General features: G+C 45.8%; 5 protein-coding genes across 7 annotated transcripts in view; 2 read left to right on the top strand and 3 right to left on the bottom strand.

Moving 5' to 3' along the window:
• The first annotated feature begins 505 nt into the window (after positions 1-505).
• NPPA (natriuretic peptide A) lies at positions 506-10,392 on the top strand. The gene is made up of 2 exons (XM_033079526.2): positions 506-2,920; positions 4,277-10,392. The coding sequence occupies exons 1-2, from the start codon at positions 2,801-2,803 to the stop codon at positions 4,643-4,645; spliced, it is 489 nt and encodes a 162-aa protein (XP_032935417.1). The 5' UTR covers positions 506-2,800; the 3' UTR covers positions 4,646-10,392.
• CLCN6 (chloride voltage-gated channel 6) lies at positions 9,721-26,555 on the bottom strand. The gene is made up of 23 exons (XM_033079520.2): positions 26,463-26,555; positions 25,716-25,775; positions 24,660-24,725; positions 24,078-24,143; positions 23,401-23,467; positions 22,903-23,009; positions 22,556-22,682; positions 21,913-21,980; positions 21,758-21,816; positions 20,993-21,125; positions 20,509-20,622; positions 20,137-20,303; positions 19,169-19,295; positions 18,702-18,828; positions 18,226-18,379; positions 17,972-18,131; positions 17,720-17,826; positions 16,943-17,129; positions 16,361-16,518; positions 15,454-15,610; positions 14,641-14,748; positions 14,096-14,221; positions 9,721-12,773 (listed from the first exon to the last, which is right to left on the bottom strand). Exons 1-23 carry the CDS (start codon positions 26,538-26,540, stop codon positions 12,693-12,695), a joined length of 2,604 nt encoding a protein of 867 aa, XP_032935411.1. The 5' UTR covers positions 26,541-26,555; the 3' UTR covers positions 9,721-12,692.
• Positions 26,556-26,806: 251 nt separating this feature from the next.
• On the top strand, positions 26,807-37,535 carry MTHFR (methylenetetrahydrofolate reductase). Of its 3 annotated transcripts, none has more exons than XM_033079522.1 (12): positions 26,807-26,902; positions 29,330-29,581; positions 30,598-30,836; positions 31,127-31,237; positions 31,410-31,603; positions 32,068-32,318; positions 33,034-33,168; positions 33,429-33,609; positions 33,997-34,179; positions 35,501-35,602; positions 35,825-35,944; positions 36,437-37,535. In XM_033079522.1, exons 2-12 carry the CDS (start codon positions 29,340-29,342, stop codon positions 36,632-36,634), a joined length of 1,956 nt encoding a protein of 651 aa, XP_032935413.1. In that variant the 5' UTR covers positions 26,807-26,902; positions 29,330-29,339; the 3' UTR covers positions 36,635-37,535. The 3 variants fall into 3 exon arrangements, with proteins under 3 accessions (XP_032935413.1, XP_032935414.1, XP_032935415.1); XM_033079524.1 differs by lacking the exon at positions 26,807-26,902 and adding an exon at positions 29,674-29,760 and having other exon boundaries at positions 29,490-29,581; XM_033079523.2 differs by lacking the exon at positions 26,807-26,902 and having other exon boundaries at positions 27,709-29,581.
• Positions 37,536-37,633: 98 nt separating this feature from the next.
• On the bottom strand, positions 37,634-51,354 carry C24H1orf167 (chromosome 24 C1orf167 homolog). Its single transcript, XM_033079519.2, has 19 exons — positions 50,786-51,354; positions 50,020-50,236; positions 49,672-49,844; positions 49,040-49,137; positions 48,495-48,681; positions 47,895-48,076; positions 47,419-47,605; positions 47,022-47,244; positions 46,274-46,443; positions 46,028-46,124; positions 45,494-45,636; positions 44,750-44,958; positions 43,900-44,044; positions 41,426-41,693; positions 40,772-40,880; positions 40,327-40,525; positions 40,098-40,233; positions 39,287-39,397; positions 37,634-38,636 (listed from the first exon to the last, which is right to left on the bottom strand). Exons 1-19 carry the CDS (start codon positions 50,911-50,913, stop codon positions 38,577-38,579), a joined length of 3,042 nt encoding a protein of 1,013 aa, XP_032935410.1. The 5' UTR covers positions 50,914-51,354; the 3' UTR covers positions 37,634-38,576.
• A 6,131-nt stretch (positions 51,355-57,485) lies between these two features.
• LOC117006843 (angiotensin II receptor associated protein) overlaps positions 57,486-60,948 on the bottom strand; it is a 9,189-nt gene continuing 5,726 nt past the window's right edge. Inside the window, exons 4-5 of the mRNA XM_033079525.2 lie at positions 60,282-60,480; positions 57,486-58,275 (exon numbers count right to left, since the gene is read on the bottom strand). Of these exons, the coding sequence (XP_032935416.1) occupies positions 58,169-58,275; positions 60,282-60,480 (306 nt within the window). The 3' untranslated portion in view covers positions 57,486-58,168. The remainder of the gene's footprint in view (positions 58,276-60,281; positions 60,481-60,948) is intronic.

Genomic DNA, 60,948 nt, shown 5'->3' with positions numbered 1-60,948 from the left:
GGTGCTCTCCCTCTCTGACTGAGCAACCAGAGCTGCTCTAAAGGAGCCTCCTGTCACCACACCTCCCATCCCACACCCTGGTACAGGGGAAATGTGCCACATTCCCAACCCTCAAAGCAGTCACAGGAAGCTTTTTAGCTGCCCTGCTAAGGCAGACGTTTTATAGGGAAATGCCCAGCTGAGCATGGGAAATACTTCGATCTTGACTCTCCACTGCTGAGCTATAAAGCCTAAAGTTCATGTATTAATTTACCAGGGTGATAACACTGAGATAAACAAGTGACTTTTACAGCTGTAACAAGGATGAGTTCTGATGTGTCATACTCCATGTGCTTCAGCAGAACTGTGAGATGGATAACTGAGGGCAGAATCTGGCTGTGAAAATACAACTACTACTGTGACAGGCACTCATTTTACCACACCTCTACACTTCACTGCATTGTACATAGAATAGAGCACAAAAGCTTCCTGTCTTAGGAAAGTATTGTCGAGGCTGAAGTCATGCTGCTGCATCTTATTTATCTGCCATGGAACACAGAAGATGAAAAGGAATGAACCAGTAAAGCAAGGACTATCTTGGGGTCTGACTTAATGACTAAAATCCTGGAAAATTAGATTGTTTCACAGTTACAGGTCACTCAAAGCAAAATATTTCACATCTGAGATTAATATTGTGTCCTTCAATTTCTTGCTGCTGGGTTTGTGCCCCAGGGGCTGCTGTACAAAAAATAAAATAAATAAAAACAGACACAAAGGAAAACTCAGAGCAAGCTACAAAATGTTTTTGTACAGAGAGAGCACTAAGAATACTTAGTGGTGTGTGGGAGGGTGTGAAAGGAAAGAAACAAGAAATACAACAATTACAGAGTCTAATTATCTTAAATTAGACACTCAAAATCAATGAATAATTCTGGTTTGTCTTCTCCCACTTTTGCAGTTTACAAAACAAAGTAACACCTTGGCACAAACATACACACACCAAGAGCAGCAGGAAGAGAGTACTTTGAACTAATTAATAAATTATACAGACACTGCAGTACAGAGAGTTAATTTAAAAAAGAAGTTATTAGACTCTTAGTTCTTTTTTAAAAGCACAAAATAAGAAAGTGTTGGAGCACACAATAATACAGAAAATTAGTATTGCCTACATGTTCTGAAAAAATAAAACATTGAGGAAAAATAGAGAGAGCTCTTATAGTAAAGGGCTTTGTCAGAACATAGACAGAGTTGGGCTGACTTTGAGCTACATTAGGAAAAAGCAGAATTTGAGCAGGACTTCACAACCTTGAGAATGTCCTTCCTAGTATAATTTTGGTAGCTGATCATGTGAACAGTATGTGGACATGTTTGTACATAAACACCATGTTAAGATATTTCAGACGTGGGAAAAACTTTATCATTCTATTATTATAATTATTATTATTTTGAAAATGTAGTCAGGAGTTTCTTTCAAGATCTATGTTCATATGAAGAGTCAACAAATTATTACTAGACTGATATTCAACTTATACATTTGTTGTTTCAATTTAAAGTAACAAGAAAATGCAAAAAAAAGCCATTGCTTCATGAGTTAGAACTCTCTTGTATTTCTGTAAAAAGATTAATTTTTAGTTATATTATATGCACAAAGACACCAGTGGAAATTTGAAGCATTTCTGTACTTTTGAAATCGGTCATTTAAGAATAGGCAGTTTCTAGCTAATTTTAAGACATTCGGCACTTAAAGAAACAAATAAATACTTCTTATTTTTAATATACTAAATTAAATATTTTGTTTTAACTCCTCACAAAACACACATATACACAAATCCATCCATTCTTTCTTTGGGACAGATTCTGATACCTTTCTGAATCACACCTATTTAAGTTCTCATCGAACAAATTTCTTTCTTGTACGACGGTAAAAGAAGATTATTGCTGAATCTGGCTGCCTGTTCTTTAAATTTTATTGATGCAGGGTCAAGCCTTACCATCAATGCTTAAGGAAATTCCATTATTTAAACATTTGGCTGTCAATAAACATGAGTTTTCAGTGGTGCTGGTGCCGGTTGTCGCGGAGGGCTGGCGGCACTCGCTCTCCCAGTCAGCCTGCACTGAGGTGCAGATCGAGGTGCTGCTCTTGTTGGTAACACACAAACACAAAGTCTCAGTGGTGATATCACCTCAGCAGCAACAGGAAAAGAGAAGTGGCCCAAATCTGGGATTTTCAGCGCGCTCTGTGGTATGTGGTGGCCGCACATATTCCATATATAGAAGGAAAGCGTGCACAATGCTTGTCCTGAAAGTCCATTTAGCTTCATTCTTGACTCTTCACCAAAAACTCATCTCAAAACCTGTCGTTTCCCCAGTAAAAGGCAATTTCCTTACAGAAATCTTCTAACTGAGCAAAGTTTAGAGCAGTTTTGGGATTGTTTCCCATCTCTGTAAATCTGACCATAGGGGTCTCTTGAAAGAGAATTGCTAAGAATTTCCAACTGGACTATGTAATCACAGCGCCTGGTATCAAGAGGAGGGGGAGTGACATGAAATCACTGACTTGTGACATACATTCCTCAGCACCAGCAGCTGCTGCCTAATGACAGCTAATAAAGGGAATCTTCCCTTGACAGAGCTGCATGCCTACAGTGGGACTGGAATGTGCCCAAGATAAACCCACTGATAACCTAGGAAGTAGGGATCACCCAAAGAGTATAAAAGACAAGCTTCAGCTGAGAGACAACAGGACAAGGAACAGAGAGACCTGAAGGGACATCTCAGAAGAAACAGCTTGAACTTCCCTACTCCCAACGAAGTCAGCGCCATGGACACTAAAGGCTCATTTTTCTATGGCTTCCTCTTGCTGCTGCTCATCCAGCTCCAGCCCAGCAGAGCCAACCCAATCTACAGCCTCAGCCCTGCCAAAGAACTGGCCAGCATGGAGGTGAGGACTCTCATTTTGCAAGGTTAAACTTTTGGGGTGCTTAGCAGAGTGTGATGTGATGCTTTGCCTTCCTTTTGCATGACTGGACTGTGATAACCACATCAGCCAGCACATGCTGGGGGACAAAGCCTCACTCCCCAAAGGGGTTCAGAGAAGCTTTGTAGGGCAATATCCTCACCTGAGCTCCTGGGCAGTGGCGGGAACCAAAATTGTCACATTGTAGGATGTCTGCTTTGGCGTTTCTGTTCTTTTAAAGATACATCCTCCTGGGAACAAAGTTCCAGGGAAGGAAAAAATCATCAGAGTAGCTCTGTAAGAGCAAATAGAAAACTTTGAGGGGGGGTCCTGTCTATCCTGCTGTCTGTATGTCTGTCCCTGCTCCGTAGGGCAGCCATATGGCTCTAGCTTTGTGAATTTGAGATGGGAGTATGGATGAGAGATGAGGAGGTGGAGTGGAGCACCCAAAGACAAACTTTCTGAAATATTACGAGGGGAATAACATAATCATTTAGTGTGGCTCATCCAGAAAAGCTTCCAAAAAGCTGTAAGATTACCAGCCAAGAAGTTTAATAATAGAGAAAATCCATTGTTACAGCACAGTACAAGCTTGAGACTGATGGGATCTGAAAGCTCAAGCCTTTCCTTGGGCTGGTACCAGTGACCAGCTTCTCAAAGCTCTTCTCAGGCCCTAAGAACAAACTCCCTGAGCTGATAAGGACAATTGAAGCTAAAGTTGCCTCTAGGCTGTTTCCAGCAGCCAGGAAGAGTGGCTTCCAAATGCACTCACTGTCAGGCAAGCCATAAGGCTCATTCCCCTCTATTCATATTCTAGAGATGGGCAATTAGATTCCTCTAATCGGTTCAGCTGCCCCTGAGGGGGTTATCTGACTCCAGTTATATAAAATTTTACAAATTACAAAGAATGGTACCCAGGAAGCAAGCACACAGCAGGCATGAATTTACCATACAGGTATTTTCAGTTACTTTAAGGGCAGAGATTAGTGAAAACACCAAGAGCTTCTCCGAGTGAGGTCCAAGGAAATAACCAGGGGTGACAAAGCAGCAGCTTCTGAGAATGTGGGATGGGCTGTATGGCTAGAAGTTCTCCCAGACTGTGTACCAGGGGTGGGCTGAGTGCTACCTCCCTGTGCAACCCACATCTTGCATTGTCTTCTCTGCCAAGACATCTTCTAACCTGGCCAGTTACCAGTGACCACCAGTAAAGCTGGGATCCACCCTGTCAGTCTCCCTAGGGAGGGCTATGGGACCGTTGATAAATGCTGAACAGAATGACTGGAAGACTTAGCAAACAACCACAAAACAATGAGTTTAATGACTTGAATCCTTCCCTTACAGGCTCTGCTGGAGAGGCTGGAGGATAAGTTTGCAATGATTGAAGCCCTGGAGTCCAATCCTGACCTGCAACAACCCAAAATCCAGGAGGAGATCCCGTCAGAACTCGCTGATGACAGTGACAACCAGAAGGCTGAAGCCAGGCTTGCCCCCAACACCCCTCTGTCCTACAGGGACCCCTTCCTCAAGAGACTGAGGGGGCTGCAAATGCCCAGGATGATGAGAGATTCTGGCTGTTTTGGGAGGAGGATTGATCGGATCGGCTCCCTGAGCGGGATGGGGTGCAATGGTGAGTCCTGGTTAAAGCATTTCCCAGATTCTGTCTGTGCCCTGGCACAGGGACACAGCAGCTTCTCAATTAAGTATTTTTAAAGACACAGCTTAAGAATGGAATTAATTTGAGCCTAGTATTTAAGTTACTAATGGTTTTCCAAAAGCACTGCTAACAATGGTGACATGTACCAAGACAAAACCAGGTTTTAGTGACATTTATTTCATGTTTGGTTTGCAGGTTCCCGGAGAAATTAGGATCAACCTCCCTATTCCCTGCTCTGAAGAATGCTTTACAGAACCCCTTCCTCCCAAGATGAAAGACAGATGCTTTCTAAGCTTCTCAACAGAAAGTTATTCCTATTTTTATTTATTTATTTATTTATTTATTTGATGTTTTTTTAAAGAACATTTCTTATGCTAGCACTGACAGACCATCTTTAAATAAAACTAACACATTAGACATCCGTGCTGGACCTCTCTCCTGTCTGTTGCATTAAATTTTCTTATATTTGCCTAAAGTCAAAATCTTAAGTTTTATTGACATTCTGGTACCCACAAGCCTGCATCTTATTTACATGAGACAGAGAAAGCATGAACTTGGTAAAAATGAAAATGAGTTTTTGACTAGAGGCTTTTCCTCTGCAGTAACAGGCTAGCAGGGAAAAAAAATACTTGTGTAACATCGAAAGACCATCATGAATTCTCCTATAGACAGGGTTTCAGTAGTAAGAGAGTCCTTTTGCTGGTTTAGATTATTCACTCATGGGAACTGCCACAAATGCCTCATGTAAGCAAAAGTCACATGAAAAGAAATAAATAAAATAACACTCCACAAGTTTCAAGATAACCAGAGGGAGGAAAGGGAATTCATTGTATATGTTTTCTCACAGTGACCAAATAAAGGTTACGAGCATCAACACAAAGATACATCATGAGCTGTGTCTTGTCTCACTGTGCACGGGGCTGACATGCTGACTCCCACAATTTCTTAAAGGATCCTCAAAGGGTTTGAATATTATCATGATATTCCTCATGAGAGGGTAGGTGGGATCACTCACCTGCACAGCAGCTTGTATGGAACATTTTTCACTTTGTGGGAATGGCCCCTCCTGAAGCTGTTCTAACATGGCTAATGGGAACACTGGAAGTCTGATTAAGATTTAGTCAACCTTCATTGCTAAATTTCACACCTAGGAGCTGAATGACATATTCTAGCACCCCACCAAAGAAGGCAATATTGCCAAAATCACATTCAGTCAGCATCCCAAGAGACAAAGAGCTTGGATTCTCATGTGAGCCCCAGCAATGGCACCAAGCCCAGCTCAACACAACTGTCCTGTGACTGACTGCACGTACTGCTAGCAACTGTGTTATTTTGAGCACCTCATGAGTCTCATTCCCAGAATCTCAGTGCATTCCCAGTCTCATTCCCATGCACCTGAGTACCCTGAGGAGTTTTTTGAGGGTTTGACAAGGCAGCACCAGGACAGACTCAGGTGGAACAGTCCAATTCTGATTTTGCTTATGCAAATGCACAATGGGACAGAAATGCTACCTGGTGAGGATCAGGTACTGGAAGGCAGGTGTTCCAGAGCTGCTGACAGCACCTCTCAGGGACCACAGCTCCAGGGAAAGGGTAAATTCAAGTGCACACTCCTCCTGTACAGGGCCAGTCACAGCTAAGGCTGCTGCAACACTTTAATAGGGCTCATGTCACATATCACATCTCTGACAAGTCACTCCCTGCACTGCTGACACGGCCTCCAAGAGGGATCTGTGTGCTCCTCTCCACACAGGGCCTTGTGATTCTTTCCCAGGGAAGAATGGCAGAAGTCCTATCTGAGGGAATAATTTCATTACAATCCAACAGAAAACCACAGACAGTGTGATACAAATCCTCTCCTTCCAGCATCAGCTACAGATAAAATACTTTGTGGAATAGTGTCCACACGGGTTTCTCTGACAGAAGAATAAATTCCCAGGTTAAGACTCCTAGAAGCATCCATGGGACATCCCTGCAGTGAAAGTTACAGTGACTTTGCATTTACTCAATTTCACAGATCAGGGGGGTGTGAAGTCACCCTTTGGGGAGCCCTTGTGGGGACAATGGGGCTTTATCTTCTAAAAAGGCTTCCCAAAGACACTGCAGCACGATGGGAACATGCTGGATGCCTCCACACCAGCAACAGGCAACAGCCTGACTTCCTCTGTGCTACTGAAAGTAAAAACAATTCATGTACTCTAACAATAGCTTTTGCTGGAGCTGAATTTTACCCAGTCAAGCACAACTTGCACAGACACTGTAAATTGTCCCTCCCTGTCAGCCCCTCAAGGCACAAAACACTGATTAGTTCAGTGGAATGTGCTAAATATGGCAAGAAGAGGCAATGCTGCCTGACCTAAAGTCAGGTGGGTCCAGTATTAGCAGCAAGCCAGTTCCTGGTGGAACAAGTCTGTATTGGCTTGCAGACAGTATGTTAATAGACCCTTCAGTCTGGGAGAACCTAATTGAGGGGGAGCAATCGAGGAAAAAAGCATCTCTGACTGGATTTTTACTGCTACTCCCATACACACACAGAGCTGTAAAGCACCTTCAGGGAAATCTCACAGTCAGGTCAGGAGTAAGCACTGGGAAAAGCTGAATGGGAGAAACTCGACACTGATCAGCTCTACAGGCAAAGAACATCACCCACAAGGATGAAAAAAGGCTACCACTGTTGTTGTGAGAGCTGGATCAGAGAGAGCACTCTTGGGAACAGCCATCACGTAAATGAAAAAATATCCCAGTGGGACCAGAGAAGGACCAGGCTAAACCCCCCCCCCCCCCACAGCCATAAGGACATTTGCCACCTCCTGCCCTGCCAGACTTCATTCCAACTTCCTAACAGCATTTGGCAGTACCCATGACTGGCTGTGCTTAATTCAGCAGTTTGCTTTCCTTTGGACACACAGTAATTCCATTAGTGTGCTCCATGCACTCTGCAAGGCATGAGCCTGGTTTGGAATAGGGGGATGCTTGCAATGGGGTATATTTACAAATTACATTTGATGGTTTCTTTGCCAGACACTGCACTATTCCTATCCAGCTTCCCACTAAATGAAATCCAAGTTGGCAGGCAAGAATGCCAAGAGGAGCTGTCAGCACTGCTTGGTTTCTCTAGGAAATTGTATGTGAAGTACAGGGCACACACCCTCCCTGCTGCAGGCAGATGTGGAGCTGTGCCAGCACACATCCCAGTCTGGCTGCAGCCAGCTTGCTTGATTTACTTCCCCTGAATCTCAGCCCCCAAAGGCCTTTGCTGATTGACATCTGCTTGCTAAGTGTGTCCCACACTTTTATGTGGGAAGGAAGAAAGGAAGATTTGTAAGACTTTCACCCTTTATTACCATCTCCTGACTGCTCTCTTGGAAAACCAGCACAGTCCTGTACATTAGAAGCAGAGTGGGGAGGAGGTGAAGTTCATGAAAACAGGAGGTGGTGGGAAGGCAGCTAGAGTCAAGCCTGCTTTGCTGGGAATTGGGAGGACAGAAAAGAAAGATAAAACTGGTGTGTTAATTCAGCCATCCCAGAGAGATATTCTCTAGTACAGGCATCAAAGAGCTGCTGGGGGAGTCAATAAAGATCTCAAGGTTCTCATGTCTTATCTGTTAGTCATCAGTTTTCTGTATCAGTATTGTTTTCTATTTAAACTGGTAAATATGGGTTGCAGTCTCTGCTCCAAAACGCTTGAAGGATCAGTAAGATGTGTTTTAAACGGTTTAACACACATCTTACTGATCCTTGAAGCATACAAACCCATACTGCAATTGAAAAAGCCTGGAGAAAGGGACATCCTACCCACTTTTAAACTATGATCTCAAAGTCCAAACCTCATCTGACTCCCCTCTCTTCCCAGAGAGCAGTGGAGCTCACTTACATCTCATCTCAGCTCCCAATGAGCCTTTGCAGACACTGCAATTCAACAGTGGGTGCAGAGGAGACTGAATGTATCCCACTGCCACTGAAAAGCCCTTCAGCACCCTGGACAAGAAGAGCAGCTTCACTCTCTCCTTACACCCCTTCAAAGCTCTGGGCAGTCATCCTCTGTTCCTTCCAGTGCATGCTGCATGATCCACAACTGGGAATGCACACACACTGAAGAAGCAGCCTGTATCCTGCTAGCAAAACAAAAATAAAAATAATAATAATCTCACTGAACACCACTAATTTTTTTCTGCTGGAGCCCCAGTGTGTCGTTACAGGGACAATGACACATGGTTGGATTCAACAAGTCTATAAACCAAAGAGTTTATAGGATTCTAAGAGCCTACAAACCTCTCCTATTCCCTCCTAAATTCCTGCATTTAGAACCAAAGGCAGCACAGAGCTGAAGCAGAGCTCCCCCAGTCCTTTCCCCTGATAACTCCTTCCTATTCCTTGCTAAGTTAGGACCTCTGTGGCCCTTCTTTAGCTCCTCAATCACTTTAGTTCCTCAATCCTCAACCTCCCAAGAGATGTTTTTACCTATCTCAGGCTTTCCCTGGCATCACACACCCAACAAGGGAGAGCCAGAGGGAAGGAGCCAGACTGGCTAACTCTGTGTTAGAGTGCCTCAGAGAGCTGCTATGTGCATCCTGTACTACACAACCCCCTGATGCATACAAACATGGAAGGACAGTGAGCTTTTTGGGTCAGATATTTCTACAGTGCTCAAAGACTCTACTTATATTTTTGGCCTGTAAAGCATGTGATAAAAGCTCAAAAATTGTCACAAATTCTTTTCTGTAAGGCAGACAGCATGACAAAGTAGAAAAGATAGCCACAAATTAAATAAACTTTAAAGATGAAATTAAGATCTTTCACACCCTGGAGAAGCCAACTATAAAACAAGAGGTGCCACACTGTAGTCTAAACCCCTTTCATTAACTTACTGGGAGGAAGGTGAGCTCTCAGGTAAGAAAAGTAGCACTGTGCACAATTTAGCTCCTTATTAAACATGGCAATTCCCTCCTTTGAACCAGCCATTGTGACAATGTGGAACTACAGTGGTCACAGCCTAATGGAGCAGTCATTCCTTCTGCCTAGCCTAAGAGCATATTCTGCATAAACTGTTAGATCCACACATAAATAACATAATAAACAGTTCCAGCTCATAAATAGCAACTGCTCAACTCCCTCAAATCATGCTCTTGGATGTTGCTATGTTCTACTAGTTTTATTATCATAAAAGGCAAAAATAAAACAATACTAGAAACATCAAAAGACCTTGAAAGTGCTGCAGGAGACACACAAACATTTTACTCTCAGACATGTTACAGCTACATGAATACTTCCCAAGTGCCATAGTTCAAATAAAAATATATTCATACAAATTTAAAAAAAAAAATACAATTTATATACACACACACCATGGAATTAGCTTACATCATTTCATAACAAAAAACAGTGCAAAGAAAAAAACAAATGGAAAGGTAAGTTGCTACCACTGGAATTGTTCACAGTACATAATTAAGAATTGAAAACTGCATAATTAACACTGCACAGGAAACCACAGGGCAAGGGAGAAGGCCCCAGACTAACCCCCAACCTTGCCACCAGAACTAACCCAGTTCTGGGTTATTTTTCCTTTAGTGTTGCTCTGTTAAAATATTACAGGCACCTGTGTTAGAGTAAGTTTCTTGGTAAATCACCTAGCAACCAGAGCCAGGGGAAAAGCAGAGTGTTGGAAGAAAGGAATTAAGTAACCAAAGTGTGAGAACAAGAGTGATTCACCACAAACCCCTTGGCATCAGTCCTCACCAGAAGGGAAATGCTGCATCTCCAAATGTCAGCTGAACCTGTAATTCCTTTAATGCAGGCTACAGAACAGTAACTGCATGCTGAGATTTCCCTTTAAAGCAGCTGACAGGGTCCCCCACCATCCTCACTGAAAAGTTCTCTACTGAAAGAATGAAAGGGTGTGTTTTCCAGCTGAAACATTTGAATAAGATGCCCAGGCAGAGCACACAGTGCTGCCAACAGGTTGAAGGCAAAGTGCTTCTCATAGGGAAGCATCTGGTGCCCAGAAAAACCTTGACAAGATTCTCCTGACTAGTCTGGATTGCCCAGCAGCAATGACAAAGACATCCTGCAGCAAAACACCCTGCTGTTTGTGTACAGAAATAAATCAGGATCAGCTCAAGGCAAACAACCTAAGGAGCCTTATTCATGTGCAGGAGGAGAAACCTTCCCTTCCAGACACTCATTCAACATGAGCAAGAGGAAAATCATTTGTCATGGGGAGACACAGGACATACTTGACAGGGGCTCTAACAGTACAGGACTGCCAATTCCATTGAGTGATCTGAAATACCACAAAAACTTGATTCCTGTGATTTGTAACTACCCAGGAGCACAGATCCTTTGAATGAAAGGCAGCCTAACAAAAGCACAATTCAATCCTACAGTCCAGCTTCAGGGAGGGCAAATGGGCACTGGAAGTTTCCTGGGATAGCTCAGTGGAAGAGCAGAGCTCAGGGAACACAGGCATTTCAGACAACACCTGCAGAGACTATCCAGACAGAACAAACATCCTTACTCTACTTACAGGGAAAGAACTCTCAAATCACGAGCAGTAGCTGATGCCAGCTTCTATGCACTAAGGAAATACAGAAAATCAACAGTCTGCCTTTTTTCTGTCCCAATTCCCACCTAGCCAGCTCCTTATGGCAGACAACAGGTTAACTGGAGGGCTCAGAGGCTGTGGAGCTTTTCTGGAACACATTCCCTATGTAACTTGTCCCAGTATCTTGGCTAAGAGAATGCTCTGTGCTTTATCAAGCCAATCAGCTCTGCAGTCCCTGAGGCACAGCACTGGCTTCCCACTGAGGGTTATCTGCACAGAGAGCTCAGGAGGGCAGGTGCCTGCAGGAACAATACAGGTGCTGGCCAGGATGGTACCTGCTAAAGCACTGAACTGGCTGCAACTGGCTCCTAAGTGCTCATTTTACCCTTACAGATTGTTGCAGTTGCAAATATTATCCCAAGCATTTTTAGAGCACAGACAGCCTCACATACCACCTGCAGGAGATCCTGCCTTAGTCACCAGCACCAAGAATCCCTCCTTATGGCAGCCTGAAACTACAGCAGCTCCTCTCATGACACAGAGATAATCCAACCAAGCCCAGAGACCATCAGTTCTATTTGCAAAACTTCTCCATGCTCTGAGGATGTGGAGTTCCCTGGTCTCTGACTCCAGCTGGAAAGGTGCCCCAGGCTCTCATTGTTTGAGCAGTGCAAGGACAAAGTGCCTACAATTGCAAAGAAATGCAGGAATGTCAAAGTGGAGTGCCACCAAGCATCTTAGAAGAGTCTCTTACAGGGAGATAAATAGCAACAGCTAACAGGAAAGGTATCTCCCTTCTCTGAGATGCTGTGCAAATGTATTATATATTTATAAACCCTAACAGTATCTGAAATGTAACCATTTAACTCCAAATCTGCTGAGCTGCTCTCAAAAGTCACCTGCTGTGAAAAAATAATCACAGCAGAAACATTTCCCCATGAAAAAAGGAGAGAAATTAAGAATAAATGAAGCTGGAGGGAAAAAATATGGCCAAAGGGGAGCACTTGCAAAGACAGATATATTTCCAAAATGCTGGATTTCTTAATACTGGTTTTGCAAGAAACCATCCTCCAGAGCAGCTATTTGATATCTGCAAACTTCAGTATCTCCTCTCAGCAACTCCCTTCTCACACAAATAAGGCAACAGTTGCAGGAACAAGGGAGGAAGAAGAAAAGGGAGTCATACAGGAGGAAGAGGAAGATGCCCAGGACACAGTGGAGAGAAATGGTTCTTTTTTCCAATTCTTTGGAAAACCCCAAAACAAAATGGCAGAACACAGTGTCAGGACAACATCTGATGGAAGGAGATAACTGGGGGACAGGGGAAGAAAACACCTGGATCAAGAGTTGTCAAACCAAGTGCCTGAGGCTAATCAACAGCTCTGGGCTCAGGCAGCTCCTCTAATTCTCTGGCTAACAAGATGTTTTCCAGTTCCCCAGGCCTGATATGCATGTGAGAAGCCAAAGGGCAGGACCTGGGCCTGGTGTGGCCCAAGCAGAACGCGAGCATGTGTGCAGGCTTGGAGGAGGGAGGAAGCCACAGTGACAGAGGGGCAGGGCCATCAAATGGTCTGATAGTGCTGCCTCAGTCTTGCCTGCAGGAATTCATGGGTCAGGTTGTGCCGAGTGATTATCCCAACAACCTTAAAGAGGAAGAAAAGAGAAAGAAAAGACACAAGTCATTATCAGAGGTGTGACACTATGAGACATCCAGAATAAAGTGGCCATTCTTTTTAACACCCCAGAAAGAAGCAACCTGAAAGCAGCTCTTGATCAATGCTGAGAGAGAGTGGATTCAAGTAGAAATTCACAGAAACAATCTCCCTCTGCAACCCTTACTCTCCAGGCAAGAATGCTGATTTAACACCCAAAGAAACAGCTTTAACTATTGCTGTGGTGTCTGGCACCAGCAGGACCCCCTGCCTAGGAAGGGAAATCCTTTCCACCTCAGATGGCATAAGGATGTAAAATCCTATGGGAAATAAAAACTTCAATTGGAAATAACAAAGCTGTCTTTCAGGGCTTCATTCAAGACATTTCTGATATTCCACATGGCATGACTTCAGATAGCTCCTATCAGATACATTCAAGGAAGCTCTAAAGACCAAAACAGAGAAATGGTCAGGACTAGCCAAGAGTTACTGCACACTGGCAGGTGACAAAAGGGACCTTCTCCCAGCCTGTTGTGGATGCAGTCAAACCACACCTTTCAGCTGGTGAAACATCTCACTGGTTTTACACAAGGAAAGAGTTTAGAACTAGGCTGCTCTCTAGTACTCCAAGAGCATCTTGTACTAAAATGGAACAAGCCAACATCTCTTGTTTGCAACTCACAGGCCCTGCAGAGTCTATGGGGAACCCTGAGGCAGCAAAAGCAGTGGTGCCTCACACAGACCAGGTCAGGTTTAAGGGAAACAGTTTCTCATTGTGGTTATAGGAGGTTGCTGACATCTACTGACTGCTCCTAAGCATTGTAGACAGCAAAAAGATAAGGACATTGAGTCAAGCACAGACCATTTAAACACTGCTTTGCTGCTCCTGTGAGTAGGAACTGAATACAACTCCCTTCCTACAGAAAAACATCTTGCCCCAACATATAGGAAATTTTGCTCTTGGCCTTGAATAAAGCTGTGAAAGGAAAGGCCAATTAGTGGCCTCTGGTGAGCTCAAGGCCCCTCAACAGATACAAAAATGAAGAGCTTCTACAGGCTGCACACCTGAGACAGAGAGATGCACGTCCTGCTCTTTGCAGGTAAAGGGGAAGCAGGCTAGGACACAAAAGATGGCAACCAAGTCATGGTAATTAAGCCTTCAGGACCCTAAAAAACCAAAAATCACATTCTGATCTCTTTAAAGCATTTCTGTTTGATGTTAAAAGAGATCTTAATTGTCCCAAAGATGGAAAATGTTGCACAAACACTGTGGCTTCTTTGCTCAGCTAAGACAAGACAAGACAAGGACTCACCTCTCCAACTGCATTCACAACAGGTAAATGCCTGAGTCCCATTGTCCTGAACAGGTTGAAGACTTGTGACACATGAGTATTTGGAGAGACAGTAAAGGGTGATGGGTTCATGTATGGGGTGACATCCTAAGAAAGAAAAACAATCATGTTATTCACAGGAGTCATTTTCACTGTCTCTGGGAATCACTAACAAGCAATTCCTACAAGTCCTCCATTCCACTAATGCCCAGGCAGAGGATTTGACTATGGTCATCTCCTATTTCTGTGCAAACATGACATTAGTATGGTTTGGTTTGTTGAGAAGTTAAAGTGGGCAGGCAGCACCTTATTCTACAAGTAAAGGACCAATGGACACTTATCTCATAGCAGGGGATTTCCACATGCAGAGAAGGCTGAGTGCTTGAGCAGCACAGGATGTTGGTCACTGCACCAAAGAATGTATCAAACATGCTCTCATTTTTAAAGGCTTTTAAAGGTTTTTAAAGGCTTTGGACATCTGTAAATACTTATCAGGACACACTGCCACACTGCAATGCTTCTCTTACCACTATCATACGAGGGTTCAGCAATGTGAGGTCCAGATCATGGATGTCTGGGTAGCGGGGATAATCCTCTGACATCTCTGCGTGGGACAGGCGGGGCTGACTTGCACTCTGCAAGTAAAAGAAATCCCACTGAACCCATGTGTCACCATTGCAGAGAACACAGGGGCTGCAAGCAGCACAACAAACCATGCCCCTTAACTGCCCCTCCCCAGATCTCCTCCCATATCCACACATCCACCTTCTGCAGAGGTGCTGTTACCCAAACCTATGCAGGCCTTAAGCTGACAGAGAATGCACCTGCTCCCCAACCTCACACAAATCTACATTTGACACTGGAGGGCAGCAGGAAACCAGCCCTGTGGGAGCTGGGCCTCAGATACTCTCACTGATCTCAGTGACACAGCTGAGATTGTTCTGCTAAGACCTCAGCACACAGCAGTAAAACACACAGCAGATACTGCTGGGTGCTCTATCTGCATTCAATATCTGCCCTCTGTTCTCCAGTTCTGTGTATCTTTATGTCATATATTCTCCTTATCTTTATGCCACAAACTCATCTGTTGGATTACTTTTTTAACAGCAGCTGTCCTTTTCCTGGGGATATTTTCAATTTCCTTTACTCTAAGAGCTGCAAGAGAGAATTCGTATTACCTGTCTGCAACTTTTAAAACACACTTGCATCCCTTCAAGTGTAAAAATAGATATATTTTTTTTTGGCAGCCCATGAATATTGTTCCCAAGCTCCTCAGCTGAGAACCCTCAGCTGAGAAGGCAGGGATGTCTTTGCTGCAGCTCCTGAGAAGCAGGACTCACCAACTGGCTCTCGGAGTAACAAACCCCCCGGTCAAGAAGGGTGACCAGCTGTGAGCGCAGGATCAAGCCATGGAAGGTCAGGGGTCTGAAGCGCTCCTCCATGGTCCACTCCTCACTGGGAGACTGGTCAGGGTACAGGTTGGGGTAAGGAGTGTATCTGTAATGGATTTAACACCATGTGTTACAAGCTTCACATACCCCAGCACCCAAAAGAGCAGCTACTTCAGCTCTTTGCAACCTCCTCCTCAACATTTTGGGGACTCTTGCTAGGGACAACCAACTCTTCACTCCACAAAAAAAAAAAAAAAAAAAATATAGAGGCATTATGTGGTCAGAGCAGCAGAAGGGACAGTCTCCTAAATCAAGTTCAAATCACTTGCTATTAAAGCAATTTTCAGTGCCAAATTACTAAGATTCTAATAAAAGCTGAAGCATCTGGAAAAACGTCACGGTAGGATGTCATGCATGAAAAGTCATCATCACTGACTTAGAAAATTATTCACTAGACTGGGCTTCTGCTTGGAAGTAAGAGCAATATAACCCTGGTGACTCAGAGCAGTTACCAGAAAGGTGGTATCAGTATCACAGCAACAGGAAAACTGAGCTTTCCAGAGCTCTCACATTTTTGCAGACAAGAGGACATTGATTTCTACAGAGATCTTCCTAGGTACCCCATCCTTTCCAGGAAATATGTCTGCATAGGTGTTTGAAGGAAATGTAAGAAGTTGGACATTATCAACTCACTTGTCTGGAACTTTGTGAGCCACAGCACTGGCTCCTCAGACCTGACAAACCACTTCTAAAACATGGATACCAGCACTGCTTCTGCTGACATATGCAATGACAGAGACATCTCAACATATGGAAAAACCCTGTTTCCATACATTTGTGCCTACCAGGAGCTCACCTTCTCTCCAGCATCTGCTGCAGCAGATCCTCCTTTTCGGGAGGCTCCTCTGTTGCTATGTGCTCGTCACACATGTTGCGCAGCTCACTCGAGGGGTAGGATTTCATGGACTGGCTACGCTTGCGCTGCTCTCCAGCTCGTGTGAGAATGCTGGATTTCTGGATGCAACAAACCATGTTCAGATACTCACTAAGCAAGTCAACAGTTATCCAAGAGTGACTGTGAACTGCTACATCATAGCTTTGTGCTACCATCTAACATGTTCATTAGCCACTGCTGCTTCAGGACTTGCGAGAATAGCCAATAGGACTGTGCAATTCAGCAACAGATCCAAACGTTTTCATGTCTATGCTAAACAGATTACTCTGTCCTCTTAACTTTTGCCTCTAGGAATGCAAGCCACTCTTTTGTCTCTACCACTACCCAGAGAATGGAATGGGAGTTCTTAAAAATTCTGTATTGCAGCAGGTGCTTATCTCTGACCTGAATTCTGCCCAAAAGCGTAAATAACTAAAGCAAGATCACTCTGTATGCAAAACAAAGCTCTCTACTCTTCAACCTATCAAACAAGCAATTGTTTACCTTGAATTTGATGTTGTTACTTATCAGCTGGTTTCCCTTCATGAACTCCCTCTCATTGCCCCGGTTCTCTGTCACCACAGGGAAGGCATGATGGACAGTGGTGCGCAGGATGCTGACAAGGGACTGGATCCGGGTGTGTGGGTACACGTACGTCAAGTTGGGTTCCATGATGTCACTGGCTCGTAGCCTGAAGAAACAGAAATCCAACATTGCTGCATGCATCACATCAGTGACAGAAGGCTGGTGATGAACAAACATGGAAACAAACCAGCCTCTAAAATATCTGCTGCAGTTAAGTTCTGCTAGCTCCTTTTGCTGTGTGCTCACCCTCACTGTGGCACCAGCAGCGATGGCATGCCTGATTTTTCAATTTTTTTTATAACAAAACATTGTATCAATGATGCACTAGAGGAAAGGTAGAATGTTCTAACTTGTAATAAAGTTTCTAAACACTACTGGGAAGAGACAACAGGTGGGAAGAAGATGACATTCCACAAGAAGCAAAGTCCAATGGAATGTTTTCACAAAGTTCTTGCTGAACCTCCCAAATCCACCCTGCAGATTCCCATCCATCCAGTCCCTCAGAAAGGGCTTCAGGATCTCTGTCGTGTTGCAGGCCTGGTGCACAACACCTTTAACAGCAGCCCTCACAGTTGCTCCTCAGAGCAACTAGGTTTTTTGGAGATGAAGCACCATCCCCCCGCATTAAAGCATTTCTGAGCAAGAATCCCCACCACAAACTCTAACCCACAGCCTGGCCAAGAGGAGCAGCCTTACTTATCCATTTCCACCCCAGTTTCCCACTCCAGAAGAGGCACTCCTCGCAAGTTCACGTGGATGTCATAGATGCCTTTGTTGAAAAAGTCTCCTGTCCACTTGGCTACCTGCATAGCAAACACAAGGTCTATTGAGTAGTTGTTCCAAGTACAAAACTCCTTGGCTTATGAAAGCCCTGAAAGTAACAAAGATTCAGGGGCAGCACATGCTCAAGCAGCCTGCAGAAAGCCAGAGCTAAGGCCCTGGACTCACCATGAGGGTGATCATTATGGGCAGCCCATAGGTGATCTCGTTGGTGGACTCGATGAGGATGACGGTCAGGCTGATGGTCATGCGCACCACTCCTCCCAGGAACGCGGCTGCCCCGATCAGTGCAAAGGTTCCTGAGTAGATGTGATCGAGGCCGATGTAGCTAGAGCAAAGCACAGAGCCCTCAGGTTAGAAAAGCCTGCCTGAGAGCTGCTGGTGCACCTGCAGCACTTCCCTCACACACACAGTTGATGCACCTTTTGAGGAGGTTGGCGACCAGGCGTCCGAAGGCAGCCCCACAAAGCAGTGATGGTACAAACAGACCACTGGGCACAGAGATCCCATATGTCCAGCAGGAGAGTAAGAAATAGAGAAGGAAGAACAGGGATAGGGTGACTGGGCTGAAAGTACCTGCAACACAAGAAGAATCATGACTAAAGAGACACAGGTCTGTCCAAGATAGAGTTTTGCACCATCCACCCCTCAGCTCACAGCAGGCTCATCTCACAACAGCTACTGAGTCTCCCAGTCCAAACACACATGCAGACAATGAGTAAGTGAAAAGAGAGGAAAAGCAGGCCTTTCTTCCCATCAAGGAGACCTTCACCAGTTGTACTAGCAGTCCTCCAGAGCCATAAAGGCCTGAAGATGCTCCTAGCCTTGTGGTGCTGTTCCAGGTAAGAAGAGGCTCTGAAGATTAAGTGTGGGATGAGGCAGTCTCCTAACTACTCACCATCCTGGTGGAAGAGCTGCAGGATAGCTGACTCCTGAGGGTTGAAGAAAAGTGTGGCCATGTCATTGTACGTTTCATTTGGGCAAAAAAAAGTTTTGATGCTTGAATTTACATCCTCTGATATATCCTAATGCAGGACACAAAAGACACAAAGGGTTAAAATTCACTGTCTCCTACATTAGCCTTTGGATAGAACAGGAATAACACTTCTGTTACTGTCAGCCATGCTTTGGGAAGTTCAGACCAAATATCAATAGTAGAGATGGGGCCTACATATCAATGGGCTCCTTGATTCAGAGCCTGAATTGTTTTGTACAAAAGCACAGGGTAGCTTTTATTATTACCCTAAGCTCCTGCAACCCTCCATGGGCTCTCACTGCAGTTGTCAGTAAAAAAGCTCATTGCATGCCTATGCTGCCCTGCAGGGTGAACAATATGACAGGGAATATGATCACAGAATCCCTCACCTGCAGGCTCAGGGTGCCATTGCCACTGTGGCTGCTGGGAGACAGCTGCCGGCATTCCCCCAGAACCATGGAGGCTACGAAGACCACGACGGTGGTGGTCAATGACACAAGCAAGCTCTCCAAGACTCTGAAAGACACAACAGAAACCATACACTGAAACCACATTCAGCACTGTAACCTAGTCCCAGCTCTGCAAATAAGGCTGCAAAAAGCAGCACTCACCACAGCTTAGCATCAGAACAAAGGACACTGCAAATCAAGTTGAATTATGACTTGGTTCCCAGGGATTGCCTTAGCTCCCCTTTTTAACTGCTTGCCCCAAAAAAAGGCTATTTCTGCCCAGAGAACACACAGCAGTCACACATGAAAAGCCCCAGGGTTCAGTAATGAGGCTGTTCACCTGGAAACAATGTTCTGTACATCCTTACAGGGTAAAAGGATAGCTATGACTGGGCAGGGTGATGCACAGTCTCTCAATCTCTTTTCTAACTGCTGAAATACACTTCTTTTTAAACCTGGGCTTTGTGTTTAGGAGCTGTCTAGAGTAAACAAAGTTACTTTCACAAGTTCCCTCACTAAATAACACAGATACTGTAATTTAATTAAGCAACATTATTTTAAAAAGTGAGATCAGCTATTCCTTCCACATCAGTTTGGATAAGGACACAAAGAAGTCCTGCATGGAGACAAAGCTCTGGTTTGTTCAGCCTTTATGATAAAGAGCTCTATCCACTGCCCTTATAAGAGGGATTGCAATTCTCTCTGTACCATCAAAGTTATCAAAAAATTATAGGAACTGTAACATTTGGTTTATGGTGCTCACTTTTAAGTTCTGTACAGGTTTCATTTTGTGGTTTTTAAAATAACCAGTCTAGGACTTCCCCCAATCCTACTCACAGGGTCTTCTAGACTGATGCTTTTGATTTGGGAGCAGAGATCCCTGCACAAACTCAAGAGAGCAGACATACCTGACCAGCTTTGGCTTGGGATGCACATTGCGCATGCGGTACTTGGCAAGTCTCTTGTTCAGGCAGTTAAAGGTGGCTCCAAGAAGGCCTCCTACAATCCCCATCAGAATGAAGAAGCCCAAGTCCACAGCTGTCCAGAGGTGGCATTTCTTATCAGACTCAGAGCACTGTGCAAAAAAGTGTAAAAAAAAAAAAAAAAAGCATTACAGTAGTTGCTGCAATTTCCTACAACACTTCTATCTCCACAGCTAGAGATTTTGAGTAGCTAAGATCTGAAATACAAGCATGTGTCAAAAGAAACCTCCAAACTAACAGACAGAAGTCCAGGACTAACAAGAGACTGGAGAGGGGGCAAATAACAATAAATCTTACCTTAAACTCCCCAAAGTTCAGCAGCCCAGGGAGCTGGAAAGACCCCCAGCTTCCAAACTGAATCCCAGAGCGGAAAAAATTCAGGGTGAAGGTGGCAGCCATGGAACAGAAAAGCTGTGGAGGTAGGAAAAAAAAAAAGGGGGGAAGCAAAGGTTCCCAAAATTAAGACTGGCATAGTCAGTTCTTCCTTGAGACTTGTGCTTGGGGAAAGGAACTGGAAGGGATCAAACTGCAGAGAGCCCAGGCACAAAAGCCCTCTCTCCCAGGTACACTGAATCTGCTGCCTAGAGCTGTTCCACATAATACCAGGCTCATATCTGCCCTTGACCTGTAGTAGCTCTGGAACACTGATAGAGCAGGCAACCTCCCTCCTGTCAGGAGAGCTCAGGAAGAGACAGGATCATCTGAGTGCCCTCATGGACAGGCCCTATCAAGGGGAGACCACTTCTCAAGGAACAGACACAGAGTCAGAACCATCACTCACCACTTTCCATGTAAGTCCCTGGTTCCAGAAGGAGGAACCCTCTTCCAAACTAAAAAGAGTGCCTCCAATTGGGGCTCCAAAGGCAGCTGCAACCCCTGCAGCTGCTCCAGCAGATACAAAATCTCTTTTATCCCTGAAATGAAGAGAAAAACAACCTCAGTTTAGCAAATTAGAGCTCTGGAGATCTTAGGTTTTGCAAAATAAGAGATCATCCCTATTTATGGATATATCCCAGGGATTCAGGAATGAGAGTTGGGAGTAAAGCTGGCTATGGCAGACACTGCCATTTGTTCATTAAGCTGCAACATTGTGCTCTTTCTGTAGAGCACAAACACAGAGAAGAATTCTGGTACTACACAACTGCCCAGTGTGTGAGGAACCACCCCAAACCATGGACTCCAGCATCACTTGAAAGACTTACAGAGGTGAAAGGGCAAGAATTTGATGACATTCAGGAGACCTAGCCTTCTCTTAAGTATATCCTAATCATAAGGGGTGAGCAACTGAGCTTTCAACCATCCACATTAAAGGTTTGAAATGAGTAAAGATCTGCTGAGCAGCACAAGAGAGCATCTGTGAACATGAAGACCAGAGCAGCTCGGAAGAGTGACATCCTGGTGTTGTCTTGCTGCAGAATGGAACTGCAGGACACTAGTAAGAAACTGATAAACCAACTGACTGGTTCACCCCAGCCCTCCACCCTCTTCCCAAGAAAGTCTGCTCACTCATCCTCCTCTCCCCTCCTCCACATCCTGGGTACAGTACCTGTCACTGCGGAAATAGGGAAAGTTAAACTGGATCTTCCTCAAAGAGATGCTCTGGAACTACAAACAAAGTAAAGATTTAGAAACACAGGAGATGGAAACTTAGTCTTACAAAACAGTGGCTTCACCAGGACAGTGACCCTGGCCAGCACTAACCTGTGGCAAGCCAGCACCCACGACAGCACCACTGTGAATCATTGGACCCTCCTTCCCGACAAAAAGACCTGGAAAAGCAGGGCTCATGAGGGAACACTTTACCCACCATTACCCTCCCTTGCTGACAAAGCAAGATGAGATCACTCCCATGCCATGGCACAGCTCTCTGTGCTGAGCCTGCAGGTCCTCACTGGGAGGTGCTCACCTCCTACTCCCTCAACCATCCCAAATGTTTGTGAAGACTTGCACAGATTCCACAGATTCTGCACTCCAAGTGGGTGAAATCATTGAATAACAACTGTTACAAGGACTCTGAACTCTCTGGGTTATTCTGCCCTGCTGCATTCAGGCTGCTCCTGACAATGTGTCCTGGAACATTCTCAGGTCTCTCTTGGATTCTGCCACAAAGAGTCACATCTGACTAACTCACTCAGAAAATCACCCATTTCCCTGATAGCCCTGATCCTTCTGTTTATTCTCTACTCTATAAATGCACTCAGGGCTCATGACTCTGCTTCAAATCACCAGAATTATTTTATTGGAAAGGCAGGGCCTTCTGTGCCCTTTGTAATCAGAGAAAGCATTTTTTGCCCTTCACTGACTCCTTCCCCCAACAAGATGAACACACCAGGGCCCTCCTTACCTCCTGCCACACTGAAGAGCACTCCTGCAGCTTTGCACACCACTGTCCGCAGACGCACAACCCCTGGAACCTTCACTCCATTGAGGTAGCACTTAATTTCAGGAATTCCTGAGCCAGCTGCTACAGGCTGTGGGAAAGAAACACTGATGCTATGGTACACTGATTTCATACCAGACCAAGAGAGAGCAAGGGACCAAGAGACCCTGCTTAGCTAAATCAAATAGCACTCTGAAGCTAGTTTGATGTTTTGGGGCACAAAGTGTTTCTACCAAGGGTATTTCATATCAAGGACCTGTGTGAGAGAAAAGGAAGGTTGCATAAGGGTCAGCAATGGATTGAAGCCTTACTTGGATTAGGACCAGAAGACTGGCAAGAAAAACAAAGGTCAGGTTGAACCCCAGCAGCTCCAACAAGGACAGTGCAAGGCAGCCTTTCTCAGTGCATTCTTCCACAGCTGCAGGGATGGTCAAGGAAAACAGCATTCCCCATACCAACACACAGTCACTTGGTAATATCTGGGCCTCCCACTGGCATCAAGAGCCAAGCCTGTGCTTCCTAATCCAGCCAGAGCAGCGAACACAACCAGTCAGAAAGTCAGGCTTCCTTTTCAAAGCTCAACACTGAGTTAGGAGGAAAGGAAACCACTCATTCTTTCTGCTTATGTACCTGATACTGGAAACATTTCTTGGTTTCAAGGGCTGAATTACATAAGCAAGCCGAAAACTTGCTTAATCATGAACAACATGCCCAGTGGCAGAATTGTGAGAGTCAGCTGTTCTGAGCAAAACATGGGAACAGAAACAAAAAGGTCACTTGAGTCTAGCAAGGCCCAAGATAAAAGATACAGCTTTGTACCACCTGAAACTTGAGCTGGGTAAAGAGCCGCACAAAGAAATCCACAAAGAGGCCCACCTGGAAAAAGGAGACAGAATAGCCATCAGGAATTTCTACATATAAATAATGAAGACCACCCTCTAGTTAATCCTACCAGAAATATGAGCACAGGGGAGAACAGAAGATGAAGAAGACAAAAGAAGCATAATTCAGAGTAAAGCAGCTTTAGAAACTCAGATTTTTTTCCCCTTTCTCTCACTGGGACAGATCTATCCTAGATTTATTCCTGAAGAGATGCATTTTAGCACCCATTAAAGTACTAATCTGGCAGTATTTTTAACACCCTCAACATACTAAAGGGTACAGAAGAAAGCTGGTATTTATTGGAGGCATACAGCTCATTTTCACAGTTCAGCCATAAACTGCCATCCTTTTTTATTAAGCTGCTTGCTTTGGACAAGTTTTCCTGTATGTCAAATTAATTCAGACTACTTTACAATAAAAATCCAGAAAGTTCTGAAAGAAAAAAGGTTTCTTGAAAAATATTCTATAACAACATGCTATAATTCCCAAAAGACAACTCCACCTAAGCTCTCACCACCATGAAAGAGAATTTCTTTATTCTTTAGCCATTATCTCTGCTTAGTCTCCTGAATTTTCCTAATTTCCCAAACACCATGATCCTTACCAGTCCTGTACAGACTCCAATAGCAAAAACCAGCACCCACTTCACTGCTTCATATCTCTGAGCTTTCTGTTCAGAAAGAGGATTGAAAAGAAATTTTAAAATTAAAAAAAAAAAAAGTGAAATAAAAGCAATACAAAACCAGGGATTTTCTGGAAGGTGGGTTTAGGCTTCACAGCTCAACAGCCAGAGGGATAAATCTACAGAAGATTGTGACAACAGCAAACTGAAAACTGGGAACTGAAAGACTCAACGTCTTGCTCACTTTAAACTTAGTATCACAAGAGATGCTGGGAGCTTTTTTTTTTTTGTTACAGAGAAACTGGGAGAACACATAGAATTTCTGTCATAAAGAAGGAAAAAACCATAAAACTTCCTGCAGTGGAGCATATTTAGAATCACAGAATGATCTGGGTTAGAAGAGACCTTAAAGCTCATCTCATTCCACACCCCCTGCCACAGACAGGAACACCTTCTCCTTCCAGGCTGGTCAAAGCCACATCCAAAAAGGCTTTGAACACTTCTAATCCACAGTCTCTCTGGATGATGGCCACAATTTTAGCTTATGAAAGAACAAGGTCCTACCTTGTTGTCCATGCTCTCCAAAATTTCCAAGTAGGGGTCATTGATACAGCGATCATAATCCAAGCTCTGAAATGCCAAAAGGTCAATTTAGGAGAATCAGCTGCAACAGGTTGTGAAAAAAAATATGTCTAGAAGACCTTGTTAAAGACTACAGAAATCACTTCTACCCCCAGAGTAGATTCTGCAAACAACAGTATTTTTCAGAGAAAATACTCCTGGAAACAACTTAAGTTAAATATTTGGATCAGCCAGACCCTGAGAATCACAAAGTGAAAGAACAGAAGAATTTCACTGCTCAAGCTGAGAGAGACAGTGAAATAAACAGAAACACAACTGATTTATAGATCTGTATGTTACACAAGTCACATTGCACAGTTTTAGACTCTTTTCACTGTCTCCATTTCGACAGTGCAGGAGATAACACTGGACCTTTATATTAAGAACAGCATCAATTCTTCAGTTTATCACAGCAGGGAGTTAACAGCAATAGTTTCCTAGTCACAAAACTCCACTAGTTCTCTCCACATCTTCACCTTTTCAAACCAAGCAGTAACTGGGCTGGTGACACCCATACTGACAGCAACTGCTCTAAATACTTCAGGGCCACCATACAGTGATGCAAAAAGCAAACACCTCCTGTAAGCAGCAGAATGTGATATATGGGAAAATCTGCTGTGAGCCAGCACGACAACACAGACAGCAGAAAGGCAACTGTGACCAAGTACTACAGATGCTTTCTACAGACATCAGAAAGCAAGGCCTCTAGAGCCTGCAAATCTCAAATTGAGTAAGTGGGAAAATGCACCAGACTCTGAAAACTAATTTTCTCAACAGGAGTCTGACTTGAAACTGGACATTCAACCTACTTAGAGGGCTTTATCCCAGAACCATACAAAGATGAGGAACAGTTCCAAGCAAGCAAAGCAACTCTCGGTATTTCTGCTAATGCCAATGCAACCTAATGATCCATACTGAGTATCTGCCCTGTTACAAACTCTAACCTGTCTGCAAGTCTTATCACATTAATATCAGAAGTTGTATTATTTATTTCCTCACCTCGTAGTCTTTGCGTGGAAGGATCTCATCTTCCTCTTCATGAGTTTCTCCTAGGATCGTCTGCAAAACAAATGCAGGAAAGGAAAATCATGACAGGAATGAATGCATCTATAGCTGTCCACGAACACAGCCAAAATTACAGAAATCCTATACCACTGTTGCTTATAAATTGAGTGTGTGGATTACTAGATCACCACTCACTTTGCAGTAATGCCAAACGGTCTTACCTTAGAGCCAGAACACACATCACTTCTACACAGGAGATCCCGACAGAAAGCCCTAACCCACATCCCATTTCCTTCACAGCAACAGGTTACAGGGGAGCATAGGACAACAATTTTGAAGAGAGCACTCTGCAGTGCTAGAATCAGAGAGAGCCCCAGCCAGCATCACTCCCCGTTACAGCTGCGAGGGGCAGCGGCTCCATGGGCTGGAATACGAGGCCCAGACAAAGAATGCGGGCCAGGAGAGGGACAGCACTGGCGGTGAAGCACCAGGCCCAGCAGCAAAACGGGCGGGAACGGGCATCGGATGAGAGACTGGGCCAGGAGCTGCACCCTGAGGTGCCGACACCGCGCCCTGAGGCGCTGGGCCCAACACCACAGCACCGCTCCCCGCCCTCAGGCGCGCCCCAGAGCCGAGCGGGGCCGGGCCGAGACCCGGGGTGAGGGGGCTCCTCCAGCACACGCGAGTCCGGAGGGAGGGGGGATCAGGAGCAGCCGGGAGAGCGCGGGGCGATGGCCGTACCAGCTCCTCGGGGGTGCGGCTCTCCCGCTCGCCGCAGCAGCAGCAGCACAGCCTGGCCCCGCACCCGCACCGCGCCATCTTCCGCCGCCGGCCCCGCCCCGCCCCGCCCCGCCCCGCAGCGCGTCACCCCGCGCGCCGCCCCGCCTGCCCGCCCACAGCCCCGCAGCCCCGGTTAGCCCGGCCCGCACATGGCCGCGCTCCCGTGACGGGCCCGACCGCCCCGTCCCGTCCCGCCTGGCCGCGGTCCCGGCCTTGCCGGCAGCGCTCCCGCAGCCCGCGCGCTCTGGCCGCACCCCCGAGGCCTCGCCCGGCCGCAGCCCCGCCTCGCGCCGCCATGTCCACTGAGGGCAGCTGCAGGGCCCCACATGCCCCGCCCGGCCGCGGCCGGCCTTAAAGTGCGGCGGGCGAGCGGTCCGGGCAGCGCCCGGCAGCAGCCGCAGGTGAGCGGGGCCCGGGAATGGGGGTGCTGTCGCTGCCCCAGCGCTGGGCATTCCCCGCGGCGGGTCTGGCTGCTGGTGGCTCCGGGTCGGGCCGTGCTCCCGTGGGGTCAGCTGAGGTGAAGGGGCGATCGAGCTGCAGTGACCTGCCTGGCCCCGACCCTCCCTCGGCACCAGGGACCACAGGTGCTGCTGTTCCCCTTCTCTCCCTCCGTCCCTTCTCCCTCGGCTGTCCCGTGGCCGAGCCGCTGCCCTATCAGCCGGTCCGGCGGTGGCCGCAGCCGCGGGTCCCTGATAACGTGGCCCTGGAGCAGGCCCGTGCCGCCTGTGCACGCTGTGGGAAGCGTGCATCTGCTGCAGTCCGGTTTAGTCTTGAGGGTAAAGCTGAGCTTAGGGGGATGCAGACTGCACGCTCTGTGTGTTGGTGTCAGCTCAGGGCTGGAAGGAGTTTAAATACCCCCAGCATGATAAAAACACAGCAGGCATATCCTGCTGATGCTGAGCATCAGCAATGTGGTGAGCAACAGATCTTTGAGCTCTGCAATGTGACAAAGACAGAAGCAGGAGTGTTGCCAGGTATTAAAAATTGTCTTTGCTGCTGTTCTTGTTGTAGAGGCTTATCTTTTTCCTCTTTGCAATAGCTAGAAGTATCTGACAGCAAATCTGTGATGCATGTCAAGGTAAGGAAATTGTTCCAAATGCTGCCTGCAGACAAAAATCTGAGTGAGCCTTTCTCATGTCTTTCATTATTTGATATTGCTAGTATGATAAGGACCTTTCCTCAACAGTAAGTCTCATAGAAACGTAGAGACATAAACCCTTTTTCCATGTGATGGGTGTTAAATCTCAAATCAGAAAACAAAGCTCCTTTAATTTGCCTATGGTGCTGTGCCACATTTGCTAGGATTCAGATATTGGGAGTTCACAGCACGTGATTGTGAACCGCTAGCTTGATCACCAATGCATGCTTGGGGATAATACTCTTAGTGCATATGGTTGTCAAGCAAAGTCCTCTGAGCTTGGTCAAGGCTGTGACCGTGCACCTAGTTGGGTTTGCTTCACTTTGTCAGTAGGTCTGTGCTGCTAATTTTTACAACAGCTGCTGTGTTGGTACACAAGAGATCTAAGGCTCCTGATTCCTCTTGGATCAGAATGCCGGCACTTCTTTCTCACATCTCCTGCCAGCTGGAGAGGTTCCTCAGGTGGTAAAAGTAGACTTTCTCCCAAAGGGTTTTGTTTGATTGGCAACTCAAGTGTAAACAGTAGATGAGTTCAAAGTCTTCTTGGCTGAACTAAACCCACAGAGTTTATGATAAGGACTGAGAGTGTGCTGGCTCGTGCAACTGCTTCCTCCAAAACAGGCTCCAAAGTTATGTAATGCTTGGACAACATGCTGCTTCCCAGTGACAATTTTAAATTTTGGCAGGTACTAAAGGAAATAACACAGATCCAAATTTTGTGGTAGCTCTTCCTTAACTGTCTGTAATCCCTACCTCATTTTAAAGGCACAGGATGGGGCATTTTGCAGAGCTAAGTGGAGTTGGGTATCCTAAACCTGCTTGTACCACTGACTTGCAGTGCTGTTTTGCTTTCTGTAAGCCAAGCAAACACAGCTGATCTTGTTGCAAGGCAGTGAGATGAGGATGGTCCCTGCTGGCCTTGTTTCCAAGCAGCCACAATTGTTGACAAAGGGAGCAGTGTATCTGGCAGAGTTGAGTGTTTGCAGTGGGACTGGCACAGGGGACAGTTGTCTCTGGAGATGGTGTGTCTTGTGGAGAAAGCTAATGGTTGGAAATGCAGGTGTGATGCCAGCAAAGAAAACAAAGGACAGTTTGTGGGGATGGCCTGGTCAGAGCGGATTCTGTGCTTGGTTTCTGATGTAGCAATAGTTTGTGCATTCTTGAGTACCTGCCTCATTAGCACTAACTTTCCTACCTACACTGTAAAGCAGTGCTGCCTTTTGGGAGCAAACAGGATGGAAACTCTGAAGATGGATACAGTCAAAGATGCAGCTAGAGTAGACAAAAAAAATGTCTGCTGGCATGCCCAGCCCAAGGCCACAGGATGACAGAGGCCATCACCTAATTCACATGGGCATCTTGGCTTGCTGAGCTGTAGTCAGGACAAAAGCGATGTGGACCTGACTCTTCTGAGAGCCAAATTTGATTCAGCAGGCACAGAAGAGCTGCATCAAAGTGGCCTGAAGCCAAGTGCTGTGTTATTTCTCTCAGCACTATCTACATATGCTTTTATTGTGTTTTCACCAGATCCTCCACTACACCTTACAGTGAAAGCTGGCAGAAGGGACTCCTTGATGGTGATGTGTGCTGGGTCTTAGCACAGGCTTTAATCCTCTGCTGCCCACCCCAGCAGTACCTGCTCTGTGCAGAGCCCATGTACTGACCATACTCCTTCTGCTTCCCTCTCTAGAGCTCTCACCATGGTCAATGAGACCCAGCAAACCTGCAGTGCCAGCTCCAGCTCCAGGTCCGATGGGGGCAGCAGCAGTGGCAGCGAGAGCTCCAAGGACAACTCGCGCTGCTCTACCCCCGTCCTGGACGCCGACCGACACGAGCGGCTGCGCGAGAAGATGCGGCGCCGGCAGGACGCTGGAGACAAGTGGTTCTCCCTGGAGTTCTTCCCTCCACGCACAGCCAATGCTGCTGTCAATCTCATCTCCAGGTAGGAGAGGGGAGAAGGGAAGTGTCTGTGGTGGAGGGCAGGGATATAGCTAACGAGGCAGGCTCTGCCCCATGCTCTGTCTCCTCTTCTAGGTGACGAAGCAGGTAATGGGGCTGTGCTTTCCTGCTGAGGAGGGTAATGGACACCAAGTAACTTGTCTTCCTTGGAGGCCCTGAAGAGTTAAGTGTCACGGGGGGATTACTGAGGGGCCAGGTTGTTTCCCCATTCCCATGCCCTGGGAAGATGGAGTAACCCCAATGTCATGTTCTTGTCTGAAGCACAATGCTGGGGCAGAAAAGTACCTAGTAAAAGCAGAAAATATTCCTTGATGGACAGTATCCCAAAATCTCTGAAACAGATCCCATTTCCTTTCAATATTCATCCAGCCACTATGGTTTGTGCCTCAGTATTACAGTTTTAGCTTCTGACATAGGTGTCCACATGTACATGCTAAATGAAAGTTGATAGGTCTCAGCAGAGCTAGGAGTTATTCTGAAGCCCCCATGGACTTTCCTGGAGGAGAAGAGGGTATTTCATCATTCTTTCTGTAATTGCTATATGCCAATGCCATATGTTAAACAGAAGGGTCTGTTCCACCTTGGAGCCAGGGGAGAGATAAGTTAGGAAAGCTCTTGTGGCCTCTACAGTTCAAGCTGGCAGCAGGGGGCTGCAGCAGTCTCCCATCTCAAAAGGAATGGGACTTGCATTGCTGTCTGTCAGAAGCTGCATCAGTCTGTTAGAGCATGCAGGCAGAAAGTTTGTTGCACAGATAACACCTCAGTTACCTCTTCTAAGAAATTGTAAGCTCTTCCCCATGGAGCCTTCAAGGATGGCTTTCCTTATTTACATTGGCCACTTGCTAAACTCTTAGTGCAACACTTTTGTGGTCTATGCTGTTGCTGTCATCAAAGCTTTCTCTGCCTGCTGCTGTAATTCTAGCAGTGAGGAAGATATTTGAGGCACAGGGAGGGGATTTGGCCACCTGGTGTAGGCTAACACAGCTCTAAACCCCACAGGTTTGACCGCATGGGAGCAGGTGGTCCCCTCTTCATTGATGTGACGTGGCACCCTGCAGGAGACCCAGGATCTGACAAGGAAACATCTTCCATGATTATTGCCAACACTGCAGTGAACTACTGTGGCCTGGAGACCATCCTGCACATGACATGCTGCAACCAGACCAAGGATGACATCACAAGGCATCTGCAGAAGGCCAAGCGGCTCGGGTTGAAGAACATCATGGCACTGCGTGGAGGTGAATCCCTCTGTCCTGTAAGGTGTAGTGCAGAGGCTGTGCTGCTGTCATGTTCAATTCCAGAGTAAAAACAGAGAAGATTTAGGGGCTCCTTCTGCAACAATGAAATGCTTTAACCTGAGCCTTTTGTTAGTAGTCCCTCCAGCTCAAGGACAGACAAAACCAGTCCATAAGTAAAACTGCAGATTTGGGAGTTCATCTCTGTCTTTCTTTGATACCAGGAAGTTTTCACAGAACTAGCAGATCTCAGCAAACAGTTGGAGAGAACTGTGGATTTGTTCTCTTTTCAGATCCTTCTGGTGAGGAATGGGAGGAAGAAGTAGATGGTTTCAACTACGCTGTTGATCTGGTTAAGCATATTCGCAATGAATTTGATGATTACTTCGACATCTGTGTGGCAGGTAAATAAATACCTCCTATTGCAGAGAGTGCAGTAGAGTCTGAGACAGGGAAATCAGCTCAGCAGTCCCTCCCTGGACCTGGGCTGTGACAGTACAAAGATTGGATACTTCCTGATTTCTGCATGTTGTCCTGACCATGTTTTTCTTTTTTTTATTCCCCTTCTCCCCAAAGGCTACCCCAAGGGTCATCCTGAAGCAGAGAGCTATGAGGCAGACCTGAGGCACCTCAAGGAGAAAGTCTTTGCTGGAGCAGACTTCATCATTACACAGCTTTTCTTCCGACCAGAAACCTTTCTCAAGTTCATGAAGGATTGTCAAGCCATTGGCATTACCTGCCCCATTATTCCTGGCATCTTCCCTATACAGGTGAAATCCAGTAATTTGAATTTGGGGTGGGAATAAGGATCTAGGATGTTAGGTGTTTGTGGATCAGGGCCTGGGAGAGGTCTGTGAATATTCCCTAGAAACTTTCAGGGAAGAGAGACTGCTGATTGTAATAAATCTGTAAGTGGTTTGCCAAATTAAACTCCTAGGCAGCTAATAACAAGCTGAAAAAGTTTCTTGTTCCCATATGGCAAAAAGGATATAAAGGATGATGGCCTCCTAGTCCTGAGGTGACTATCAGCATGCTGGGCTCAGGCAAGGATGAGGGGAGAAATCACCTAAAGTGACATGACCTGGACTGTGTTACCAACCTAGAGATGGGCCTGGGAGTAGTTTCCAGGAGCCCCAATTCTAAATCTCCTGCCACAAAATCGAGCTCAAGTGCCTGTGTTACTGGGATGGCAAAAAAAGGTCTTGGATAATTGACAATCTGCATCCTTATCCAGGGTTACCACTCCCTGCGCCAGCTGGTGAAGCTCTCTAAGCTGGAAGTTCCTCAGGAAATCAAGGATGTGATTGAGCCCATCAAGGATAATGATGCAGCTATCCGGAACTATGGGGTGGAGCTGGCAGTGTCCATGTGCCGGGAGCTGCTGGACAGTGGGATGGTGCACGGGCTGCACTTCTACACCCTCAACCGCGAGGTGGCTACGACCGAAGTCCTGAAGCGCCTGGGCATATGGAAAGAGGACCCAAGGTAAGCAGAATGTGTTGGCTTCTGTTAGTTCCACTTTTGCATCCAACCATCCAATCTACTGAAGGTACAAATAATGGATGGGTCAATACCTCTACTCTCCTTTTTTTTTTTTTTTGCCCTTCCTGCAGATCTTCAATAAAAGCTGGGAGAAAAATAGAGGGGATGGCCAAAGGAGGAATTTGTTTTAGTCAAGTAGCTTTAAAGTAGGAATTCTGGGACTTTAAAAACACAGAGCTTAGAGCTGCCACTTGAAAGAAGCATGTTTTTGATGCCCATCACAACCCCTTACAGGCTAGGGGTATGCTCCCATTGTGGTTTTCTAGGGTTCTCTGCAGCTGAGAAAGGGAATGTGGATTTCTCTCTGAGTCCACAGGCTTTAGCACAGACAAGAAGAAGCAAAGGAAAATTGACATATCTGGTTTTTATTTTTTCCTTGAAGTAGCTTCCCATAGTGCTTTGCCTTTACCTTTTCCAATTTCAGGTGTCAGTCCTTTACCTTAACATTGAATAGACCCTATTGAGGATCCTGTGAGGGAACTGAATAAGAAATACCTTCCATAAAGGAAGAAGAGTTTCCTGTCCTATTTCTTGACAAACAGAACTCTTCTCAGCCTGTTGTTTCTCCCCAGGGGCAAATTGCACCATGGGAAAGGCTCTCAGCCTTTAGTGGAAAGTCAGCAGAGGAACTGTGCTAACATCTGCTCATCCCCTGCAGGCGGCCTCTGCCCTGGGCAGTCAGTGCTCACCCCAAGAGAAGAGTGGAAGACGTCCGGCCAATCTTCTGGGCCTCCAGGCCAAAGAGTTACATCTATCGAACTCAGGAGTGGGATGACTTCCCCAATGGTCGATGGTAAGCTGTCACCTGCAGTAAGGCAGAGCTGTGGTAGGAAAGCCTGGTGTCCTGGGCACACTTGAGGTGGCTTTGTAACAAAGTGGTCCCTCATTGTTCGGATTTGAGTGAGGTGAAGCAAATGGCACCAGGATGTTGAGACTTTTGGTGTCTAGGTGGGTTTTGTTGTGTACTTCTCTTGCTGGTTGGCTGTCTTCCTGCATCACCAAATCAGCTCATCTTCCTTGGTGACTTCAGGTCTGTGTCTTCTCCTCTTGCAGGGGTAACTCCTCCTCTCCAGCTTTTGGGGAACTGAAGGACTATTACCTCTTCTATCTGAAGAGCAAGTCTCCCCGGGAGGAGCTTCTGAAGATGTGGGGAGAAGAACTGACTAGTGAGGAGAGTGTCTTTGAGGTGTTCACCTGTTACATCACTGGAGAACCCAACAGGAATGGGTACAAGGTGAGTGAGAGCCCAGGAAGGGATGGTCAGTGTGGCACAAGCAATAGTGCACATTTCTTCTTGTTCCTGGTATCACATTATTTTTCTAGAGAAGAATTTGCAATTCTCTATCCAAAATTATTTGCTGGCACACTGGTTGAAGGGGGTCCAGCAGCCAGAGATAAAGCTCAACATAAAAGGAAAGGTGCTACAGTATGACAGTATTGATTGACTTCAGCAGTTGTTCTTACAGCCGAGCATATCCTAATCCTTGAACCAAACCTGGGAATTCTCTCCTGAAGCAATTGTGTTTGAGGCTATTAAGGCACTGCCAAGTTCCTTCAACACCCAGATAGTAATCAGAGGTTTGTTGCATCCATTGTGAGCCATCCTTTCTCCTCATGTTAGGTTACATGCATGCCTTGGAATGATGATCCTCTTGCTACTGAAACCAACCTTCTGAAGGAGCAGCTGGAGAAGGTCAACAGACGAGGAATCCTGACCATCAACTCCCAGCCAAACATCAATGGCAAGCCATCCACAGACCCCATTGTAGGCTGGGGACCCAGTGGAGGTTATGTTTTCCAAAAGGTACTGCATTATCTGGGCTAGGCAGCAGAGAGTTTGATCTAGTTTGGTCTCTGTGAGGCTGGGAAGTGCCAGGCTTACATCCACATAATCCTTCTGCCCTCGACTTATCTTACTGCATTCTTGGTGAAATAAGACAAAGCTCCTATGTCTTAAGAGCCATAATGCCATCTCTGTGGCTGACTTCACAGCTGTGCTCCCCCCACCTCAAAACATCTATTAACCATCTGTAGAGTTTCATGGTTTTATTCTTAGCAAGTAATTATTGGTAACTTATTTCTAGAGCAGGGCTGTGACATTTTATATATGCACATGTATGTGCCCCCTGCATCTGATTCAGTGATGCACAAACCATCCGATTTTTCACAAAATGGGAATCAATGAGGTAGTATCTCTACCACCCAGCATCTCTTGATGATAAAGGGGTATTAAGAAATTTCCTCTGTCCTTCTGTATGGCAGAGTTCTCTGCAGTTGCCCCCAGCCCATGCACTGTTGTGTTCAGACAACCATCACGTTCCTTCCCTGGCCTGCAGTCATGCCTCCTATGCCTCTTTCCCCCTGTCAGGCATTTCAAGCCCTAGAGCCTTGCCTAAGGGCTAGGATAGGAATATCCCATCAAGGTGAATGCCAGGCAGGTAGCTGATACTAGAAAACAAAGCATCCTTATTCAAAAGGGTTCCAACCTGGTAAGGCCAGAGACCAGCAGATGGCAAATGCAGTTATGTTTTCAAAGGCAAAAATTCCCCTGAGGTGAGGGAAATCCATCATCTCACAAAATAGCCAGGAAATGGGGGGAGGGGAAGCAGTTGTTGGGAGCAGCCAAGCACAGAATTTGGTTGTATAAGCACATGGGGAGAATTGTGAACAAAAGATGAGGACAGGGAGTGGTGCTTGGGAGAGCCCATCTTAGCCCCCTAAGTTCTGCTCTCACCAGGCTTGGCTGCCTTGCAAGACACTGCTCTAAAATAAAGACTAAGCTCAGGCTTCTTCCAAGCATTCTGGCAGACTGCTTCCTTGTGCAGCAGTTGTGGTAACACTTGAGTTCATTCCAGCTTATCTGCTTGTGTGGATGCAAAACAGGAACTGTGTAGCTTTCCTGAGTGCACTGTTCCTGGGCTGTTCCCTCTGCTCTCCCCACTGATCTTTTTCCCCTAGTTCACTTATTTACTCTGTCCTTTGCTCTAGCCTCTGTACTACATGTTTTTTGGGGATGAACATACGAGGCAGCCCAGACTCTACAAAGGCTGTTTACCTGAATTTGTGCACTTCTGCTGTGATTTAAGGCTCTGATTCTCTTTTCCCTTCTCCATCCCTCCCTGCAGGCATACCTAGAGTTCTTCACCTCCAGTGAAATTGTCACAGCACTGCTCAAAGTGCTGAAGAAGTACGAGTTGCGAGTGAACTACCACATTGTCAATGTCAAGGTAAGGCCATTATTGACAGGACACTTTCACCACCTAGGGAGAGAGACAAATACCAAATATTCAGACATGAGGACTGAAGAGGGGAAGGGAAAGCAAAGCAAGGCAGCTGCAGTGTACAGCAGCTGTCTGGCCCCTTAACAAGGAGAGGCTAAATACACTTTTTCCAACTCACTCAGTCTCTCCTCAGCAGTTGCTTCAGAAAGATTTTCCTTCCTTTGGCAGGGCCAGAACATCACCAATGCTCCAGATCTGCAACCCAATGCTGTCACCTGGGGTATCTTCCCAGGGAGGGAGATCATCCAGCCCACTGTAGTGGATCCTGTAAGCTTCCTCTCCTGGAAGGTGAGTTCTCCCTTCTGTTGGATACATTGCTGTGCTGCCCTGAAAGTTCAGTGTGTCTGGTTTAGTTTTAGTCTCTGACACTCCTCACAGTTGAGGTCTGTTGCTGTATTGGCTTGCAGAGGTACAAGTCTTGCTCCTCCTGCTCCCTCAGCTCCAGCAAGAGTTGTTCCCAGACACAAAGCATCCAGTAATGGAGATCGAGAGCCACTGCTGGCACTGTCCCAAGCCTCGGAGTGCTGGGCAGTGGCTCTTCCTCCTCTCCTGCACACACAGGGGCAGCATTGAGCCGCTCGTTGTACTGCAGATGTGTCTCCTTTCAGCTCTGGGCACTTCCCACTGACTGGAAAGCACAAAGCTCCTTGCTCAACTCTTGCCATTTTACTGAGAAGAAACAAGCCACAGTCTGGCCAGTCATATGTAACACTAGGTATCCTATATTAAGGAACATGAAGATGTTTCACAACTGCCAACTCTTTTTTGTTCCTGTGGCAGGACGAGGCCTTTGCGCTGTGGATCGAACAATGGGCCAAGCTCTATGAGGAGGAGTCGCCCTCTCGTATGATCATCCAGTACATCCATGACAACTACTACTTGGTCAACCTGGTGGACAACGACTTCCCACTAGAAAACTGCCTCTGGCAGGTTGTGGAGGATACTTTTGAGCTGTTGAACTCTCCAACTCAGCAGTGAAAATTCTTCTAATCCCTTACTTCCTCCTCCCTTCCACTGACTTCAGGGAAAGCAGCAGCTCCTGTGCTGACAATGACCACACTCCTAAACCACGAGCAGGGTGGTGCTCTGATCTACCCACACTGAGCTGCTCTTCTTCCCAACACATAGGCTCTCTGAGCCATTCTCACTGAACAATAGCCAGAACTACCTGAATCTCTAAGCTGAGGCTCCAGACTAAGTCCAAAGGCCAGGGTCTGCAGGATGAAGAGCTGCTAATCAGTCATGCTAATTACAGTTACAGGAGAACAAGAGATTCTGGTAACTTTGCCTTGCCAGAAAGCTGGCAGGAGGACACAACCACTCCTGTCAGCTGTACCTATCAGCAGTTACCAACCTGGAAAAGAAGGTAAAATTGGTTTTATATTGCACTCCTAAAATGCATTTCTTCATAGTTGATCTTCAGGCACTTTTGCACTCACTCCAGAGGAAGGTTCCAATTTTCTTCCTGACATTTCTCCTTGTATTGTATTTCCTGTTTTCTTTTTAATAGGACTATGGGAATTTCCATTCTGGATAAGACTAAGTAGGAATCACACTATTTCCTAGACTGTATACAATAAAATACATACATACATACAAATGTCTCTTGTACTAGGCCATGCTCTAGCAGAGACTCATTGTTTGCTAATTAATTACCTGGCACAAGGGAAAGCTTTAAGAAAATCACTTGTTTCTGGGGCAGTTCTGCCTTCACTTTCAATACATGTCCTGAGTATGGCCCAAGCTCCATGGCAGAGCAGAGAAAGCTTAAATCCTAGAATTTACCAAAAGTAACCAGGTACACTATTTAGCTCAAGTCTGCAATGTCACAATATTCTTTTCCAGTGCCTGTAGGGAAAGGTAAGTTTAGATAAGGAAAGATAACCTGTCTTTCCTGACCTAATGACTCCTAACAGCCTTAGGCCCCACGGCATTGGAATAAAGGGTTGGGGAAGCTGCTGAGGCTGCTTTGTGTACTTAACAATCTTGCAAAGCTGCCACAGGCTAGGAAAACGACCTGGGAGCAGTTCCCAGTGGGATTTCAAGATCCCCACCATGCTGTGAGCATCTCTTTCAAACAAGCAAGGAAGAAAAGCCTTTTCCAGATTCTTCAGACCCTCTTGTTACAGCTGTCTGAGACCAGGCTCATATATCCAGGGTAATTACAAGGCATCAATCATAGAGGCAAGTAATGGGAAGGCTGGGGATCAGACACGCCTGTCTCGCCTCAACAAAGCTTTTGGTGCTCAGCTGTTCCCAGCAGGTTTCTTCATACCTTGCCCATTCAGCACAAAAATGAACCAGCAGGAAGCAGTCAGGAGGTTGGCCACCCACTGAAAGGCTTAATGAAGAGCTGATGGACCTAGACAGGGGGAGGAGGTGGGAGCCATGTGGAAATCTGCCACCTCCCACCCCCCCTCGGGTAAAAGCTAAATCTGAAAATAAAGACCTGTGTTTGCACCTACCCAGTCCAGACTTTGGGATCAATGGGATCCAGCACCCACAAACTCCTGCCCATCTCTTAGACTGTATTTGCATACTTCCCCCTTCACACCAAGCTCCTGTCCAAGGAAAAAACACTAAGTAAAAAGGAAAGCCTATAAGGTTTTTTTTGACCTTTAATCAGAACTCCAGCAAATGCAGGGTCCAGAGATGAGAGAATTCAACCTCACAACTGTAAGTAACTTCTCCATTTGTGCTGCTAAGGAGGAAATCAAGTCCTTTAAAGAGGACTTTTCACTAGGTACCATCTCTTCCTGGTTGTTCTTTGGCTCTCATCCCTCTGGCCAGCAGCACTGCTTTTATTGTAAGAGCAGAGTGTTCTCTTTGTTGATGGCACAGGACCAGCTCTTTGTTGTGACAGGCACCACATCCTGCACGTGTCCTGAAATGAGCAGCAGCTGCAGGCAGGCCCCTCCATTCAGCAGGATCCTTTGTCCTTGCGCCGGAATGCTGTGAGCTGCCACCACCTTCCAAAGGCCTGCAAGAGGAAAGTGGACAAATCTAACACTCAGGTTACCCAGCTGCTTCATCCTTCACTCAAAACCTTTCCCCTGTCTCTCCAGGAGCCAATATGGGGTATGCAGAGTAAAAATCAAGGTGAGAAAAGAAAGACCAATGTTCCCTCTGCCCTCTAATTTCAATACCTGCTCCTGTGTCCCTAAAGGAAGGCCTAACCCTACATGAAGCTTCAGGAGGCAGGCAGAGGAGCAAACTGGATATGAGTTCTAAGGCTTTGCCTGCTCGCTCAAATTCACAGTGATTTGCTTGCCCCTGGGTACAAGTCAGCACAGTCCCCCTGCACCTATGTGGAGCCTGTTTCTTCCCTGAGTGGGGCCTCAAGAGGCAGGGATTAGGGGATTAACATCACTAATAACAGTAGGGAAGGGGGCACATGTCAGGGAAATTGACTCCTGACACAAAGCTTTGAAAAACACCCATAGATGAAACCATGTAAAGCTGGATGGTTTTTTCCTTTTTTACTGGCAAGTCTCATTCCTTGATGTATTCAACTTCTCCCTAAGCAAGTGCATTGTGCAGGGAGAGAGATACAGGGAACACCAGTTGTCCCTTTGGGGTGCTTTTTGTACCTCTGAGGTCCACTGAATTGAAGAAGGCATAAATGCTTACCTGAGACAGGAGGCTCCTGGCTTCCTCCTTTAAAAGATTCTGCACCACACAGCTTTGCAAATATCTTTGTCTCCACACCCTCCAGGCCTTTTCTATCAGCCGCTGCTGGTTCTGCCAGGAAAAGAAGCAGCACACAGATTAATTGGGCTCTGGCAGGCAAATTACCTTACTTCCCTCCAGTCCCACTTTGTTCCAGTTGCTTTCCTGAATCCCTCTTAAAAGACCTTGCATTGGTAACAAACAGAGCAGACTAATACCAGAGCTCTTGTTAAACTACTCTCTCCAGCACAGTGTGGCTAAGTCCCAGTGCCCTGGGGAAAGGACCATGCCCCATTGTGCTCCTGCAAGCTCCTCAGTGACTATGGATATGCTCACACTATACAGGCATCATCTCACACAGCTAATATCCAGGAACCAGGCACAACATGGGTATGAGCACAAGGGGAAGCCAAATGACAGCTCTTGGGAAGCTGTGGGCACCAGTGGGATGTATCAGGAACACAGATGAGGACAAAGATTGTAATAATTGCTGTGTACTTTTTACACAGTCTATAGACAATCTAGACAAATCCTGTTTCAGTTTCCCATCTGTAAAGGCAAAGAACACTAAATCTGTGGATATACTGGTCTGTCAAGCTGACATTTCAAAAAGAACAATGGAAAAACTAGCCCCAGCAGTAAACCAGGATTTCTCCTGCATACTGGCACTGTTAAACCCCCAGGTCTCATATCCTAGGATGAGAGGCTATAGGCAGAGCAGGCTTGCCCAGTAACACCCATCACTGCCACCCCAGTGGCACTGGACACTCACCAACACCTGAGCCAGTTTCAGCACCCTGCTGGCTTCCCTCCACTGATGCCATCCCCTTGCCAGACAGAGCAGTTTCCTGTCATGCTGGCACTGGCGCAGCACCACTGTGTGATGCCACCACCTCAGGTATTTCCTCCTGCAGGCAAAAGAAGCAAAGAAGCTTTACACAAGGGAGCCCTTCCCTGATGGTATCAGCAAGAGGAAGCCCAGAGCCCTCCACTCCACTTACCCAAGCCACTTCTTAGCCCACTCCTCCAATTCCACCTCTGCTGTGTCCTCCTGGATCCTTGCATGAGAGGGTCCTGCTACACCAGGTCTCTCCAGCAGCCTTTCAGCCCTATTTTGGCTCCTGTAGATCACCAGCCAGCACTGAATGGCACTGGGAAAAAGTCTAGTTGGTGCTGAATCTTCTCTGCATTTTCTGCTTTCTAAGAAACAAAAAAGGAATGCAGGAGCTAACCTTTGAGCTAGAGAGGGAGACATCTGAGCTGTCATGAGCCCTTAGTCCTTCAACTCCTGAACACAGAAGAAATCCACTGAGTTTGACTGCCATGAGCTCCTACTCCCCAGAGGACTCCCAGTAATTAGTCTGGTAAAACTAATTCCTCACACCCTTCCCTCATCACTCACACTCCCCACATGGGTCTGTGAAAAGAGAGGAAGGAGAATCTTACTCATGGAGCAAGAGAGAGACATCTTCCTGCTTTTCCTGACACCTATGAGGGTACTGTGCTGCCTTAAGCACTGGGAAAAGGCAGCTGCTCTGGTCCAGTAGTTGCAGGCCTGCAAACAGAAATAACACAGCTGCAGCCAAGAGTAAACACAATGCACACAAGCACTCACACAAACCAGTCTTAGAGAGACAGGCTCACAGCTCTGCAGGTAGCTTAATGTGCTAGACCCCAGGCTGGAAACTGCACAGATGAGATCCCAGCAGGACTGACTCAGCCCTTCCAAATCAATCGACCTCTTTGTAGTTTGCTAGCTGTGAGTCTTTTGAAAAAAGCTGCAACTCTGACAGCTCACTCTGCTCTGCAGGAACAGTGATTATCCCATCTTATCTTTGAGCAGAAAGGAGGGAGTGCTCTCATCTCTCTGGTCAAAATGTCCCCTTTCCTTATTGCTGTGCTCCATATGGTTGTTGCAATCAGTGCCAGATTATGGTGATGAAGTTGTGTGCACAGTCTGTGAAGAATTTCACAGCAGGGACTAAGCAGTCACCACAAATCAAACCAGGTTTTTATACAAGCCTTGTCACACTATCTCAGTGCCTCATGACTCACTGAGTTAATAATAACTGTCTCATAGGGACCTTTATCTTCTCTTACTTGTTTGACAGTAGCTGCGGATCCCAGGCGCAGGGCTTGCTGTCCTCTTGCAGCCACTCGCCAGCGGTGCCAGGCTTTACCTGGAGAGGGCTCCTGCCACTTGTGGTTTCTCCCTCCTGGCACTTGTTGTTCAGCTCTCAAGAGTTTGTCCCTCCACTTAGTAAAGCTCACAACCAGGAGACGGTGCTCTCTGACTCTTTTCAAGTAAGAGAGGGCTTCACGCTGCCTCAGTCTGCATGCAGTGACCTGGGCCCATGTGACAAGGCACCTGAAAAACAGTTACAAGCACAGGAAAGAGGCAGATGCCTAAAGTAACAATTCCATGTCAGACCAAATTTCACATTCTCACCTGCCCTGCAGTGTCCCACATAAATGGTCAAAGCAAGTCAAAGAGCATTCTACAAGAAAAAAGCTGTTCCTATTATTTCTTCTGCAATCAAGATTTATGCATTGACCTCCATGCTGCATATTTTTCCAGTGCCTAATCTTTGGGAGCTGCAAGTTCAGACTCTTCAGCTATCTTTCTGCTGAAAACTTGCCCTCATTTTACTTCAGGTTCCCAGCACTGTTAGCTCTCACCTACTCAAAGCACAAGAGACTCCTTCCCTCTGGCCATTTTAGCATTTCCTCCTCTTCAAACACCTCTGCAAACTGAATCCAATCTTATACTGTGCTTTTCCTTTGCCTACAAAACAAATGCTTTTCCTAGGCTGCCTTGCTAGTACACAGACTGGATCCCCCCCAACAAAAATAAATTAATTAATTAGTCAGTCTTCAATTCGTCTCTGTGCTACCAGCTGACCAGAAAGATGGTGCTTGATGAAGGCTTCTTCATTTTTTCATTATGGGATGACAGTAAAATTGCTAAAATCCCCTTCAGCATGGAACCCAGCAGATCCCTGAAGTCTGCTTGCAGCATTTATGACAGCTACTTGTTGGCAAGATTCACATTTTGTTTCTTGGCTGTCACAAACTAAGGCCCTGTGTATGTGGGATGTACAACTAGAATCTTTATGAAGACAATTTTATACCAAAAAATATACAACTTCAGGAGTTACTATTACCAGCACTGTAAATCTGCACCCACAATAATCTCTCTGTATCTTGCAGGCTGATCACAGGAGACCAGTCTTCCTCTGCTACCAGAGAATCCAATCTGCTTTTAAGTCCTGGTTTATCATTTTGGCTCCTTGCTCCATTTGGACCTTCATTATGCAAATCACCCCACTGCACCACAGGGCAGGGGTGTAAATATCCTGTGCTTGGCAGGCTTCTTAGAAGATCAAGGGAAGCTATTGCAGGTTATCCTAGCATGAAAAATGCCCCCCTCAGAAGAGACAGAGCTCAGCCTGTACCATATCCAGGTGAGAAATCAGAAGCACTCTCTCATCAAAGGAGACTCAAGGAAGATTAATGATGGAGACACACTCAACAGGAAGGAGCAACATTAAAGGCTTCTCCCAAATACAGTTCCCATGAGGGAGTCACACAGATTTGCAGAGGAAAATGCAATTTGGTGGGGTAAGTGCAGAGTCTAAACATCACAGTCACCAAAGTCTGACTGGGTTTTTAGTTGCTCTTTCCTCTGCAGATCTTTGTGTCCTCTCAGTCTGAAACTGCAATTCAAAAGAAAATCTGCTAGGGCCAAACCTGCCTTCTCATGCCTTAAATGAACCCTTGGCATAAATAATCTTATACATTCTTATCCTCCTGAATTATTTCAGAGAAACACTTCAACAGTCCTGGTTCACTACAGCAGGACACTTCTCTGCACTTCAGGCAGGCACTGGCCTCATACAACAAAAACCACAAACAAAACTGTTTCCAATGAGAAGGCCACTGAACACAATTAAGAGAGAAAATAAATTAATTTCTTGTGGTTTTGGGATCTGTAACATAACATAAGACTCAAAGATAGACTACAGCTTCACCTATATAGTAATAACACCAAGATGAGTTGAGTATCATGGTTCTCCCTTCACAAGCCTTATATTGCTTTGCTGCAGGAACACATTGAACTCAATTTTTCACATTAAATTAAAATCAACACACTGTGTCCAGAATCCTAAAAGACTCAGATTTGTAAACATCAAATCCCTGTAAGATCTCTGCCCACAATTCCTTTCAGCAAATACTGAAGTGCAAATGAGGCTTTTAGTTTTCAAATTACACAAATTTATTTGCATCTCTCCCTCAGTGCACAAATACCCTGCATAGCTAAGGCTGAATACAAGTTCTGTAAGGAAAATAATTTTTGAATGGAAAAAATGAGGTGGGGTGTGAGCCTTTAAGTAAGAGATCCCTTAATATAGACACATCCTCAGAGAAGTGCTCCTACAGAAGCTCCATTTATACATGAGCTATCCAAACTTCCAAACCCAAGCTCTGCTCTAAATACAGTGGATACTACTGCATAAATTGCTTTTCATGTAGAGTTTCCCTTAGAAACTCTGCTTTAAGATCAAGAAACAAACCTGTGCAGGAGAAGATATTCCCAGAATAAAACAGCATATTTCTGCTTCCTTGTTTGGTAATACCATGTCTGCAGAACCAGCCTTTTCTTCTCCTGGCAGCTGTGCCGAGCCCATTGCTGCTGCAGATCTCTCAGAGCACACTTCCCTGTGGGAGAGACACCTTCCTGAGCTCAGCCCAGTGATTGTTTCTGCACTGCAGAGTCCAGACAAGAACAAGGAATACATCTGCTGCAAACACCCAATGGGACCAAAATTGCTAAGATTTCCTGTCCTCTCTTTAGCAGCTAAAGAGACTTCTCAATTCACCTTGTAGTTTTTTCTCTGCAAGGGAGTCAGACCTTCTTTCAAATTTTCCCTGCAAGAGATCACAAATTGTTTCCACTCTTATCTGCAAGGCATTTTTCCATTAAAAATTAGGAGTTTTTCTTCCCTGGCACAGCATAAGTACTAAGAGCATATGGAATTCCTTGAGGGAACAGCATTGTTAAACCACCCCAAAAGATACACCCTGTTCCTGCTAAAGCATAACCTGACTGTTTGGTCTGAGGAAACATGTTCAAACTTGGAATGCTGCATGGAACTCCATTTAACTCCCCAGCTGCTAAAATACACTGCTTGAACACTTGGTAGTGCAGGTAGAAGTGCAAAAGGAGCATCTTCCCTAAGATAAAGCACTACAAAATAGCAGGGCACATGTCCTACTGAGAGCCAGAAGAAAGCAGTGACACAGACTGACTCCTGGACTAGCATGTGCCTTTCCACAGCCAAAAGTGTGACTGTCCACCCCAACCATTCCCAGAGCTTCTCTCTTCTACAGACACAAGTGATGCAGAGGGATGGGGTAACTCACTTTGCCAGCAGGAATGCCAATGTCTCAGAGCATCAGCAGTCATCTGCTGAACATGACACCTGAATCTCCGGTCAGCTTCCACTTTCTGGGCCAGTCTCCTTCTCCACAGGCTGAAAGCCATCTGGGAACAATGAACTCCATGTCTTAGGGCTGCTGCTGCTTGTTGGTTCTTATTTTCCATGACCCAGTGGTGCCAGCTGAGAAAGGCTCTGTGAAGGACAAAGGTTGCTGCACTGACTGTAGGAACAACTCACAGAGATACACACCTTGGTAAAGGAAAATTTACCAACAAACACATGAGGGAGTTTTGGAAACACATCTGTTTCCAAAACAGATCTATCTGATCTGTTAACATCCTTTCCCCATTAAATGTCAGGGGAAATTGTCAGGGGACAGGACAAGCTGTTAGGAGTAAAGTGCTCTGTCCTGGCTGTTCCAAGCTTGTTGTGCTCTTCAGCTTTGGAATCAGTTGAGAGCAATGCCAGTTCAGTGGATAGGAAACCAGGACTTGTTATCAGCAGAGCTGGGCTTGCTCTAATTTGTGAGCCATCCCATAAAACCAGAAATTACTGTGTTCCTGCATAGCAATTTTGAAATTGGAAACAAAATAATGGGCTGCAAAACTCCCACTGTAGACAAAAAAAAAAGCTAGAGGAAGAAATTTTTCCTCTTTTTTTATTAAAGCATGTGTAAAGCTTTCTAAACAGAGAGAGTTAGGAAACTTCTGGAGAGCATGATCCCTACCGAGACAGCCGAATGCGCCTGCAGAACTGCTGGGCCTTTACATGATGTTGAGTTTGAGCTGACCAGACAATGAAGCACCTCTGCAGGCAGTATTTCTCTGCTTGCTGCCAGCAACTCTTCACCTCCTTGTCAGGACTGCAGCCCTGTGATCCAGAAAGGCAAAAAAAGGGCATTGAACTGCTGCTATATCAGTTACTCCACTCAGCTCAGCCATCTCTCCTTGCCACTGTGACTTCTGTGATTGCCCAGCTCTGTTGTAACCCACACCCCCCACATGAACACCCAGACACGAGGGTTTAACACATCCCTTTTAAATCACCTGCCCTACTCCTACTCAGCTGACACATGGCAGGGAAGAGTTACCCTGAGAAAAGCCTCAATCTCCCAAATCTTGTTTGAGAGAGAACAAAAAAGACAAAATAGCAATGAGACCTTTTGATGTGTTGATACTGAAACCCAAAGGCTCTTTGCTAAATTTGAATATACAGCAAACACTTGTATATTTACATTTTACACAACACTTTCTAGCCTCACCTCTTCCCATACAGAGTAACTGGTGAGAGGCTGGGAATGATTATCTGGACTCTGCAGCACTAAAGACTGGAATGGATTTCCCACAAAGCAATTTCTTCTGCAAGACAAAAGTGTTGGGTGAGGAGGGAAAAAAGGAAGAAAGGTGTGTGACATGACATGAGGAATTATCCAGAAGGGAGGAATTCAGCCAGTCCAAACAAGGGGTCACTCTGACCAGCATCCCAAAAAAACCAGTCTCCAACTCACCCAGGTGCAGGGAAGGAGGTCTGCAAGCACAGCTCCCCACCCAGCTCAGCCGGCAGCTCTGTGCTCTGGTGGAGTTGCAGGAAAGAACTGTGACATGACATGTGTGTGACATCCTCAGCAGTCAGAACGGAGGAGAAGCAGTGCTGGCTGCTGTCACTAAGACTGCATTCCTGCAGGTATGAAGGGAGGAACAGGCTGAGGTGAGTGTCCTCACAGTGCAAGAACTCACCTAACAGCTCTGACCATGCCATTTACTCCTTTTTTATCAAAGATTCAGGGAAATCCAGAATGCATCCAAAGGAACTGCAGGCTAGCCATGATACTTCTGGAGAGCAAACATGTAAGTGATGGGAAAGTAATTCCTATGCTAGTAATTTCCATACTGATTACAGAAATACATGATTTCTGTACTGAGAAAAGGGGAAATGGGCATATGCACTGTCTCAGTGAGGAAGCTCATTATGTCTCATCCCTTCCACCTTGCAGCCACAAACAGAAGCAAGTGTACAAGGGAATCTCACTAGTTCAGCACCTTCCCACATCTCTAAATGATGAATTAGAAAAAGCACAGGGAATATTGACCTTACACTTTCAGATTTCATTTCAGCTTCAGGACCCTACAGATTCAGCACTACATTTCAAGCACAGTTTGCTGATGACAATATCATGTTGAAGCAGAAAGTTTCCCCTGAAAAATCCCAGCAATTTAATACCTCAGAGCAGTCTGGGTGTACCAGGACCTTCTCACCTTTTCCAATGAGCTTTGAGAGGTCAGAGTAGCTGATGCACTGCTGTAAAAGCCAGATGATGTTGAGAGGTCCTCAGAGAACAGCATGGCAAGAGGTTCCTCATAGACAGCTCTGTGCAATTGCTTAGAACTTTGCTCAATTGTCTTCAACAAGAGATACTTTTGGTGCCATAATTTCAGAATTTTTCTGAGTTTACACCGCTCCAAAGTCTGAGAGAAAGAACTGAGACAGAAGATACTGAGACAGTAAAGTTACAGAAGAACACCAGAGGGGGTGACTAGCACAGACATGATGGACAATAGATAGGGTAAAAGGGGTTCTTGCAAAAAGTTCAGAAAGTCAAGTGGATACTACTAATGGGGGCAGGGCTCCAGGGAGTGGTTCTTCTGCACTCACTCAGCTCTTTGATGCTCACACAGCCTTGTTTTCCACAGCAGATATATTCTCTGCAGCTTCAGTTTTTGGCAGAAGTCATCAAAAGAGCAGCCTGTTTTCTCCAGAAACTGTCTCTCTCCAGTCCATGATGTCTGACCTTCATGCCTCCCTGTCACAGTCTTGTCAGCTATTGAGCTTCTAACTGCTCCTTAAAGGAACAAGAGATTGTTTGTCTCATGGCATTCCAGCTCAGCCCAGCCCAGCCCTCAAATTGTTTCTTTTCAGCAAGGTTTAAGAGTTTATGTTAGATTTATGAAGCAGAGCAACAAACCTCCCTGTAGCTTCACTGTCATACCCAGAACCACTGCTCTGCCCACTCTGGTTTGTTCATATCCTGTATCATCTGAGCCCCTCAGTTTTCAGTGTGTACAAGAAAAGGAAGAAGGAGCCTGAGCACCTTTAAAGCCTAAATTCTGCACAAACCCCAAACTGCTCACCATAATGCTGCCTCCATCGTAGGAGGAAGAGGTTCACCACCAACTGCTTATCATTTCCTCTGACCTGCAGCATTTTAACCCACTGCTGGAAGTGCTTCCTCAGTGATACTGCTCTGAGATGGGCCAGGTTGTGCCTGTCAAGTGCCTTCTGCTCAACAGCCTCCTTCCATGTACTGAAGCACCTGAGAATACCAAAGGAAAATGTTAAAAAACACTCATACAAGCTTATGGGTCTTCCTGAGACTGGCTTTAGTTCAGGAAAGACAGACAGAAGCTGTCCCCTGAACTTCTATTTGCTTATTTCAGTAAAAAGCCACTGTCATGCTTAGAGCACAGCAGCACAATGGCTGCTCTTGGGTTTGGTCTTTCAGGACATCTTTTCGGGACAAAAAACTTTTGGCAGTGCGCAGGAATTAAGTTGTAACATCTCTGGCCACAGCAGTTCCTTTTCATGTTTTTACCCCTACTTTCATCTTTATTAACTCCTAAAACAAAAGGATAGATGGCTTTAAGATGGAACTGTCTAGGTTGGCTCTGTTATTCCTTGGACTTTCACAGTGAACAGATTTTTCCCATGAAAACCAGATCTCATCAACTCACCGGGAGACCAAGTTTCTTTGGAATTGAGTTGTCAGTGTTAGAATCTGTTTCATTTCCAAGCTTTGGGAATGCCACATCCAGAAAATGTTTCGTAGCTTCTTCTTTTCCAGCAGAGCACGGGCTTCCAAAAGCCTGGCTTCCTCTTTGCTCAGCAGCTCCTTCTGCAGGCGCCACAGTCTGAAAGCTGCTGTGTCCAAGGGCCACAAGAGATTGACAGGAAGAGAAAAAACAGGAGAGCTTCAAACAACTTAGTGTCACACAGCAAACATTCCCTGGCTTAGCTCCAAACTGCCACAGGAGGGACACTTAGGGAAGGCAGCTCACAGTGCTAGAGCAACATATGCTGTAGCTGAATTCATACAAGGAATGAGGCAAAACTTGTATGACATAGTGAGTGGCCATCCTCCACCATCACAGATACTGGCCCAGCTATACGTAGAATCACATTATGAAAGAGCTCAAAGAACAGCTAGACACAAAGCACAAAAACTGGTGAAAGGGTGAACACATCCAGGCTGTTCCAAGGCTGTGGAATGTCTGCTCACCAGCCAGCCGTCTCATGTCTCTGATTGCTTCAGCTCTCCAGCAGAACTCATCTCCTCTCTGCCTATGACGAAGCTGTGTCCACATCTCTCCCTCCATCCTGAAAAAGCCACAAGCATGCCTTAACATCCAGTTGTCCAAACAGGCACTCACAGAACAGAATCCATGGCTTTCCCCTCTCTTTTTGTTGCAACCTGTTCTTCTGCCTTTGGATTTAGAAGCCTCAACAAAAGGATTTTCTTTTGACACCTCCACTGTCAAACTACTGCTAAAGACAACAGTACTTTCTCCCTCCTCACACAGCAGAGACACTACTACTGCTAGAGACTGCAGTACTGCCTCACTCCAACCTCATTTACACCTGTATCACATATGCAGGTGATAGCTGAAGCAAAGAATTAATAAAGGAGTATTTCTGTCAGACACTAAATCACTCTGCAAACACTGGTGCACAGAAGCTCTGAAATAGGATTGTTTAGTTCTTAACACTAAACTACTAATTATTGCAGTGTTTATCCACAGCAATACATTCAAGGACATGGAAACAAATTTGCTATCATTTGAGAGAAAAAATGCCATGTGTTTGTAAACTTGCCTTTGTCCAAGACAACAGAAAGAGAATCTCTCTGCTTACCTACAAGCCTGCTCCACTTCCTTTGAGTATCCTGTTGCAAGCTGATGCTGAGCTGAGGTTGTCATAGTTGCTAATCTTCCTACTCCAAATATCCCTGCTGATGAACTTTGGGTATAGGAGTAAGGCTCAGGCTGCAGAGCTTCCTTCTTCTGTTTTGCCACAGCTTCCTTCCACTGAAGAAGAAACCACATGATTAGAACAAACAGCAGACAGAGTATCAGTATCAGGGTCTACATCACAGAATTTCACACAGGTACCCCTTCTTCCTCCCTATCCAAACAGGATTTGTGCCTTCTCTGACTGCACAGCAGAAAGGTCATGGCACCACTGTCCCTAGCCAGTGCTCACCCTCTGGAAGCTGGCAGCTAGCAGAGTTGAAGCATGTCTCTGCTGGGCCACCTCCAGTTGTGTCCTCCTTTGGTGCACAGTCCACTGCAGAGCACCAAAGCCCTTCTGAAGCAACTGCTGTCTGTAAAGCTGCCTGGCTGCCCTCTTCCAAAGGATATGTCTCCTCCAGGCTTGGAAACACCTTGTTAGGATTTGTTTGTCACACAAGTGACAGAAACTTAAAAACAAAAAACAGAGGTGAGTTCCTGTTAACAGAAAGGAAAGTTAAACCAGCCAGGAGGTGGCAATCAGAGTTCAGCCATCAAGCTGTAAAGAGGTTATTTCAAATCATTCTCTCTAAAGAATGGAAAACATGCAATCTCACACCAAAGTAAGAAATCACTTTTGCTAAACTGGTAGCTACCTCATTCACATCTTATCCACAACATTGAATTCTTGATCTTCTCTAACTGTGCAGTGAGCACACTGGAATTTGCTGCATTGAAGAGTAGCACTGATGGTACCAACACTTCTTCATTGGTAGCAACAACCAAGGCTGAATTTAGAAGATAGTATTGAAAAGTTACAGAAATTATTTGATCATGCTTCATTCTAAATGACAACCCTTTAAAAAGAAGTGGATGCAGCCCCTCAGCCAACCACAGCAGATGAATGTAGGCTAAGTCCTAAACCCCAATGTTACAAGGGACATGTCTCCTTAACCACTTTACAGAAGTGCTCCTCTGTTAACTACCAACACACTCATATTTAAATGCAGTCTTTTTACCTTTGCTTATTCTCCTTCAATGGCCAGAAGCTGTTCTCTGAGATCTGCAAACAGACAAGAGACAGTAATGCACAATTACTCACACTGCTCCACTCTGTTGAAGAATTTGTCTTTGTGGCACACATCATTTTGGATGGAGACCAGAGCAGGACTGCCTAAAGGTCATGTATTATGTGGGATGCCTTGGACACTGCTCCCACAACACTGCTCTGTGAATATTTTTACAAACTTAGACATAAAAAGGCACAAAAAGCCTGGAATCTCAGGGCCCTGCAACAATGCATATAATAAAAACCAGTTAAATCCTTTCCCTTGGCATGCAAATCAGAGAACATAAACAGGTGTTTACATTCCAAAAACAACCAAGTTGACAAGCAGGTCTTTAGGAAGAAGCATGGGAGATGGAAAGATGCATTACACTGGGATGAAGAACAACTGTAGGAGATGAGATTCTGGCCATTCAGTGACAAGAAAAAACTGTAGGACAAGCATCCCCATCACTTGTACCTCAACTCTGCACCTCTAGCAAGTGGCAGAAACAAGCACAAGTAATAGCTGTGAACAGAGATGCTTCACAGTGAGCACACCCTCACCTCTCTGGGCACAGTTTTCTGTGTCTGGCTCCCTTCTTCACAGCACCGTGGTTTGTTGGCATTCCTTTCTACAGAACATTCTTCAGACTGCTCGAGATTGCCATCAGCTTCCAAATTCCTCCTGCTGCTTTGGTAGGAGTATTTGTTTCTCCTTCCTTCTCTGCTCATGTTCATACAATCTGCATCAGAATGTTTGTTAAAGCCTTCTTCAGCTGGTGTACCCAAAGGATTGGACTGGCTGCTGCCCACTCTTCTGGCTGCTTGTGATCTGGAATCACACACCTCTTCTGACTCCTTGCTGCATTTAACCTGAGAGTTGTTGACTTGTACAGATTTAACACTAAGCTGATGGCCTGCTCTAAACTCTTTATCTCCAGGATGAGGAGCAATGCTCACACACACTTCTGTAGGAGTCCCACACATGGCTACACCAACATTCATCTGAGCCCCTCCCAAATCTGTCTCCAGTAACACCTGCAGACCCTCTGGATTCACACTGGCTGAAAGGTCCTTCTTCCAAGACTCAACACATGGAAACACCCCATTAGATGTCTGCTCTCCTTTAACAACCTTTCCAGGAGAATGACTTTTTCTGTGTACATAAAGACTACCAGTTTCCAGAGATGGCTTTACCAGGGACTGGCTTTTGGAGAAAGGGGAGCAATTGAAGCAGGAATCTGCTTCTGTATCCACTAGCCTGCCAGAGCCCACTCCAGAAACAAGGGTTTGTGGGTGGATGCCACCTGAAATGTTGGTTCTCCATGTGTTTGAGCCAATGTATCCATACCTGTGAGAGACAGAGAGAGGCTCAGTAGGACTGAAGTCCCTTGTCACTGCACTAAGGCTCCAGTCTTTAGCAAATGGGACACCCCATTTCAATCTTGCCTGAGCAGCATTGGTTTTTACTGCAGCTAGCTGTTCTCCCATGGTCAGGATACTGGGACCTAAATCATCAGGAGCAAAGTGTGAATGGCCAACGAGTGGAGAAGACTTGGGCTCCAGAGGGAGGGAACCCCGTATCCCCATCAGAGCACTTTCCTGCTCAAGCCTCTGGACTGAACAGTACAAGCTAGCAGAAATCTGTGAGGACTGCAAAAGAGGCTGAAAACACTCCAAATTAGATGGATCAAGATTTCCCACGGTCAGGGCTGAACTGTGGCAGGTGTTCACACTTTCACTTGAGCTTCTTAAAGAAGGACCCAGCACTAATTCATGCCTAAGAGGGGAATCTGCAGCATGAGATGCCAAATGTTCATTGACCAGTAAAGGGTTCACAGGATCCATACGAGGAGCAGCAGAAGGCTGATGCTGTTGGTTTTCCACTGGACAGTCACAGTTCTTGTTCCTTCTTTCTGAATAGTGATGGTGAGCTGTGGATATGGAGCAGCTACCAGCTGCTTTTGCTTCCTGATGCTGGTGCTGAGGAAAGTCAACACTCTCAATCCTTCTCCCTTCCAAAACACAAGCCTCAAGGTGCAAGTGCCTCTGGGGAGATTCACAGCAGGGAGCACTGACAAAGCAAGATGGGGACTCTATGAACCACACACTTAGAGCTGTGCTGCTGCAGCCTAGAGCACAGATTATTCTGCTGCAGCAAGCAGGAACTGGAGAATGGCTGACAAGGGCAGGAGAGATTAGTGTGTCTCAGACTGGGATCTCTTCCCATCTGACAGAGGTGTGGTGTGCTGTCTCTGGGCTTACACCAAGTGCTGCAGGGATGAGAAATGTCTACTCAACTTCTAGTGGCCAAATACAGAGTGAAATTCATGTTCTTCTGAATGTTTCTTTGCTCTGAAGAAAAAGAAGGAGAAATATAAGCAAGGGACCGTGCGTATTTCCCATCTCATCTTGCCTAGTTTGCCAAAGCCCTTGGGTACTTTCCTTGTGGATTTCTCATCCACCAGCCTCAGTCCTGAAAGTGTTATGGACACTACTCTCTTCCTGTTTTTCAGCAGACAATCATATCTGGCAGAGCAGGAATGACTGAAAAGGACAGATTCAGTACTCAAAAAAAACCCTGGAAAACAAAGACTTCCAGCATTATACACCTGCAGCCTCAGAAAGAACTTGCTGCTAGCAAGGCTGAATTATGTCAAATTCAAGGCTACACAGACTTATTTCTTCTTGCTCACACTAAAGGATGAAACCATGTTTGCATATCCATAAAAGCCACACTGTCCTCTAATCTGGAAGATTTGCAGCATAGCTGGGAGACCTACTTTGCAGTCTAGCCACTAAGTCTGATGGTTACACATGTAAGACTCACGCTGAGAATGGATTCTTAAGTTGCTGCTAACAGGTAAGTGCAATTTGAGAGGACTGTGCTTCCATTCCCTCAGATTTTAAAAGCAAGTTGTCAATCACTGTCATTCTAACCACCATTCTTTCCCACCTCTCTTTTAAAAAATGAAAATGGTATTGTATAGAGACATACATCTCTATCATCTTAAAACCCCCTAGTCAATCTGAGAAGAGACAGCAATGAAATCAATGCTCATTGTCTTTTTCAAACACACTCTAATCCCAGAAAGCCTCCTGTCAAATTGCACTGTTTCTAAGCTGTGTTTATCTCATTCTCTTCTAAGAGAGCATTTGAGGCTCAGTTGTCCCTGTTTGTAACAGCTCATTTTTCCCTCTCACATGCAAACTCCTTCAGTAATCACCACAATCTGGGGAGCAAACACAGTTCCTAAAGCAGCAGGAGACAGTGAGGCGGTGCTGCAATTATCCCTGGGAACTGCTGTTACTGCCTTTCATATATCACCAAGGGTGCCATAGAACGGAAAGATCCCATTATTTTTTCCAGACAAGCTGAAGTTGGCAACTGCAGAGTGAACAGACAAAGCACAGCTGCCTTCCTTAGGGTGTCTATCACTGCATTAAGTATAACCACAAAATGGAGAGAACTGGTGTTCCATGGAAACACTCCTTGCATCCCAGAAATATCCAATCAACAAGCAACGTATCACAAAAGGGTGTTACAATTTAAATCGCAAAAGGACATAAACCCACCGTGGTTTTCAGTGTTGTTTTGCTCTGTGAACACCCAAAACCTGGCTTTGGACTATTTTATGCTCAAGAATCTGGACATAATCTATCTTCTTGATAATTTGTGATTTTTTTTTTAGCTCTCCATTTTAGTTCTTTGTGCTAGGTACCAGGTTCTCAACACATCACCATGGTTATTTCAGGTGGTGTTCTTCACCTCACTCATTCCTCATTTCAGTCTCATTGAGATCTGGAAGAAATAGCATCCTTTCAAAATCATGTTTGTCTGCCTTTGGAAATTGCTACTCAGGACTTTAAAAACTTTTAAGCAGTAGGGTTAATCTCACTCACAAGATTTTATGAAGATCATCTTCTTAAAAACTTTTTCTGAGGCCAAAAGAGATACTCAAGGCAAACTGCACAGTTTATGGACTGCAAAATCCAGGACCAATGCATTTTATATTAGTTTTTATTGTTCCAACTAAAACATTTAATGCTTACTATATACACACTTTGCAGCAACACACTAATGCATTACAACTTGAAACAAATTCAATTAAGCAAATCAAAATTAAGATAATCAAGTGATTTCTGTTGCTATAAGCAAAAGGAAACAAACAGCACAGTTCATGAAAAGTAAATCAAGCTCTTTCAAGCAAATACCATTTCAGCAATACGGCAATAATGCCACATCCATAATAACACATTTGTGCTGCACACACAGTGCTTATTTCCCGCTCCCTGCAGACCAAGGCTGATTCATTTCATATTCCAAGTAGGGGACAGTGATTATCACCCCAAGATCACACTCCAACCGCCTTAGATTGCAGGTTTTTCCCCAAGTGCTTGGCATTACAAACCAGACAAACTGCCCAGCGCTGCCATCCGAGCACCCACCGGTGTCCCAGGGTGCGGCAATGGGAGCGAGCAGCCCAGGGCCCAGGCTTGCTCAGCAACCCCGATGGCTGCACTTAAACACTGCTAGAGACACCACTCTGCTCCAATTACCCACTGTGAGAGACACCACTTGGCCCCACTGACCTCCTGCCAGAGACACCACTCTGCCCCCACTCACCCACTGTGTGAGACACCACTGTGCCCCACTCACCCCCTGTGAGACACCACTGTACCCCACTCACCCACTGTGAGACACCACTCTGCCCCACTCACCCCCTGTGAGACACCACTGTGCCCCACTCACCCACTGTGAGACACCACTCTGCCCCACTCACCCACTGTGAGACACCACTGTGCCCCACTCACCCACTATCACAGACACCACTCTGCCCCACTCACCCACTGTGAGACACCACTGTGCCCCCACTCACCCACTATCACAGACACCACTGTGCCCCATCACCCACTATCACAGACACCACTGTGCCCCACTCACCCCCTGCCAGAGGCACCGGCCGCACGGCTGAGCCCCAAGGGCTCCCCACACGCGTCCGAGCCGGCGCTTCCTCCGCGGCCACAGCCGCCCTCGGCCCCCTCAGGCCCGCGGCCGCTCCAGCTGGGGCTCCATAAGCGGCTTATCCCCGCGATTAGCTCGGTCACCGGGGCTACAGATGGCCGGGGAAAGGCGCTCTGAGCCATGGCTAATTAAAGCTGGTGCTCGGCCGGGGAGAGGAGGGCTTATCCCGGGCAGTGCCTCGGGACAGGCACCATGTCTTCCTCTTCCTGCGAACCCGAACCCAGGAGCTGCCCGCTCACCGACGAAACCCCGGACGCAGCAGCACCCGAGGATATGAAAAAACAAAGCAATACTGAATGGATCATGGCAGCTGTCTGGGGAGGAGATCTCGCTGAGACCCCACGAGAGCCCCGCCATGAGGCCAGCGAGGCCCTGCGTGCTCTGGCACTGAATCCCCTCACGCCCTCCCGAACTAGAGACCAACACTCTTCCTCCTCAGCCAGGACAGGGGGCTGGTTTTAGCATCACCTTTGATTTACTGCCCAAAATAGGTATCCTTGAGGCACTACGACTGTTACTCGTGCCTTGCTGTTCTTCCTGGAGCTCCCAAAGGTACCAAATTTTCCAGAGAAAAAACACATGGCAGGTCAGCTCAATGGATATTTCCAATGTACAACATCTGGGAAGCCCTCCCTAGATATAACTGACTGTGCCAACACCCAAACCACACAGCATTAAAAGCAGTGATTTTTCTGTCTGTGGTCCATGGGTTTAGGTAAAAAAAAAAAATCCTGATCATTTAAATGTCTTATTCAGGGATCTGTGCTGTCACTCTACAGCTCGAAAGAGCTGAAAAAACCCATTCACATAAAGGCTCTGGAACGCCGCAAGCCTCAGCAACTTCTGCCTACTCTTTCCTTCTTTGCCATCTAATCACAAGAAAAGACCAATTCCTATTCTTGTGCCCTATTATACTTGTGCTCTGTTATATTATAAAGCCTGCAAAAAGCATGCACAACACTTCTATGGCATTTACCATGTGCCTGGTTCAGGTACACCAAGAGATCACTGTAGTGCTTGTGTAGCAGAGTAGAGGAAGCATGTGCTTATGTTTGAACTGATCAAGGTTGGAAGAAATCTGCTAGATTTTAGAAATACAAATGGCATGCTTCTGGCGGTTAGAGCAAAGTCCACAGGGGTCTTGGTTACAACACAGCAGCAGGTCTTGTCAAGAGAAATGCAGTTGTAAAATAACAACATAAACTTTGAAAATGAACTTCAGGATAATACCTATCTTCCTAGCACTACAATTCTGCCAAAGCTAACATACTCATTTTCTTCTGTAAACGAATCCTGTTGATATCTGTTTGTTTGTTTGCTTCTGGGGTTTTGTTTGGTCAGTTTTCTTTTTTCAGAATCTTACCTGAAAGCCGCAGCAGGATGAATTTATCGTGCATAACAACACACCCAATGGAACTGACGTCTACAGTGTAAATAAATCCATCTTTCCTCAATCCTCATTTTACTAGTCCATCTTCCCACCACACAATTACAAGCAGTATCTTCTACTTCTCATAGTAAAGCTTAGGCTAAAAGCCATCAGAGCCCTGAACCTTCCCTCATAATGACCCTCCCAGACTGCATGGCTACAGTCCCAAGCCCTCAGGAAAAGCTACATTTTCAAATGAGACATAAGTGACCAGTGTAACTTTTTCTAACACAGAAAAACTGTGTTCATTTTATATTTTTCTTAGAAAAAAATGTAATATTTCAAGTTCTGTTAAGACAAGCAGATGAAGGCAAAAGGGTATTTCAAGGCACAAAGGATCTACAATCGACATTCAAGAGTCTTTTGAAGTATCCTGAAGGACATTCAACTTGTGTAAAAGCATCAGTTAATAAAACCCAATACCAGATACTGGGAGCACAAAAAATTTTAAATAATGCCATAAAAACCAGCTTTTGGGAACTCCTAGATGTTTCCTGGAAATACATCTGCATAAAATCAGGCTACACTGTATTGTTTTGGGGCAGTCCGTAAGCCTTTTAAAGATTGCTTGTCCAGGAGTACTTTGAGTGGTTCTCTGATAACAAAGAAGAAACACAGTGAAAGAATGGAAGACTGCAGAAGGTGCATCCAGTCACATGTACAGAGGAGGGATTTAGGAGGAGGGAGGAAAGGAGAGTACTGGGATTACAGTGAGTCACAGTGCTTAACATGACACCTCCAAGATCTTCTGGACTTACTGCAGAGCCCATCTGCCCAACCTTCAGATAGGCAAATGAAATATCAGCTCTTCTGTTTGCCCAGTAGCAGGTGCTGCTCCATGGGAAGAGTGGCAGGCCTGGCTGGGTGAGGGCAGTGTCTGTCCTGGAGTGCAGGGTGCCTCAGTACAGCGGCTGGGCTGCCTTGTCCGAGGAAGGCCACTGCGGAGGCGCATCTGGCTGATCGATGGGCTCGTAGCTGCTGCGGTCCTGGCCTGCACCGGCGACACCTGAATGGGGATGGAAGAGAACAAGCTTGGGACAAAGAACTGAATGCTCTAGAAGAAACCAACAGCTGAGGAGGACATATTTTACCAGCTCCCAGCACCTGTGGTCTGTGATCCTCACTGGACAGGCAGGAGGGAAGAACAGTCATCCTGCCAACATGCCTGTTCTTTCTTTGAGAACCGCTCTCTTAGTAGCCACATGGCTGTGTGCAAAGCAAGACCCACAACACCCCATAGCAGCAGAGCAGGTTCCTGTAACAGTGTATTTCAGCAAGACAAAGTGTATGAGAACTCAGGGAAAAATGAACAGACAGAGCCAGAAGCTGCAGGAACTGTGGCTACCTGACAGCATACATTTAAAGGCATGATACATCCATCAACCCCTCTTCCCAACAATGCAGCTATGCCTCAAGTGTGGCACCAAATTTGAATCCAACAATGCTCCTATGAGCAATTTGTCTGTTCAAAATCATGTTACTGTCCAGGGCATGAGCAGGGAATGGGAAGGCAGAGAATGTGCACGAACAGCTCTCCATCTATGGGCCAGGCATTTGATATGTGGAGAAAACAACCTGAATCACAGAGCCACCAGACTATGAGGGATTTGTTCTAAGCAGTAAGGACGTTCCCAAGCAACAAAGAGGGACTTCGTGTAAAAGGAAAACAAGACAGAAAAGGCCAGGAAAATTTCAACACTGCTGGGTTCAAAAGAAAATGCCTGATAGCAGGAAAATGAGAGGAAATTTGTCAAGCACATTCAGCACAAACAACATACAGTACTGAAAATCTTGTAAGAAAGACAGTTCAGGAGAGGATATGAAACTACAGTGTCTGAATTCCCACCTGTTCCTGAGAGAAGGCTCTGGGTTTGGGATAGTGTGGTTGAAAAGAAGTGCTGCCAAATTCCAAGCAAAGGGATGAACTCCTCAGTGATACCTATACTTTCTGTGGGACACACATGTTGAATCCAAATGACAAGCACAGTGAGCAGCTAATACAAACTGACACAAAAAAGGCACAGCATGTGACTCACATGCCTCCTGACCCAGGTAAGACCTATCCCTCTGGATTTTCACAAGTAGCTGGCAGAGATGACATCCACACTCCACTATAGCAGAGAGGTGCAAATAGCACACAGTGCCCTAAGCCATGGTTTCCTTCCATGGCTTCTCCTCCTCTGCAGGTTTCCACTTCTTTTCACAAGAATGTGATCTTTGCTACCACCAAAGCAGAATAACAGACAGCTTCCAGACACTGTAATGCAAGTACACCATCTTTTGTCTTGCACAGCCTTCTTAGGATGACAAACAAAACTGTGACAGGCTGCAGGTTCTGCCAGCATGAATTCAAACAACAATCCCTGGCAAACAACCAATCCCTGGCATGAACTAGTACCAGGAATGCTTGGCAAAGCTGACCAAGACCAGAACATCTAGCCACAGCTCATCCTCTCTGGCAAATCTCCTACGTTATCATTATCCAATACCACCAGGGGAAAAATTAAATGTCTCCAAGCTAACTCCCATCAGGTAAACATTAGTCCCATTTTCCATGTGAGGAACAAAGTCCAAAGCAATCAAGGCAAATCAGACATGTGAGACCCACAGAAAGCATGGAGTTAGAAATCTAGCTTTATTTCCTTCATAATCCAGCCAGAGGAAATACTGCCACTACTTTCCCCCAGAAGAAAGGGCTGACAAAGAAAGGACACCCAAAAGTTTCCAACAAACACACACAAATGCAGGAGGAGGAAGAGAGGAAAAGCCTCTCAACACCATTGTGGGCAAAATGGCTGTCAAAAACTTCAGGTCTGCAAAGGGAGAGAGGAAGAATATAATTTTAAGGCCAAAGACGCACCAGAATGACAGAATAAGAGAACAAACACGAACAAGACAGAGCAAGCAACCAGAATGCAGCTGCACAGAGCTCAGGCTGAATTCAGGGTCCAAAGTGCAAGGCAGTGCTGAGGAACTGGCTCACACTGACATGGAAGCAGCAAAAGCTCCTACCTATGTTAAAGGTGCACTCTCCTCCACGCTCCCGATACATTCTGTACACCAAATAGCAGGACACGGGTTTGAGGAGCAGACTGAAGATGGCCATGCCGATACTGAAACGCTTTGCATCACTGAGGTATTCCCGTGAAGGGTAGAAGATAGAGATGTGAATGATGTCTGTGAGGACTGTGAGCAGCAGGCCAGTCAAGAACTGGAAACAAGGACAGAGAATGGGACATGAACAGAACAAGGGTTTAACCACTGACAGTAAGTCAGCCTCTGTTTCCTGTGAGATCTCTGTTGCACAATCATCCTCACCCCAGTATCACACAGCACTCTTGGTACTGCCCCAGGCAGATACTCCTAGATGAATGATCTTGTATTTCGTGCCTTTTCCTGTCAGATATCTTCTCATAATATATTCTAGAATTGTTTATTTTTGTTTACCAATCTATTCAATGTTCAGAAAAGGGTTTTACAAACCCCCTCCAATTCAATACTTTGAGTCCTCATCTGGCATTACAAGTCACAACAGCAGGTAAAAAAAGGAATAATCAAGTATGTCTCATCTCTGAAAAGGAAAATAATTGAGAATGAATGCTTCTCACTATGGTTTACAGAGCTCATAAATTTATATGCTCTCTCTAAAAAAAACAACCCAAACCCACCCAAACAGGGA

The sequence above is a fragment of the Catharus ustulatus genome, chromosome 24, assembly GCF_009819885.2.
Source record: "Catharus ustulatus isolate bCatUst1 chromosome 24, bCatUst1.pri.v2, whole genome shotgun sequence".
Taxonomy (NCBI): Eukaryota; Metazoa; Chordata; class Aves; order Passeriformes; family Turdidae; genus Catharus; species Catharus ustulatus.
Note: the sequence above shows the minus strand (reverse complement) of the source record. Positions and strands in the feature narration are given on the sequence as shown.

Excerpts from the sequence above, each read along its gene's own strand:
- MTHFR (XM_033079522.1), top strand. The coding sequence starts at position 29,340 with ATGGTCAATGAGACCCAGCAAACCTGCAGTGCCAGCTCCAGCTCCAGG. Across the intron at positions 32,319-33,033 it reads ATATGGAAAGAGGACCCAAG|GCGGCCTCTGCCCTGGGCAG; the intron begins GTAAGCAGAATG and ends CATCCCCTGCAG. Across the intron at positions 34,180-35,500 it reads GAGGTTATGTTTTCCAAAAG|GCATACCTAGAGTTCTTCAC; the intron begins GTACTGCATTAT and ends CCCTCCCTGCAG.
- C24H1orf167 (XM_033079519.2), bottom strand. The coding sequence starts at position 50,913 with ATGATGTGTGCCACAAAGACAAATTCTTCAACAGAGTGGAGCAGTGTG. Across the intron at positions 50,237-50,785 it reads TTGAAGGAGAATAAGCAAAG|TTTCTGTCACTTGTGTGACA; the intron begins GTAAAAAGACTG and ends TTTGTTTTTAAG. Across the intron at positions 40,234-40,326 it reads TGGGCTAAGAAGTGGCTTGG|GAGGAAATACCTGAGGTGGT; the intron begins GTAAGTGGAGTG and ends TTTTGCCTGCAG.
- NPPA (XM_033079526.2), top strand. The coding sequence starts at position 2,801 with ATGGACACTAAAGGCTCATTTTTCTATGGCTTCCTCTTGCTGCTGCTC. Across the intron at positions 2,921-4,276 it reads AAGAACTGGCCAGCATGGAG|GCTCTGCTGGAGAGGCTGGA; the intron begins GTGAGGACTCTC and ends CTTCCCTTACAG.
- CLCN6 (XM_033079520.2), bottom strand. The coding sequence starts at position 26,540 with ATGGCGCGGTGCGGGTGCGGGGCCAGGCTGTGCTGCTGCTGCTGCGGC. Across the intron at positions 19,296-20,136 it reads CCCAAGCCAAAGCTGGTCAG|AGTCTTGGAGAGCTTGCTTG; the intron begins GTATGTCTGCTC and ends TGTGTCTTTCAG. Across the intron at positions 15,611-16,360 it reads CAGCAGATGCTGGAGAGAAG|ATACACTCCTTACCCCAACC; the intron begins GTGAGCTCCTGG and ends AATCCATTACAG.